A 72089-nucleotide genomic window follows, 5' to 3' on the forward strand; every position below is an offset into this window, starting at 1 on the left:
ATAAGATCCTTATCCCACTATGAAATGAACTGCCTCATGTTATTCTTCTTTTGCAGAGAGCTTGCCTTGATCTGTTCCTTCATGCTATAAACACCTTTTCTTGCCCCTCCATAGCCGAAAACCTTGCCTTGTTCTTTTGCATCAGATGATCTTGTTCTGGTCCCTCATATCAGATTTCTCAGTTTAAAGGCAGCCATATACATTACAGGATGGTCAATTATGCAGACATTATCTGATTGCCCTCAGGTATTTAGTCTCCTAAACACAGACAATTGAGTAGTTAAACCATTTGTGTTCAGCCTCCGGACAGGTGCAGGGGGAGGCAGCCTTTGGCACTGGAGTGGTTAGATCAATTTTCTCACTTCCCCTCTCACAAACCTTGGTCAGTAATGTCTGCTGGTGTCCATAGATTGTTACCAGGGCCGTCTTTAACGCAGGGGCAAAAGGGAAAGCTGCCCTGGGCCCAGTCATTGTTGTGGGGCCCACGCTGCCTGCAAATAGTGGATTTGGCCATCACTCAGTAGATGAGGGAGGAATTGAATGTTGTGGGCCCTGCTGATTGGCTGGGTGTTTTGTCTGCAGGAAAGAGGGAGGAGATGAAAGCACAGAGAAGTGCCTATCAAAGGGGTTCCAAAAAGGAACAAACTGCGGTATCTCTAAGGCCTCGTACACACGATAGGTTAACCAGAGGACAACAGTCTGATGGACCGTTTTCATCGGTCAAAACCGATCGTGTGTGGGCACCATAGGTTATTTAACCATTGGTTAAAAAAAAGCCAACTTGCTTTAAATTTAACCGATGTATTCCTAACCGATGGGAAAAAAACGATCGTTAGTAGGCACAACCATCGGTTAAAAATCCACGCATGCTCAGAATCAAGTTGACGCATGCTTGGAAGCATTGAACTTCGTTTTTTTCAGCATGTCGTTGTGTTTTACGTCACCGCGTTCTGACAACACGATCGTTTTTTTAACTGATGGTGTGTAGGCGCGACAGACCATCAGTCAGCTTCATCGGTTAACCGACGACAACGGTCCATCAGACCGTTCTCATCGGTTGGACTGATCGTGTGTATGAGGCTTTAGACCCCTTTTACACTGGAGCGTTTTACAGGCGCTATTGCGCTAAAAATAGCGCCTGCAAACCGACCCTAAACAGGACGGGAAAAAAAAGTCCTGCTAGCCGCATCTTTGGAGTGGTGAGGGACCGGTGTGTTTAACGCTCCTTCACCACTCCCGTCCATTGAAATCAATGGGACAGAGCGGCTATACTGTCGGAAATGCGCCTCTGCGGGTGGTTTTAACACTTTCTCGGCCGCTAGCGGGGGGTAAAAGCGTAGCAAAATTAGTGGTAACCACCACCGCACCTCCCGCCCCAGTGTGAAAGGGGCCTTAGAAAAAATGTAAGTTTATTATTCACAAAATATGAGAAAAGTCACCATACCTTCACCACACTAAGATAAAAATACCAGTATGACAACGTTGTCATACTGATATTGTTATCTTATGCCGTGACACACGATTGGAAATTCCGACAAGAAAAGTCCGATAAAGTAATAATACCGCTCTAAAAGCTGCTGATCCCTTGGATTGCTCCCGCCATACTGAAACCGACAGGTGCTGGCTCTGCACAGGTGCATGAGATAAGAAAATATCCTGGACTGCCGCACTCCATTGAATAAAATCTAAATAATCCAAAACTGTACAGTCAAAAATAAAAAGTGAGCTATAAAAAGCATAGCTATGAATAAGCATCTCACGATGTGAAACGCGTTAGCCACCTTTATCCTGTTGTTCACTTTTTATTTTTGACTGTACAGTTTTGGAGTATTTTGATTTTATTCAATAAAGACGTCATTCAACAGAGTGCGGCAGTCCAGGATATTTTCCTATCTCAATAAAAGTCCGATGTGAGCTTTTGGTCGTAAATTCCGACCGTGTGTATGCTCCATCGGACTTTTGCTGTCGGAATTTCCGCCAAACAAAAGATTGAGAGCTGGTTCTCTATTTTTCCGATGAAAAAAGTTCCTATCGGAAAATCCGCATGCAATTCCGACACACAAGAAAACGTGCATGCTCAGAATCAAGCAGAAGAGCTGAACTGCCTATTGAACTTCATTGATCTCGGCTTGTCGTATGTCACCACGTTCTTGACGATCGGAAATTTCCGACAAGATTTGTGTGACCGTGTGTATGCAACACAAGTTCGAGCCAAAATTCCGTCAGAAAAAATCCATGTTTTTCTTGTCGAAATTTCCAATCATGTGTACCCGGCATGAGTGTGGTGAAGTTATGGTGACTTTTCTCATAATTTGTGATTGATAAACGTAAAATTTCCTAAAAGACATCGCAGTTTGTTCCTTTTTGGAGCCCCTTTGATGGGCAGTTGTCTGTGCTTTCATCCCTTCTCTCTTTCCATTAACCATAGGCTCCAGGAACACCACCTACTGACTTTGGTGAGTCGGTTGCTATAATTACTGTTTTTTATTGTTTGGTGTTTTGTCTGCAGCCTGTGCAGTGATTGGTCAGCTCAGTAAGGTAAACTTTGTCATGGGAGAGTGCCTATCAGTCCTGGGCACAATCACACTGACCCCTCTCCCTCACTATTTAAAGCGGAGTTCCAACCACAATTAGCATTTTTTAAATGTATGTCCTTTCATGCGTTTTTATAATATAAATCCGGTCACTTACTATTTTACAATCCGCCGCCGATCCGCATAGATATTCAAAAAAGATAGTTTATAAAACTATGTCCACACCGTTGTCATTTTGCTTGTGGGCATTGTGAAGCCTACAGGCACTTAGGGCTAGATTCATAGTGGAGATACGCCGTCGTATCTCTGTTTCTATCTATGCGACTGATTCATAGAACCAGTTACGCATAGATAGCCAGAAGATCCGACAGGTGTAATTGTTTTACACTGTCGGATCTTAGGGTGCAATACCGCGGCCGCCGCTGGGGGGAGTTTGCGTCGTAAACCAGCGTCGGGTATGCAAATTAGGAGTTACGGCGATTCCCGATGGATTTTCGCGTTCGCTACGTCGCCGCTAGTCTAGTTTCCTGTCGCAAATTTAGTCGTTTTTTTTGGTGCCTTAACTTTACGCAGCAATCGTATTGCTGTATAAAGTATGGCCGTCGTTCCCGCGTCGAAATTTAAAAAATAACGTTGTTTGCGTAAGCCGTCCGGGAATACGGAATTACGCTACACGCGTCGCCGTTCGAAAAAATGACGTCACGGCGCGCAAAGCACGACGGGAATTACGAAACGGAGCATGCGCAGTAGGTCCGGCACGGGAGCGCGCCTAATTTAAATGGCACACGACCATTTAAATTGGCCCGCCTTGCGCCGGAGGCCACCAACGTAGGTTTTCATCGCAAGTGCTTGGTGAATCAGGCACTTGCGATGAAAAGTTGCGGCGGTGTAACGTATCTACGATACGTTACGCCGCCGCACTTCTACGTGAATCTGGCCCTTACTTCCTGGAAGTCTTGGATGGGGAGTGATAATTGGACAGCGCACTGCATCCTGGGAAATGATGACACACCCAGGATTTCCCAGGAGCATTAGAGGGAGATGATGTCAGAATCCTAGGTGGTTTCAAAGGCAGATTTCGTGGAACCGCATAGCAACAGGCATGAGTAAAAAAAAAAAATCTTTTTTTTTTCTTTTTTAGTCGTAAGCTACAGTTTAAAGCAAAATAGGTTTTTTTTTAATGGAACCTCCACTTTAAGCCACAGACCACTGGCCCACTGAGGAAATTCTTGGCCGGAGGGTTGGGTGTGGTGCGCCTGACATCCTCGGGACACTATCAAGGTGAGACCGTTGGGGGGGGGGGGGCAAAACATTGGTCTGTGGAGGTAGGGAAGGGGGTCCTGTGTAATGATGGTGGACGGGGTCCTATGTGGGGATGATGGGGGTAGTATAGGGAGGGGGTCCTGTGTAATAATGGGGGTAGTATGGGGACGGGGTCCTGTGTAACAATGGGGGTAGCAATTGCATAGAGGGGGCCCAAGAAAATGTTTGCACAGGGCACAATCAATATTAAAGACTTCCCTGACTGGTACAGTACCCCAAAGATCTGTTCCCATCGTGTGCATCTGCAGTGTGCATGTTAAAATACTCACAAGATCGCTGCTGGATCTTCCATGATTTTCAGGGTTTCTAGGATTTCCAATACTCACAGGGTCCATGTGGAGTCTTCAAGGACTTTCAGTGATTTCTGAAACAATGCTGGGCCTGTCTTCTGGCCAGAAGGGTATTAAGCTTTAGCCTTTGAAGTGGCGGGCGCTTAGGGTGTCCACGTGTCCGGGATTGCCGGGACTGTGCCGCAATTGACATGTCTGTCCTGGGTCCCGGGCACCTTCATTCCGGGACAATACATAATGTTCCCTGGTCCATACCTTTGCATGAGTTGCGCCTCATATATGGGGAATAACTTTACGCCGGACGTACGACTTACGCAAACCGCGTATATTATGCGCCGGGCACAAGTACGTTCATGAATCGGCCTACCTCCCTCATTTGCATATGTGCATAGAAAATCAATGGGAGTGGCAAATGCGCCCAGCGTAAATATGCGCCCACGATACGACAGCGTAGGCAAGTTACGTCGGTCGTAGGAAGCCTATTTTTAGGCTTATCTTAGTATGTGGGTCGGCGCATAGATACGACGGCGCACATTTGTACTTACGTCGGCGTATCTTGAGATACGTCGGCGTAAGTGCTTTGTGAATCCGGGCCTATATTCTCTTCTGATCCTGGTGGATTTAGATCAGGGGTCTCAAACTGGCGGCCCTCCAGCTGTCGCAAAACTACAAGTCCCATCATGCCTCTGCCTGTGGGAGTCACCCTAACTGTCAGCCTTGCAATGCCTCACGGGACTTGTAGTTTCGCAACAGCTGGAGGGCCACCAGTTTGAGATTCCTGACTGCTGCATTTTTTAACGACGTTTTAAACAATGTCGTTTTTCGGGTTGTAAAAAATTATCGCGTGTGGGCTAAAACAACGTTTTAAACCCGCGCATGCTCAGAAGCAAGTTATGAGACGGGAGCGCACGTTCTGGTAAAACTACCGTTCATAATGGAGTAAGCACATTCATCACACTGTAACAGACAGAAAAGCACGAATTGTCTTTTACTAACACGGAATCAGCTAAAGCAGCCCCAAGGGTGGCGCCATCCGCATGGAACTTCCCCTCAATACTGCCGTCGTACATGTTGTACGTCACCGCGCTTTGCTAGAGGATTTTTAAAAAACAATGATGTGTGGGCAACGTCGTTTTAATGATGAAGTTGGAAAAACTTAGTTTTTTCTACATGCCGAAAAATTTCGGCCCAGATTCTCAAAGGGCTTTCGACGGCGCAACGCCATGTACGCCGTCTTAAGTTCTAATCTGGCCCGTCGTATCTATGCGACTGATTCTTAGAATCAGTTACGCATAGATATCCATTAGATCCGACAGGCGTCGGATCTTAAATGCATTTTTTTTTTTTTGCCGCTAGGTGTCGCCTCCGTCGTTTTCACCGTCGAGTATGTAAATTAGCTAGATATGCGAATTCCCGAACGTACACGCGGTCGACGCAGTGAAGTTACGACGTTTAGGTTAGGTTTGCGCGGCGTAAAGTTGCCCCTGCTATATGAGGGGCAACCAATGTTAAGTATGGCCGTCATTCCCGCGTCGAAATTTAAAAATTTACGTTGTTTGCGTAAGTCGTCTGTAAATGGGGCTGGACGCCATTTACGTTCACGTCGAAACCAATGACGTCCTTGCGACGTCATTTGGAGCAATGGACCCTGGGATATTTTCCGGACGGCGCAGTACGTTCGGCGTGGGAACGCGCTTAATTTAAATGCTCCACGCCCCCTACCCGGCTAATTTGAATTAGGCGGGCTTGCGCCGGGTGATTTACGCTACGCCACCGCAACTTTACAGGCAAGTTCTTTGTGAATAAAGCACTTGCCTGTAAAACTTGCGGCGGCGTAACGTAAATCAGATACGTTACGCCCGCAGAGTTTTACGCCAATCTACGAGAATCTGGGCCTTTCTTTTTTTTATGCCGATAAATGCATAGGCCCAGATTCTTGTAGATTGGCGTAAAACTCGGCGGGCCTAACGTATCTGATTTACGTTACGCCGCCGCAAGTTTTACAGGCAACCAGGGTGCATTTCTCCAAATGACGTCGCAAGGACGTCATTGGTTTCGACGTGAACGTAAATGGCGTCCAGCCCCATTCACGGACGACCTACGCAAACGACGTAAATTTTTTAATTTCGACGCGGGAACGACAGCCATACTTAACATTGGTTGCCCCTCATATAGCAGGGGCAACTTTACGCCGCGCAAACCTAACGTAAACGTCGTAACCTCACCGCATCGACCGCGCGTACGTTCGGGAATTCACGTATCTAGCTAATTTGCATACTCGACGGGGAAAACGACGGAGTCGACACCTAGCGGCAAAAAAACAAATGCATTTAAGATCCGACAGCGTAAGAGCCTTACGCCTGTCGGATCTAATGGATATCTATGCGTAACTGATTCTAAGAATCAGGCGCATAGATACGACAGGACTTACGACGGCGTACATGGCGTTGCGCCGTCGTAAGCCCTTTAAGAATCTGGGCCACAACATCTGTAGCAACTGATTAGTGTGTGTCTCTTTTTGGTATAAAAGGAAAAAGTTTTGGTTGCTCAGGGGTAATGCAGAATGCCTGACGCAGTTATTTTCTTAGATACAATTACAAATGACAACCTAAGAAATTATTACTTACCATGGTAACTTCATACTAAGCACTGGTGTGATGTGTTTTGTCCCCATATATCAGAAAAACGATCACACATTCAATCACTAGCATTTATTGTAGAAAATATACTTTTCTGTGACATAAAAATCCTTGACATGGTCACCCAATATTACCAAATTGAAAGTCCAAGGGATCGTTACACCAGGAGGCTGCGGTTAAAGTCATAGGCCACTTTCAGCCTTGTTTTCCCGCTGGGTTGGGACCAATGCTGGAACAGGGACTGGAGATGGTGGGAAGGGTTAAATCCAGTAACATGAACAGATACGGAGGCCACCTGAGGAGAAAGAAGCAATCATGAAAGATATATACGGTTTCTTCTAAACCTGATAATACAAAGGGCAGTTCTATCCTTTTCACAGTAAATCCTTTTAAAACATTAGAAACACACTGATAAAAAAAGGACCATCCATTTTGCTACCGGAGACTATTGTGTATTGAGTAAGCTGAGGCCAGTACCAGAGCAAACTTCTCACCAGCCTGGGATGGTGAAGAAGTGGGAAAGCATCAGCAAGTGCCAAGTCAGGGACCCAGCGGGACAGCAGAGGTGACGCTTGAGGAGTGCCAAGCCAGGGACCTAACGTGTCTGCAGGGGAGGAATGAGGAGCAGTATCTGTAAATGCTAAGCCAGGGACCAGTGACGCTTGAGGGAGCTCAGGGGATGCAGTGGCTAGAGTATCTGAAGTCTAGTGATAGAGACTGGGAGCTTGTTGAGTGAAGACCCACAATGAGTGAGTGTGGGGTAAAGAGAACTGTTCGTATTGCAGAAAGTTGAACTATCTACCTATATAGAAATGGTGTCCGGCTGGAGGCCTTCACCTGTATAGCTGTCTACCTATAGAAGTCTCGGAGTTTGCCAATTAACCACTTAAGCCCCGGACCATTTGGCAGCTAAATGCCCAGGCCAGGTTTTGCGATTCGGCACTGCGTCGCTTTAACAGACAATTGCGCGGTCGTGCGACGTGACTCCCAAACAAAATTGACGTCCTTTTTTTCCCACAAATAGAGCTTTCTTTTGGTGGTATTTGATCACCTCTGCGGTTTTTATTTTTTGCGCTATAAACAAAAATAGAGCGACAATTTTGAAAAAAATGCAATATATCCCCCAAAAACATATAAAATGTTTTTTTTTCCCCCTCAGTTTAGGCCGATACGTATTCTTCTACCTATTTTTGGTAAAAAAAAATCACAATAAGCGTTTATCGATGGGTTTGCGCAAAATTTATAGCGTTTACAAAATAGGGGATAGTTTTATTGCATTGTTATAATTTTTTTTTTTTTTTTACTACTAATGGCGGGGATCAGCGTTTTTTTTCGTGTCTGCGAAATTATGGCGGACACTTCGGACAATTTTGACACATTTTTGGGACCATTGTTATTTTCACAGCAAAAAATGCATTTAAATTGCATTGTTTATTGTGAAAATGACAGTTGCAGTTTGGGAGTTAACTACAGGGGGCGCTGAAGGAGTTAGGCTTCACCTAGTGTGTGTTTACAACTGTAGGGGGGTGTGGCTGTAGGTCTGACGTCATCTATCGTGTCTCCCTATAAAAGGGATGACTCGATCGATGCAGCCGCCAAGGTGAAGCACGGGGAAGCCGTGTTTACACGCGGCTCTCCCCGTTTTTCAGCTCCGGGGAGCGATCGCGAGGGGGCGGCTAGAAACGAATAGCCGCGCCCTCGTCCCGGATCGCTCCCTGAGGCTTAGCGACCGCCGCATGTACGGGGGGGGGGTCCCGATCGGACCCCTGACCCGCGGAAAGGCAGCGACGTTCTGCCTGTCCGTGCCATTTTGCCGACGTATTTGTACATGCGGCAGTCGTTAAGTGGTTAACATTGCATCTACCTAAGGGTGTCCTGGCCCTAACCCTCTCTCCCACAGTTCTGTTTAAGAGACAATAAATCTCTTTGCATTCAAAAAGTGTCTGGCGCCCACCTGTTCATCCTGCATTACACCCACCATGCCTTGTAACCCACTCTACACTGAAGGATGTCCTTAACTCCGGAGGTCACCATTGGGCTTCAGAGACTTTGCTACAGTTAATATACAGGTAACATGGAGACAGCATAGAACTAGCATGTGTAGGAGAGGAGGAGGGCATGAAAGGGTTAATAAAAACCATTCTCTGTGACACTGAAATGGAAAGAGTGAGATCTCAGCTGCCATTTATTCTTACCCTCATTGACAAGTGCTCATCTCTCCCTTGCTGTAAGAGGAAGGGAAGAGATCAACACTGTAAATAGTACCATGCGATGACCAATCACAGCAATCTTATGGTAACCAGCCCTTTGGATCAGCTGGGTACAGTGTCTTAACCACTTCCGGACCGCCACATGTACATTTACGTCAGCAGAATGGCACGGACAGGCACATTGGCGTACCTGTACGTGCCTGCCTAGACGTGGGTCGGGGGTCCGATCGGGACCCCCCCCCCGGTACATGCGGCAGTTCCCGTGGCTTCAGGAGCGATCCGGGACGACGGCGCGGCTATTCGTTTCTAGCCGCCCCCTCGCGATCGCTCCCTGGAGCTGAAGAACGGGGAGAGCCGTATGTAAACACGGCTTCCCCGTGCTTCACTGTGGCGGCTGCATCGATCGAGTGATTCCTTTTATAGGGGAGACTCGATCGATGACGTCAGTCCTACAGCCACACCCCCCTACAGTTGTAAACACACTAGGTTAAACCCTAACTCCTACAGCGCCCCCTGTGGTTAACTCCCAAACTGCAACTGTCATTTTCACAATAAACTTTGCAATTTAAATGCATTTTTTGCTGTGAAAATGACAATGGTCCCAAAAATGTGTTTAAAAATTGTCCGAAGTGTCCGCCATAATGTCGCAGTCACGAAAAAAATCGCTGATCGCCGCCATTAGTAGTAAAAAAAATAAAAAAAATAAAACTATCCCCTATTTTGTAAACGCTATAAATTTTGCGCAAACCAATCGATAAACGCTTATTGCGATTTTTTTTTTACCAAAAATAGGTAGAAGAATACGTATGGGCCTAAACTGAGGAAAAAAAAATGTTATATATGTTTTTGGGGGATATTTATTATAGCAAAAAGTAACAAATATTGCATTTTTTTCAAAATTGTCGCTCTATTTTTGTTTATAGCGCAAAAAATAAAAACCGCAGAGGTGATCAAATACCACCAAAAGAAAGCTCTATTTGTGGGAAAAAAAGGACGCCAATTTTGTTTGGGAGCCACGTCGCACGACCGCGCAATTGTCTGTTAAAGCAACACAGTGCCGAATTGTAAAAACCCCTTGGGTCATTTAGCAGCATATTGGTCCGGTCCTTAAGTGGTTAATGTACCAAGCTGTCTAATGATGGCTGGGTACAGAGCAAATGCCAGACAGATCTGCCACCCAACAGCTATTTATTCAGCACCATTAATAAAAGGTCACTGGGTAAATAAAGGGCTTGCCTACCTGCCGTTAAAAGACATAAATCGTCAGAAAAGTGGTTAAAAAATGAATTGAAAAAATCCAGATTAGAAGTATTAGAGAGCACTTACCTTCATTAGTTTGAGCTCTCGTCCTGTGCTCATTTTGTGTGGCTGGATCCTCTGTTTAGGAGCTGGAGAGGACCGAGTTTTGTTCGGCGGGATCTGCGCAAAATAAAACCTGACAAAAGTTAAAATCTGAAGAAGTCAAACTACAGAATATATCACACACTGCATCTAAGAAAAAAAATACTGTTATGTTCATGAACAAGAATGCCTATTTTTAAAGGGGTTGTAAACCCTCAAGGTTTTTCACCTTAATGCAGGGGTCTCCAAACTTTTCAACACGAGGGCCACATTGTAGATGTTACAAGTATTCGGGGGCCGAAAAAAACCAGTTATGTATTAATTGTATATATTTTGCATGGATCATTTTTTGTAATCAGCATGATATGACTGAAAACAGTGTCCCCCTCATTGGTGTCCCCATCAATGGTGTCCCCATCAGCAGTGACCCCATCAGCAGCGACCCCATCAGCAGGGTCTCCATCATCGCTGATGGGGATGCCGCTGATGGGGACCCTGCTGAAGGGGATGCCGCTGATGGGGACGCCGCTGATGGGGACACCATTGATGGGGACACCAATGATGGGGACACCCATGTCCCCATTGGTGGTGTCCCTATCAGAAGTGTCCCCATTAGAAGTGTCCCCATCAGCACAGCAATGTCCCCATCAGGACATCAATGTCCCCATCAGCACAGCAATGTCCCCATCAGCACATCAATGTCCCCATCGGCGTTGTGCAACGCATTTACCTGCTGCCTCCGCACTAGCCGACTTCAGCTCTTCTGTAACTCCCGACACTCGCCCGCTGCTACACACACAGAAGGATTGTTATTTCAAACAGCGGGCGGGAAGAGGGGAGTGACGTCACTGGTTGCTGGGACATCGGCAGTCCCAGCAGCCAATCCAAAAGCACAGAGTGACAGCATGGGTGGGTGTGCGGCTTGGTTTCTTTGTATGCAGGACCTGTCAGGATCTGCCAGCTGCGGGTGGGCGGGCCGGATAAACCACAAAAGCGTGCCGCATATGGCCCGTGGGCCGGGGTTTGGAGACCCCTGCCTTAATGCATTCTATGCATTAAAGGATAGGTAAAGCTTTGGTTTAAAAAAAAACAAACCTGTCATACTTACCTACTCTGTGCAGTTGGTTTTGCACAGAGTGGCCCCGATCCTCCTTTTCAGGGGTCCCTGAGCAGCGCTCCTGGCACCTCCTCTTCTCGAGTGCCCCGTTGGAAAACCGCTCTCCCTCGGAGCACTCGTGCGGGCCAGGGCCAAGTCCTGCTGTCTGTGTCAATGGACGCAGCAGTAGGACATGAAAGCGCAATTTCACGATCACGAGTCCCCTCTCCCGGCTCTCCAATGGGGCACTCAAAAAGAGGAGGAGCCAGGAGCGCCGCTGAGGGACCTGAGAAGAGGTGGATCGGGGGCCACTCTGTGCAAAACCAAATGCACAGAGGAGGCAAGTATGACATGTTTTTTTTTTTTTTAAAACAAAGCTTTACATATCCTAAAGCAAAACCGAAAGTTAACTTTAAGTAAGAACATCACACAAAAAGCTCCAATCACTGACCTATAGCACTTCTATGGAGTGCAGATCTTTAAAGATGAACTCCAGGAATTATCTATGTTGCATATTGGTCAAATTCAGCTTTAATGGCATAGTTGTAGGGATCTGCATATAAAAGTCTGGGTGGAACCAGAAACATTTGCCTTTCCAGATTCACCCAGAACTAGCCACTCACCAGAAAAAAATCCTGTAATTTATGAACTAGCAAATGTGAAGGTTATCATTGTTAAATATGGTAAATATCTGCAAAAGTTAACCAACAGATATGTGGCAAATGTGCAATGTTTTCTGTGGTCTAGGTATGTAGGCAAGCGCAGTCTACTTTATCCACTGAAGGTGGCACTCTTCCGCAGTGGCACTGCAGTTGGAGAGGAAGTCAAGATTAACACGGTTCCTCTATGGTTTCCTGCATCACTGGTGAAAGCGATCCAATAGGATGCTGCCACCCCATGTGACTCTAGCAGCCATCTTGGGTAACCAGAGCCTATTTAAGGCCCTGGCCCCAAGGCTTGGCACGCATTTTGCAAGGGGGTCAAGTAAGGGAAGGTACCCACGCCTAGTATAGACAGAACTAATGTCAGGAAAAGGTTCCTGATGAGGAGGGGAAGCATAGGACTTACAACTTCTCTGTATATCTTCCAGTTTGATTTGCCTTGATCAGAAGCACACAAAATATAACTACTTGTAGTAGATTCTTCACATATTTCAATGAACAATCCTCCAGAACAGTCTACTCAACAGTTTTACCCCAGCGGAAACCTTGAAATATTTTTTTAGGTCTTGGGGAACCCTTGCTAAAACCAATAAATTTGGGGTCAGCTGAAAAAATGCCCCCCACATTGGTGGTTAGCATGAAGAATGTCCCTCTTAGGCCGCGTACACACTGTCGTTCCAAACCAATGAGAATGGTCATTTCCATCGGTTCACCGCTGAAGTGGCCTGATGGTCTGATGTGCGTACACACCATCGTTCCAAAAACCGATCGGGTCAGAACGCGGTGACGTCAAACACACGACGTGCTGAATAAAACGAAGTTCAAGGCTCCCAAGCATGCGTCGACTTGATTCTGAGCATGCGCGGGTTTTGAACCGATGCTTTCTGTACTAACCATCGGTTTGGACCGATCGGGCAGCGGTCCATCGGGTCAATTTTAAAGCATGGTTTAAAATTTTGGACTGAAGGACAATAGACCGATGGGCTATACACACGGTCGGTTTGGACCGATAAAATTGAACCTCGGTCCATTCTCATCGGTTTTGTCCGATCGTGTGTACGCGGCCCTACAGTGATGGTCAAAATGACACCTTTATGCCCCGTACACACGATCAGGCTATTGCCCGGCCAAACTCAAAACGGAATTCCATCGGAGTAAATGAGAACATGTAATCTATCTAAACTCTGATGGAATTCCTTGGAAAAAAGTCCGATGGGGCATACACACGGTCGGAATTTCCGATGAAAAAAGTCAGTTGTACTTACTCCATCGGAAATTCCGATCGTATGTACGGGGCTTTACAGACAGCTAAAAAAGTCATTGGTGACATACCAGGTGGCTTTGACCTTGGAACTATGTCGATACCATCAAGTGAGAGTTCTGTTAGCTACAGTTCAAGAAACCCCTAGCAACCTCTGGAGAAACCCTTGGGTTCCACAAAAACCTGGTTGAGAATGGCTGCTCTAGGAGAGTTTCGCGGGTGTTAATAGGGAGAATCCAGATAAAAAGCAGCCCGCCATTACAAAACCAGGGAATCATGGAAACCATAGAAACATTCAATGGTCCAGTAGAGAACCATGCCCACCCAAAGAAGATAAGTAGCTTGTTTCTGAATTTGCCCCATCAAGTTTAGGTTAGGTCAAGATCATAGACCTTACATAGACAAGAGGGAAAAATAACCTTGTCATTGGGTTTGATGTTTAGGGATGAGAGGTAGGCGCTTCTTAGTTGGGATCCTTCCCATTTATACAGCATATCAGGATCTTGCGTGTGGTCAGGTGTAGCACCCCATAGACAGTCTGCCGATCTGTGATCACATGTGTCTCTGGAAGATAACACAAAATATTAATTTCAACAAACAGGAACAAAAAAATCATATCCAAGTAAGATAGATGATACACTTCTAAGATCTTGTTCCTTCTTATTTTTATTCTGACCAAAGAGCTAAAACACTGACTGAAGTGCAAGGTTCTTGTATATAACTGTGTCTTTAAAATTATTATCATCACTTAGACTTAGGCCCCGTACACACAAGAGGATTATCCGCTGGAAACGGTCCTCCGGACCGTTCCCACGGATAAATCCTCTGGCGGATTTTGATCTGATGGTTGTACTAACCATCAGATCGAAATCCGTGCGGAATCCATCCGCGGTGACGTGGCTGCGCTTTTTTGTATCCACAAAACAAGATACGCCTGAAGCTGGGCTAGATCCGATTGGCGTATGTCTTAGTATGCTGTCGGATCTAAGCTGCATATTTACGCTGGCCGCTAGGTGGCGCTTCCGTCGATTTCCGCGTTGAGTATGCAAATCAGCTAGATACGCAAATCCACAAACGTACGTCCGGCCGGCGAATTTTTTTACGTCGTTTCCGTAAGGCTTTTTTCGGCGTAAGGTTACCCCTGCTATATGAGGCGTAGCCAATGTTAAGTATGGACGTCGGGCCAGCATCGAATTTTCCGTTGTGTACGTCGTTTGCGTAAAACGTTCGCGAATAGGGCTTTGAGTAGAATGACGTTCACGTCGAAAGCATTGGCTTGTTGCGGGTTAATTTGGAGCATGCTCACTGGGATACCCCCACGGATGGCGCATGTGCCGTTTAGAAAAAATGTCATTTACGTCGGGTCAAGTAAAATTAACATAAAACACGCCCACATCTTTATCATTTGAATCCGCGCCCTTACGCCGGCAGATTTACGCTACGCCGCCGTAACTTTAGAGGCAAGTGCTTTGTGAATACAGCACTTGCCTCTCAAAGTTGCGGCGGCGTAGCGTTACTACGATACGCTATGCCGGACTAAAATTACGATGCGCTACGTGGATCTGGCCCACTGTGTGTAAGTTTCAAAATCAGTTTCTGTATAATGGCCTGGTGAGTTTGACAGCATAGAAAAGCCTTTCTCAACCTTTTCAGCACAGAGGAACTTTTGAAACAACTTTCTGGTCTCAGGGATCCCCTGCTAAAAATTACTATAGCTACAACTCATGATACATTAATGTGAAGGTCAGTGGCAAGAAATCTTACATCTGTGGTCATTGGGAAGAATTATAGATAGCTAAGAGGCAGACATTGCTACTTGCCCAAGGAGCCCCTAGCAACCTCTGGAGGAACCCTAGTATTCCAAAGAACCCTGGTTGAGAAACCCTGGTATAGAGCAGTGGTCTCCAAACTGCGGCCCAGGGGCCAGATGTGGCCCTTTGCTTGCCCTTATCTGGCCCTTGAGGCACTTTTCCTCCCACTGACACCAACTATGGGGCACCATTCTTCCTACTGACCCCAATGATAAGATACTATTCTTCCTATTGACCCCAATGATAAGCTACCGTTCTTCCTATTGACCCCAATGATAGGATACCGTTCTTCTTATTGACCCCAATGATAGGATACCATTCTTCTTATTGACCCCAATGATAGGATACCATTCTTCCTATTGACCCCAATGAAGGGGGGACTATTCCTCCTACTAACACCAACATCCGGCCCCTTAAAGTGGAGGTTCACCCAAAAAAGCAATTTTTATTGGCCTAATTACGGGAAGCAGAGTCGGGTGTTTTGATTAAAATCAATGCAGCACTTACCTTTTTTGAGATAGATGTTCTCCCGCCGCTTCCGGGTATGGTCTGCGGGACTGGGCGTTCCTATTTGATTGACAGCCTTCCGACTGTCGCATACAGCGTGTCACCATTTTCCGAAAGTAGCCGAAAGTCAGTGCGCAGGCGCCCTATAGCGCCGCACCGACGTTCGGCAACTTGTGACAGCTGTATGCGACCGTCGGAAGGCTGTCAATCAAATAGGAACACCCAGTTCCGCAGCCCATACCTGGAAGCGGTGGGAGAACATCTATCTCAAAAAAGGTACGTACTGCATTGATTTTAATCAAAACACCAGATTCTGCTTCCCGTAATTAGGCCCAATCGGATGTTAAAAAAAAAGATTCGGGTGAACTCCCGCTTTAAAGTCTGAAGGACCGTAAACTGGCCCTTTGTTTAAAATGTTTGGAGACCCCTGGGTATAGAGTATGAGATGGATAGGCTATGTCAGATAGGGGAGCTCACGCCACATAAGGTCCCAAGCTCAAAGGGGGTAAATATCAATGTTTGCCCAACATCTGATAAGAAAATGGTGAATTTGTAGCTCAGTGTACAAGGGCAGTGGAGGGTCAGCTAAGGTCCGAATTTCTAGAAGCTACCTATACCTTTGAGGTGAGTAGAAATGTTCCCGGCAATCAATGAGCATCTGAAAAGTACATCAAGAATTCCCTATCACCATAAGGGACATGAATATGACTTCTATTAGAACAGAACAATTTATTTGGGTTCTGCCAATCAGTGGGTGGCATACAAGAGAGAGGGGCATCTGTTTACCAAGTCAAGGATATGGGTGAATGATTGTAATAGCAAAAGCCACCACTTGCCAGCCCCATGTTTACACTAGTCCAAAATCCTGACTGGCCAAATGTATGGCTCTGTGGTAATGGGAAAGAGTCCCCTCTCCATTTGGGTTGAGCCCTAAGAACATGGCGCAATTTTAGCAATTTTTGAGCCAAAAAAAAAGGCAAACTCAACCTAAACCTGCCTGAGAGTCATCAGGTTTGGGGCCATATTTTCCTCCTCTGAGGTCTGCAACCTCCACCAATGTTCCATATACATGAACAGAACTTTGCTCCTCTATAATAGAACGGTTTTACCTGCCAAAGGATTTATTTTTTGGACATCTAGTCCTGAGAATTACAACATTCTGCAACGCAGTGCGGCTCTACTGGTAAGGCAGAAGACCTGTTCAGTAAAAGGAGAAGCAACAGACTGATGAGCTTATGTCTCTGTCAGTCTGCTCTCTTTTCCTATCAGCATGTTCCTTGTTCTTTGCTTCTCCCCCTCCAAGCATGAGCTCTGCAGTACAAACACTGCACCAAGCTGATATCAAGTTATATTCAGGAATGTACACTACTTGCACATATACATTTATGATGTGTTAAAGTGATTGTAAAGGTTCGAATTTTTTTTTTTTTTAAATAACAAACATGTCATCATACTTACCACTACTATGCAGCTCGTTTTGCACAGAGTGGCCCCCTAACCTTGTCTTCTGGGGTCCCTCGGCGGCTGCTTCGGCTCCTCCCCGCATCAGATGACCCCCTCTGGGAAGCGCTTTCCAATGGGGGTTACCTTACGGGCGCGCTCCCGAGTCCAGCATTTGCATCCATAGACACGAATGCCGGACTCGGCCCCGCCCCCCAGCGCCAGCGTCATTGGATTTGATTGACAGCAGCGGGAGCCAATGGCCGGAAGCCCAGGTCGAGAAGAGCCGAGAAGCCAGCACGTTCTGGACGTGGGACTTTCGAGGGCTCAGGTAAGTCAACCGGGGGGCTGGGGGGCCTGTAATTATCGGATGTTTTTTCACCTTAATGCATAGGATGCATTGAGGTGAAAAAAAAAGGTAGGTTTACAACCCCTTTAACTGCTTGCCGACCAGCCGCCGTATAACTGTTATACGGCAGGAGGTCGGCTCCCCTGCGCGAGAGCCCGTAGCTATACCTCAGCTCTCGCGCAGGCCGCTCACCCCCGACTCCCGTGCGCGTGCCCGGCGGGTGCGATCGCCGCCGGGCACACGCGATCGCTCGTTACAGAGCGGGGACCGGGAGCTGTGTGTGTAAACACAGCTCCTGGTCGTGTCAGGGAGAGAAATGCTGATCTTCTGTTCATACAATGTATGAAGAGAAGATCAGTCATTTCCCCATATCAGGCCACCCCCCCTACAGTTAGAACACACCCAGGGAACATACTTAACCCCTTCTCCACCCCCTAGTGTTAACCCCTTTACTGCCAGTGGCATTTTTATAGTAATCCAATGCATTTTTATAGCACTGATCGCTATAAAAATGCCAATGGTCCCAAAAATGTGTCCGCCATAATGTCGCAGTACCGAAAAAAAATCGCTGATCACCGCCATTACTAGTAAAAAAATAAATATTAATAAAAATGCCATAAAAATACCCCCTATTTTGTAAACGCTATAACTTTTGCGCAAACCAATCAATAAGAGCTTATTGCGATTTTTTTTTTTTTTTTTAATATGTAGAAGAATACATATCGGCCTAAACTGAGGAAAAAAAATGTTTTTTTATATATTTTTGGGGGATATTTATTATAGCAAAAAGTAAAAAATATTCATTTTTTTCAAAATTTCGCTCTATTTTTGTTTATAGCGCAAAAACTAAAAACCGCAGAGGTGATCAAATACCACCAAGAGAAAGCTCTATTTGTGGGGAAAAAAGGACGCCAATTTTTTTTGGGAGCCACTTCGCACGACCACGCAATTGTCCGTTAAAGCGACGCAGTGCTGAATCGCAAAAAGTGCTCTGGTCTTTGACCAGCAATATGGTCCGGGGGTTAAGTGGTTAAATAATACAGAGCTGCATTAAAGGCAAAGTCCACCTCTCTGACCATGTGCATATTACACCCATATCTAGTAGGTATCATAGTAACATGGTCACAGTCTTCAACGTCAACAGAATACTTTGTTTTAAAAAAAAAAGCTTTTTTTTTTCTTATACCAGAGTTTAGTGTCAGTTAAATTTTTAGCCTTTAATGTGTTTTTTTTTTAAATTTGTATCTGCCTGGAATTCAACTTGAAAATGATGGATATGAGGAAATCGATTAAGATTTCAATAGTCCCTGGTCACACCAATGGGCTGCATTGAGGTTTGTTAATAAAGGTTCTACATCGTGCATTTTTAAGCGTTGGATAGTACGGTATTTTCCTACTAAAGCCAACTGAATAGGGTCCTTCAAAACACATATGAGACATGTCTGAATGGCCAGGCACGAACACAAAAAAACAGGGTGTATATTTCCCCTAAATCCCAATACAGGTGCGTCTTACCTGGTATTAGTCTGTCTGTGCCCATGCAATCCAATGTCATGTAATAATGACTCCAGTGGTGTTATGTCTTCTTCTGTATGTGGATGGGATATTGGAGGAAAACAGTGTTCGAATATGTGTCCGACACTGCTCTACAACATGAAGAGAAGAGGAGAGCATACCATTACATTGTAACCAATAGTACATGTGTATATCAGATGGTGGTACATACAGAGGGTCTTCCGTGTAGCTGAAATGTTTTTTCTATAGACCAGTGATCTCCATACTGTGGCCCTGCTTGCCTTTATCCGGCCCTTGGGGCTCTGTTCTTCCTACTGACACCAACAAGAAGACACCATTCCATCCACCAACAGTGGGAAACCATTCCCCTCACTGATAACAACAATGGGGCTTTTTTTCTCCCATTAATACCAGTGATGGGACACTATTCCTCCCTTTAATATTAATACCAATGATGGGGCACTATTCCTCCCTTTAATATTAATACCAGTGATGGGACACTATTCCTCCCTTTAATATTAATACCAATGATGGGGCACTATTTCTCCCATTAATACCAGTGATGGGACACTATTCCTCCCATTAATATCAATCATGGGGCACTATTTCTCCCATTAATACCAATAATGGGGCACTATTCCTCCCATTAATACCAATGATGGGGCACAATTCCGCCCATTAATACCAATGATGGAGAACAATACCTCCCTTTAATACCAATGATGGGGCACTATCCCCCCTATTAATATCAATGCTGGGGCACAATTTATCCCATTAATACCAATAATGGGGCACAATTCCTCCCATTAATACCAATGATGGGGCACAATTCATCCCATTAATACCAATGATGGGAAACAATACCTCCTTTTAATACCAATGATGGGGCACTATTCCTCCCATTAATACCAATGATAGGGAACAATACCTCCCTTTAATACCAATGATGGTATTAGCAAAAAGGGGGGATTTTCAGGACTTTGAATGAGGTGGGTGGGAGTGGCTAAATGATAAGTCGGTTTTGAAAAGGATACCTTTATTGTCAAAAAGCATCACAACATAACATAAATGCAATGAGTAAATACGCAATCACATGTTAAAAACTATGGGCCAGATTCACAGACAATTACGTTACTCCACGGCGGCGTAACGTATCCCATTTAAGTTACACCGCCGCAGGTTTACAGCGTAAGTGCCTGATTCACAAAGCTCTTACCTGTAAACTTGCGACAGTGTAACGTAAATGCGCTTGGCGCAAGCCCGCCTAATTCAAATGGGGCGGGCACCATTTAAATTAGGCGCGTTCCCGCGCCGAACTTTCTGCGCATGCTCCGTTAGGAAATTTCCCGACGTGCATTGCATTCCCGACATTACGGCGCTCTAACGTTTTTTTTTAAATGCGACGTGCGTTACGGCGTTTCGTATTCCCGGACGTCTTACGCAAAAAAAAAAAAAATCGAAATTCGACGCGTGAACGACGGCCATACTTTAACATGGCTGATCTAAAGATAAGCCATGTTAAAGCAGGTGTAACTTTGCGATGGGTAAAAATGACTAGCGACGACGTACGGGATTGCGACGAACGCGCGGATCTTCGTGGATCGCCGTAACTAGTCATTTGCATATTCTACGCCGACCGCTATGGAATCGCCACCTAGCGGCCGGCCTAGAATTGCATCCTAAGATCCGACAATTACACCTGTCGGATCTTATGGCTATCTATGCGTAACTGATTCTATGAATCAGTCGCATAGTTAGGACGGCCGGATCACAGAGATACGACAGCTTTTTTTAGGAGATACGCCGTCGTATCTCTTCTGTGAATCTGGCCCCATGTATAGTGAAAACAGTAATGCCATGCTGGCAGGCCCATAGTATGGTAAATGGTAAGATCTTCCATATGGAAACAAAATAAGATCACAGAAATCTAGTACAGTGTATTAAAAACAATAGATCTCAAAGGGGGCCTTTCGGTGCCTAACTTATTATCTTATTACACAGCAGCAGGTATTGCCCCATTGTCCCATCTTCATGAGAAACAACAAATGCCATTATGGGCCACCCTTGATTTAGTGGATTCCCATCCGATGCCACTAGCTTCCCTCCCTTGGCTCCCCCGGGCACAGCGCCCGCATAGTATGGGTCCTTGTTTGGCCTACTCCCTTCGGTTGTGGGATACGGTCAAATACTCAGCGGCCTGATTTCCCCTCATCTTCCGCAACTCCGTCTCCTTCATTGCCCACTATTCCCCCCCGGGTTGTGACAACCCGTTACAATTCTCATGGTGGACTGACCATGTTTTTGTTGACGTTCATTCCATGCTCGCCTCAACCAAGATTATCCCTTTTGCGGTCTTGCGTTCCTCCAATGACATTCCCTTTAGGGAGCATTATAGGTATCTGCAACTCCGACATTTTCTCCAACAACTTATAAGATCTCAACCCATGCTCTTTACTATGACCCCCTTCGAAAGTTTATGTAGATCGCGTCCTCAGTCCTCGGGGCTCATATCCTTGATTTATACTGCTATCATTAGTTCTAAGAAACCACCACTGAGTCCTTATCACCTCCAATGGGAGGCTGAGTCTGGGAAACAACTTGATCCGGAGGACTGGCGGACCATGGCCATAGCACTGTCCAAATGCTCCAAGAATGTCCTCTTTTTGGAAAACGCTTACAAGGTGTTCTATAGGTGGTATTATACTTTTATTCTATCCTACTCCCCTTTGTGCTTTCGTGGGTGCTCTCAGGAGGGTACGATGGCGCACATCTGGTGGACCTGCCCCAGGGTATGCAGATTGTGGGTTAGAGTTTATGCGTTGCTCCGCAATCTCTTCAACATCACCCTAAGAAGGGACCCTTTTGAGGCCCTTTTGTGGAAACCAATTACTGAGCTTCTTCGCTCTTAACGCCAGTTAGCAGCGCATATTTTACTGCAACTAAATTGACCATAGCAAGGTCCTGGAGGACCCCGGCCCTCAGCTTTGTAGCAGTTAAAAACTGCGCGAACGACATTACGGTAAATGAGAAATTGACTGCCGTTCTATCGGACACTCATGATAAGATCCTCCGGGTTTGGCAACCCTGGACAGCCCACAACCACCCTACTCGATTTGACCCGGCGTTGCTTTCCCTTTAATGAGCTTCTGTTCCCCACACCCCACGGACCACCCCCTTCTCCTACTCCCTTCTCCCCTATTTCTCTCCTATTTCTTTCTCTACACTCTGGTTCCTTCTCTTCACCTTTTCTCCCATTCTTCTCTCTGCTGCTCTGGCCCACAGGCTTGGCCCTGTGGGGCTTGGACACATGTTGTGCTACTGTTTATGCTGCAAATTGGTGAATTTAACCCTCTTTTATATACCGTATTTATCGGGGTATAGCGCGCTCCCGAGTATAGCGCGCACCCCTAAACTTCCCCCGAATTCCTGTGGAAAAAAGATTTTTTGTACTTACAGTTTTGGTGTCTTGCGCGGCGTCCATCGGCGGCCTCGTCGGGTCCGGCGTCCGTCTGCGGCTTCGGGTGTCCTCTCCGTCGGGTCCGGCGTCCTTCTGCGGCGTCCTCGCGTCCTCCCCGCTCGTTTCCCGCGCCGAGTTTGAATACTGCGCCGACATATACCGAGCGCAGTACACTCGTGTATCGTCGGGTACGTCCAGGACGTCAGCGCGAGAGGCGCCGAAACTGCCCGAAGATACACGAGTGTACTGCGCTCGGTATATGCCGGCGCAGTATTCAAACTCAACGCGGGAAAGCAGGTATCGGCGTATACCGCGCTCCCACGATTTTGCCCTGATTTTCAGGGCAAAATGGTGCGCGGTATACGCCGATAAATACGGTAATCCTTTTTATATATATATATATATATATTTTTGTTCTGTACAAATTGTATGATATTTCGACATCTCGTCTTAAAGCGGATGTGCCACTAAAACAATATATTAAAAGCTAGCAGCTACAAATACTGCAGCTGCTGACTTTTAATATAAGGACACTTACCTGTCCTGGAGTCCAGCGGTGATCGCAGCAGAGGATGAGCCGATCGCTCGTCACCCTGCTGCTCCCCCCTCCATCCACGGTGAGGGAACCAGGAAGTGAAGCGCTGCGGCTTCACTGCCCGGTTCCCTACGGCGCATGCGCGAGTCGCGCTGCGCCCGCCGATTGGCTCACACGCTGTGTGCTGGGAGCCGAGTGTTCCCAGCACACAACGGGCGACAGACGGGATGTGACGGAATGCCCGTCTTTCGCCCGTAGCGTGTGGCCGGAAGTGGGTGCAAATACCTGTCTTTAGACAGGTGTCTGCACCCCCCTCCCCCCTGAAAGGTGTCAAATGTGACACCGGAGGGGGGGAGGGTTCCGATCAGCGGGACTCCACTTTAGGGTGGAGGACCGCTTTAAGTTTTTTTTGTTTTACTTATAATCCGGTGAGACAGTTAGTGGGTCCCCTATATCAGCATTCTGAAACCTTACCAGGTATGGACTTTCTTTTTTTGATCAGCTACACCCCGCCCTTGGACTTCTGATGATATGTTCTCAGTTCAAGTCTCAGGATTAATCATTCTGCTGTCTGCAGCTTTGTACTTGTTATTTTTACTTTTTGATGTGTCCACCACTGTTTTGTACTTTTCTGCTGATGTGTGTTTTCAATAAATCCTTTTGTACAAGAAAAACAATAGATCACCTACAAAGTAGGTGCATTCAGTATGTCCGACGCGTTTCGTGTGTATAAAATGACACTCTTCAGGGGCAGGTGCACTTGGGTCTACAACAAAACATGAATATATAAATATGTACCATGGCTGAAACCATATATGGGAGAAGTATATACATATAGGGAGAGGAATGTAAACTCATCCCTATGGATACTTAAAAGCCTGTAGAGTCTAAATCGGAGCATCCAGACAGGGGAGGGCTGCCAAAAGTATCATTACCGGGAGCTGAGGTCAGAACCCGGCATTGAAAAGACTTGGCACATACCATGATCCCAACAGAGATGAAAAACACACTTTACTATATATGAGTTCCAGCCTTGTATTTACTATTTGGCTGGAGTTTCTCTTTAACTCAAAAGACATAGGGCCAGATTCACAGCGGACTTACGACGGCGTATCTCCACGTACGCCGTCGTAAGTCCGAATGTGAGCCGTCGTATCTATGCGCCTGAGTCTTAGAATCAGTTCCGCATAAATTTGGCCAAGATACAAGCGGCGTAAGTCTCCTACGCCGTCGTATCTTGGGTGCAATATTTACGCTGGCCGCAAGGGGCGCTTCCGTAGATTTACGAATCGAATATGTAAATTAGGTAGATACGCCGTTTACGTAAGGCTTACGTCTGGCGTAAAGATACCCCTGCTATATGAGGCATAGGTAATGCAAAGTATGGACGTCGGCAAGAGTATCTTTTTACGTCGTTTACGTAAGTCGTACGTGAATGGGGCTGTGCGTAGGTTACGTTCACGTCACAGGCAATGGGCCTGGCGTATCTTATGGAGTAAATTCGACGTGATCCTGAGCATGCGCGCGCATGCGCCGTTTGTTAGGCGCGTCATTTACGTGGGGGTCACGATTGATTTACATACAACACGCCCACCTCTTCCACATTTGAATTACGCAGGCTTACGCCGGCCCATTTATGCTACGCCGCCGCAAATTACGGAGCAAGTGCTTTGTGAATACTGCACTTGCCCGTCCAAGTTGCGGAGGCGTAGCGTAAATAGGATACGCTACACCCGCACAAAGTTACGCGCTCGTACGTGAATCTGGCCCATAAAAGACAAGCATGATGCGTATGTACAGCGTTATGTAGCCTTGTGTTAGGTCCCTACATATTGATTTCTCATATTATTGCCCCCATGGTTCAAGAAACTGATGGAAAAAAATGGCAGATTACAAATTTGTATTATTCTTACTTTGTTTGGAGAATGTTCTCTTGTACAAAGCGTTGTGCTACTTTCACACCACCATCGGCCACCGCATTGTGTTAAGAGTCCCTCCTGGTTATCGCTATGCGATTCCTCGCTGTCTCTGAAAGCCACCCAGCTATCTGTAAACAGAGGAAAGAGAAGATTCTTGAGCGTATTCACATCTTTTCACATACAGTTGTGGCTGATCCTTTGTGTTTTACCCTTTTTGGGTATGTTGAAAAAATTTGGCTCATTACTTACTTACTGGTCACAGCTTATTTAGAACAGACCCTCTCAACCTTCTTACACCAAAGGAACCCTTGAGGTCTAATGTCGCGTACACACGGTCACAATTTCCCACAAGAAAAGTTTGATGTGCGCTTTTGGACGAAAATTCCAACCGTGTTTAGGCCCCATCCGACTTTTTCTGTCAGGAATTTCCGACAGCAAAAATTTGAGAGCTGGTTCTCACATTTTCCAAAGGGAAAAGTTCTTGTCGGAAATTCCGATCGTCTGTAGTAAACTAGTATTGAACACTGTCTATCCTTGCAAAGGGTTAAAGATCTCAAGGCTTAGAACCTGCATTGTATATTAAACACTTGCCATCTACCCCAGTACTTCTGCCTGCAGGGGGTGTGCTTCTGCTGTGATTATTCATACTGTGTTTCTCCAAAAATAAGCCCTACCCTGAAAATAAGACCTAGCGTGATTTTCCAGGATGGCTCCAATATAAGCTCTACCCCGAAAATAAGCCCTAGTCAAAGGGGTTGTAAACCCTCGTGTTTTTTCACCTTAATGCATCCTATGCATTAAGGTGAAAAAACACCTTGCAGAGTCTGGCCCCCCAGCCGCCCCCCCCCCCCCCCCCCCGTTTAACTTACCTGAGCCCCAAAATTTCCATGGTCTCTCTCCATGGCTTCTCGGCTTTTCATTGGATTGATTGATAGCAGTGCAGCCATTGGCACCCGCTGCTGTCAATCAAATCCAATGACGCGGGTGCTGGGGGGCGGAGCAGAGTCATACACTTAGCGGCTATGGACGCTGAGTGAATGACATAGGAGCGCGCCTGCAAGGTAACGCCCTCGAGAGAGCTTCCCGGCGGGGGTTATCTATTGCGGGGAGGAGCCGAGAGAGCCACCGTGGGACCCCAGAAGACGAGGATCGGGGCCACTCTGTGCAAAACGAACTGCACAGTAAAGGTAAGTATTACATGTTTCTTATTTTTCTTTTTTTTAAACGGGAATCTTTACAAACACTTTAAAGTCAGTGTAAAAACACGTAATCCGTTTTGTAAAAAGATTATATAATGTGCAGTGTGTCTCCTTGTGTAACTTTATTGTGGAAAATAAAAGGGGGGGGGGTGTTGGTTGGGACTTTGTATGAAGCACAGCTAAGAGAATAAATATTTCCATACATGTTTGTTGATTCCAGGCAAATATACATAGAATAAGAAAGATGACACGATAAACAATGGTAGCACCTTAAAGCGGGGGTTCACCCTATAAAAAAAAAAAAAAAAAAAAAAAATTTCTTCTAGCATAAAATTCGGCATAGTAGCGTGAGCTACAGTATGCCTGTCTTGATTTTTTTATCCCCGTACTCACAGTGCAATCGTACATTGAAGATTCCGTCTCCCCACGGGGAATGGGCGTTCCTATCCAGACGGAGGATGATTGACGGCCGGCTCTGGCACATCACGCTTCTCCGGAAATAGCCGAAATAGGCTTGGCTCTTCACGGCGCCTGCGCATAGTCTGTGCGCAGGCGCCGTATAGCGCTGTGAAGAGCCGAGACCTACTCCGGCTGTCTTCGGGGAGCGTGACGTGCCAGAGCCGGCCGTCAATCATCCTCCGTCTGGATAGGAACGCCCATTCCCCGCGGGGAGTCGGAATCTTCAATGTACGATTGCACTGTGAGTACGGGGATAAAAAAATCAAGACAGGCATACTGTAGCTCGCGCTACTATGCCGAATTTTATGCTAAAAAGCTGCTATGAAGGGTGAACCACCGCTTTAACAATTTATTGTACAAAATGACAACATCAGTGCTTCTCCTCTCCGCCGGCCCTTTGACATCCCTAAATGCCTCTTAGGCCGTAGTCCTTTAATCTGCCCATGTGCAGCTCTATATATTATTTACACAATGTTCTTTTTCACAAAAACCCATTGGAACTGTCACACAGTCTGTACCAATGTTTATTGTCAACTGCGGACTACACTACTATTGATGCCTTTCTATAACGCTCCTTTGTGCCTCAGTGCAGCCATAGATTTGCGGCCTCGGCTCCCGTGGATGATTGTTTTCCCATGTTGCCTTCAGCCATTAATGCTACTTCCTGTATACCCAATTTATATGTAGGCAAGAGTTCTCGGGAAATATCTTATCCCCCCTCTGCCCTATTTTTTCCCCCTTGTGTCAACCATCTGTTCACTCTGCATTAAAAAAGGAGAAAAGTGTAAAGTGGGAGTTAAAACAGTCAACTGCAGACATAGATGTGAGGACACAAATATATATAAAAGTATGACATTTTATTATAAACCACAACAGGTATACAAAGAAAGATATATATCATACATATATACATTACAATCCATACAAAAAGGGAGAAAAATAAGGGTGGGGGAGAGGGAAAGGGAAAAGGGGCAAAGAGAGAGGGGAGAAACAAGAAAACAAACAAAAGACCATAAATATCTACATAATGGCCATCAGAGGCATCTGGATTAAGGGAAGAGACCAAAACGCACAATACACGCCATGCTCAGAGTCCGCACATTGTGGACAATGCCTCCAAGTAATAAGACTATTGGGGTCCAGAGAGCCATAAGATAACAATACTAGTACACAGGGGCGGACTGACCATTGAGTCACTCGGGCACTGCCCGAGGGCCCATTGTCACTAGGGGCCCCCATCAGGGTTGCCAGGCTCAGTAAAACCAGGGACAGTATGTAAAAATATATGGGCCAGATTCTCGTACAGCGGTGTATCTTTGCGCGGGCGTAACGTATCCGATTTACGTTACGCCTCCGCAACTTAGACGGGCAAGTGCTGTATTCTCAAAGCACTTGCTCCGTAAGTTGCGGCGGCGTAGCGTAAATCGGCCGGTGTAAGCCCGCCTAATTCAAATTTGGTACAGGGGGGCGTGTGTTATGTAAAATAGCCATGACCCGACGTGATTGATGTTTTTCACGAACGGCACATGCGCCTTCTGTGGAATTTCCCAGTGTGCATTGCTCCAAATACGCCGCAAGGACGTCAGTGGTTTCGACGTGAACGTAAATGACATCCAGCCCCATTCACGGACTACTTACACAAACAACGTATATTTTTTAAATTTCATCGCGGGAATGACGGCCATACTTAACATTGGTGCACCGCATATACGCCTCGTATAGCAGAGGTAACTTTACGCCGGGAAAAGCCTAACGTAAACGGCGTAAATGTACTGCGTCCGCCGGGCGTACGTTCGTGAATTTGCGTATCTAGCTGATTTACATATTTCAAAGCGTAAATCAGCGTACACGCCCCTAGCGGCCAGCGTAAATATGCAGTTACGATCCGACGGCGTAAGAGACTTACGCCGGTCAGATCTAATAGAAATCTATGCCTAACTGATTCTATGAATCAGGTGCATAGATACGACGGCACAACTCAGAGATACGACGGCGTATCTGGAGATACGCCATCGTATCTCCTCTGAGAATCTGGCCCTATGTTTTTCTTACATCTGTCCCTGATATGTCTGAAACCAACATGCTTCTGATGTGAAAATCCCGAGATTTTAGTTGCCCCGCCTTTGCACTGCCTCCTGGCGTAGTGGCCATCTGTAAGCCCAGAGGCCCCATAATCTTCTGTTGCCCGGGGGCCCCATGAGTTGTCAGTCCGCCCCTGCTAATACAAATATGCCAACCTTGACAGACAGTAATTGTCCGATTCTGCGTTACCATAAAATGATGAGATATAATTTGGTAACGCAGTATCAGACAAATACTGTCTGTCAAGGTTGGCATATTTTACTATTACTGGATACCTGCAGTTTACATAGATGTAGTAGTATTGTTATCTTATGGCTCTCTGGATTTATCCTTTCAGGGATGACCCCAATAGCCTTACTACTTGCAGGCATTGTCCATGAAGTACGGACTCTGAGCATGGCGTGTATTGTGCGTTTTGGTCTCCCCCCACACCTATGTCTGTAGTTGACTGTTTAACGCCCAATTGATACTTTTCTCCTTTTTTACTATATAATTAGGGTTGGCACTCCAGGACATATCTTTTTGGTTTGATATGGGTGGGTCTTGACTACATGTCTATGAACCCAAATTACCTCACTATATACATTCACTCTGCATTATTTGTCCTACTATAGATCTATCCATTTTGTAATTGCTCCTGATAAATGGAAACGAAACGTGTAGAGCCCCAGCCTTATGCTACATCATCGCTATCATGTGATTTTGAGATTGGATAATATGGATTTTTTATTATCAATCATTATTACCATAACATTATTATGTTCACTATGAATTGCAACATTTTGCTATATATTTATGTATCTATTACCATTATGATGTGAATCATGTTGTCATTAGTGTGACCACATGTCCCGGATTGCCCGGGCCAGTCCCGCATTTTGCAGGTCTGTCCCGGGCACATTCTTTCCAGGACAATACAGTGTCCTGGAATGAAACTGACACAGCCACCCCCGGGCCAATCTGATGCCCCCAAAAAAGGCCTCCACATCACTGCTTTACTCACTGACAGTACTTGTCCTGGCCGGGAAAGCCTGGAGGAGCACAATCCTGCCCCCTGCTTGTGATTGGAGAAATCATAAATCCTGCCTCTTGCGTCCAATCACTGTTCTGTGATTCGTTACAGCACAAGCTGATTTTAGGGAAGGGAGGTGTCCCTGAATGGTAGTTTGGAAATGTGGTCATCCTAGTTCTCACTATGTACAATAAATTGTTAAAGTGGTTGTAAACCCACTTTTTTCACTTTTGCCTACAGGTAAGCCTATAATAAGGGTTACCTGTGGGTATATAGAATATCTCCTAAACCTGTGCGGTTTAGGAGATATTCCCCTCGCAATGCGCCGCTGATTGCAGCGGCGCATGAGCAGGGGGGATCCTCTGCTGAAGGGCCGGCCCCGCCGACCCATGCCGGAAAGGAAATCTCCTGCGCGCATGCGCGGGAGTGACGTCATCGCCGCTCCAGCCAATCACAGCGCTGGAGCGGCGATACCCAGGAGACACGCTTGGCTCGGCTCGGTGTGGACCAGGTAAGTTCCCTACCTCGTTCCGAGGTAAGTATTTCATAATGAGCTAATATGCGGTGCATACTAGTTCATTATGGCTTTTTCCTTGCAGGTGTACAAAAAAAAAAAATGATATGCGGGTTTACAACCGCTTTAAGGTGCTACCATTGTTTATCATGTTATCTTCTTATTCTATGTATATTTGTCTGGAATCAACAAACATGTGATTGCATACTTATCCTCTTAGCTGTGCTTCATACAAAGTCCCAACCAACATATACATTGTATTGTATTGTATACATGTACATATACATATACATATACATATACATCTTTAATACATATAATAGGGATGGAGGCAGATGAACCACTTATTGCCTCATACAAAGTCCCAACCCTTTTTCCCCCTTCCTTATTGTGTAAATTACCTTATTTACAACGCCGCTGGGCACTCACGTGACCCGCCAGAGATCTTCTCCTCTCCATCCGGTTGACGTCAGCGGGGATCTCGACCCCTGCAGTATTCGGAACAGGAAGGAAGAGCTCCGGCGAGTCACATGAGCGCCCGGCGGCGCTGTAAAAAAGGTAGAGACACACTGCACATTATACACCGTATTTATCGGCGTATACCGCGCACTTTTTTGCCCTGAAAATCAGGGCAAAATCGTGGGTGCGCGATATACGCCGATACCCGCTTTCCCGCGCCGAGTTCGAATACTGCGCCGGCATATACCGAGCGCAGTACACTCGGGTATAGTCGGGCAGTCTCGGCTCCTCCCGCGCTCACGTCCTGGACGTACAGGACGTGAGCGCGACAGTAGCCGAGCCTGCTCGAGTGTACTGCGCTCGGTATATGCCGGCGCAGTATTCAAACTCGGCGCGGGAAAGCGGGAAATGAGCGGGGAGGACGCCGCAGAAGGACGCCGGACCCGACGAAGAGGACACTCGAAGCCGCAGACGGACGCCGGACCCGACGAGGCCGCCGATGGACGCCGCGCAAGACACCAAAACTGTAAGTACAAAAATCTTTTTTCCACAGGAATTTCGGGGCAACTTTAGGGGTGCGCGCTATACGCGGGAGCGCGCTATACCCCAATAAATACGGTAATCTTTTTACAGAAAAGATTACATAATTTTACAATGACTTTAACCAAGGTTTTGGGATTACAGAAATTCAGAATGCTATGTAAACAAGGTATAGTTCCGTTCTGACAGGGGGGTAAGAGATCGATTCCGTGTTCCTGCAAAGCAGGGAGTCAAATCCATCTCTTTCCCTAGTAAAAGCAGCACACATAGTAAACACAAACACTGGCTAGGCACACATTTAACTCTTTGATTGCCCTAGATATTTAACCTTTTCCCAGACATTAGTACAGTGACAGTGTAAATTTTTAGCAATGATCGCTATATTAGTGTCTTTTTTTTTTCAACATTTTTGGTCTTTTTGTATTTGTTTAGCAAAAAATAAAAACCCCAGAGGTGATTAAAGCGGTAGTTCACCCTCCTTTCCATCATTAGACCATTAAATTCGGCATCGTAGCGCGAGCTACGGTATGCCGGTCTTAAATTTTTAATCCCCGTACTCACTGTGCTATCGATGATTGAAGAATCCGACTCCCGCGGGGAATGGGCGTGCCTATGGAGAGGGAGGATGATTGACGGCCGGCTCTGGCACGTCACGCTCCCCGAAGACAGCCGGAGTAGGTCTCGGCTCTTCACGGCGCCTGCGCACAGGCTATGCGCAGGCGCCGTGAATAGCCAAGCCTATTTCGGCTATTTCCGGAGAAGCGTGACGTGCCAGGGCCGGCCGTCAATCACCTTCTCTCACCATAGGAACGCCCATTCCCCGGATTCTTCAATCATCGATAGCACAGTGAGTACGGGCATAAAAAATGTAAGACCGGCATACCGTAGCTCGCGCTACGATGCCGAATTTAATGGTCTAATAAAAAAAAACTTTTTTTTTTTTTTTAACAGGGTGAACCCCCGCTTTAAATACCACCAAAAGAAAGCTCTATTTGTGGGAACAAAATGATAAAAATTCTGTTTGTCGTATAGTGGTACAGCATGTTACTGTATGTAAACAGTAACATTACCAGCCCACAGCGCAACCACCAGTTTAGGAATTTATATCCAGATTATAGGGAATTAAGAGGGCAAAGCACAGGATTTGTATATTCAGTAGATCCGAGGAACTGTGTTTAATGCTGCTGCCTGAAATTACAATAAACTGTTATCATTAATTTTTTTTTATCCCCAAAAGTTTTGGGTGTTTAATGTGTCTATGACTATGAACCTTTTACCTTGGACCAGTGCATAGATCCCAACTATCCCGGATTACGAGGGACTGTCCCTGATTTGGAACACAGTCCCCCTGTCCCTCATTCCTCCTCATTTTGGTCTGATTTATATAGTTGTACAGTATATAAAATGCACTACTTCTGTTTCCCAGTGCTAAACCTTCCATACAATTGAAAGCCAATATAACGGAATAGTATTAGCAAAAAAAAAAACACTTGTGGGTTTAACTAATTTTTATCTATATACCACCCACCCCCCATCATTTTTTTTTTTGGTAGGGGAGTGGATCTTGGGTGGGAGTTCCCACACTTTTTTCCCCAGGACTTGACCCCTGATCAGAACTGTGGGCCAAATCCTCAGCCAGGCGGCGTAACTTAACTTTTTCCATTTAAGTTACACCGCCGCAAATTTCCCAAGTTAGTGCCCGATCCACAAATTTGCAGGAATTTGCAGCGTTGTAACTTAAATTCCGCCGGCACAAGGCGTTCCTCTTCAAATGGGGGTGATTCCCATTTAAATGAGGCGCGCTCCCGCGCCGGCCGTACTGCGCATGCTCGTGACGTAATTTCCCCGACGTGCATAGCGCGAAATTACGTTACGCCGAGCTTTGTGGATTGCGACGGGTCAATAAAGTTGCGTCGGGAAAAAAAAAAGATACAGCGCGGAAAAAAAATTCAAAACAAAAAAAAAAACGCGTCGCTGGACAGAAGGGTCTGCTTTTACATGGTGTACTAACTTTACACTTTGTAAAAGCAGCCCTAAAGTTACGATTGCAAACTAAAACTTACGGAGAAAAAACGAGGCTGAAAAGCTTTGTGGATCTCCGTTAGTGCTAATTTGCATACCCGAGGCGGCATTTCGACGCGAAATGCCCCCAGCGGCGGATCCGGTACTGCATCCTAAGATCCGGCAGTGTAAGTCTCTTACACATGCCGGATCTTCTCCCTATCTTTTGGAAACTGATTCTGTGGATCAGTTCCAAAGATAGAAACAGGGATACGACGGCGTATCAGTAGATACGCCGTTGTATCTCTTTTAAGGATTTGGCCCTGTATCCCTAGATCAAATAGGATGTTGTCAAAGGCTGGAACTGTCAGGACAAATTACCAGAAATGAGGTCCATCACCGCAATGGAACCCTGTTGATGGAGGTCAGAATTTTTTTTGGTAATAATATTTTTTCAGTCCTAGAACTCTGCTGGTTAAACTCATTTTAATAGAGCCAGAACATTATTAATTGAACCCGAGTCATATAACATGAACCAGAACCAGTTACCATAATCCAGAACCAAAGTCATGCTATGAAAGCTTGCAACTTGTAACCGGAGGACAGAACAATACCAACAAAGCCAATTTAAATTAGGATAGAACATTGCTACCAAAGATTAGACCGACATCAGAAAACCCAATGCTGTATCATGCAATCTGGTACCATGTTACCAAAGTCCAGAAAGACATCACAGAACCCAAAGCTATATCATGCAATCTAGAACCGTGTTACCCAAGACCAGAAATACATCACAGAACCCAAAAGCCATATTATGCAATCTATGACCGTATTACCAATGACTAGAAAGACATTACAAAGCTCAAAGTCATATTTAAAGGAACCCCAAATGGGACAGGGGTTAACGCCGTTAAAGATACTCCATTCCGAACCTGAGACAGCTTATCGACACTCCACAATCCGGCGAACACAATTTATACGGATTTCCCCCCAGAAACGAGACACATGGCTCTGTTCTCTGGTTCAAAACGAATAGACAATCTTTATTGTGGAGGGAAGCTTCTTGTATACACCAAAAAGAATACTGCAGTAATCAAATGGACAATGACACACTCCACCCACAACATCATACAATGGTTCCTAACGAGCCCCCCTCAATACACATCTTTTAGTCAGACATTCTGACTCCAACTCTGACATAATCTACATGAGCTAATTACCTAATCATTTACCCAGACAAGGTGACTCCGAGATATGACCTTTCAAGATAGACACCTGCTATACAATACACATTCCTTTGGTAGACATAATTTACATGAGCTAATTAACTACAGCTGACAAGTCAGACATTTAGACTGTGCTAACTCACAACACACATCTATCATCAATATAACTTTCACACAATACAGTGTCAATTAGGATAAGGCCTAGTACACACGAGAGGATTTATCCGCGGAAACGGTCCTCCGGACCGTTTCCGCGGATAAATCCTCTGGCGGATTTTGATCTCATGGTTGTACTAACCATGAGATCAAAATCCCCGCGGAATTCCGTCCGCGGTGACGCGTCGCCGCAATGATGACGCGGCGACGTGCGCGACGCTGTCATATAAGGACTTCCACGCATGCGTCGAATCATTACGACGCATGCGGGGGATGGATTCGGACGGATTGATCCGGTGAGTCTGTACAGACCAGCGGATCAATCCGTTGGACTGGATTCCAGCGGATCGATTTCTTAGCATGTTAAGAGATTTTGATCCGCTGGAAATCCATCCCCGGGGGAAAAAATCAGCGGAAAAATATCCGCTGGATTGTACACACCAGGGGATCTATCCACTGAAACCGGTCCGCGGATCAATTTCAGCGGATCGATCCTCTCGTGTGTACGGGGCCTTACACAATGAAAGGTTCTTAGGAGCCATACTATGGTTCATTTACATCACAGTAGCAGACGATATTAACCCCTAACAGCCTATGTTCCCACATTGAATGAGCCACTCTTTCAATTGACCTGTTGGGTTCAGAATCAACAAACAGTAATATTTCAAGATATTCTAAATGTCCATTATGTTCTGGCTCATACTTTGTACGAGCTTCTGGGTCCCACGGGCCCTCCCGTTACACCATATCATACAATCTAGGAGTGTGTTACCATATGCCTGAATGACATCACAAAACCCAAAGCCATAGCATGCAATCTAGAACCTTGATACCAAAGATTACATTGACAACATTGGCATCATAAAACCCAAAGCCAGATTACATTGACATCACAAAACACACAGCCATATGGAATCAAGAACATAGGGCCAGATTCACAGAATAAGTACGCCGGAGTATCTGCTGATACTCCGGCGTACTTTCAAATTTGCCGCGTCGTATCTTAATTTGTAATTAACAAACAAAGATACGACGGCATTTGGCTAAAATCCGACAGGCGTACGGCTTCGTACGCCTTCGGATCTTAGGATGCCATACTTCGGCCGCCGCTGGGTGGAGATCGCGTCGGTTTACGCGTCGGGTATGCTAATTAGCTGTTTACGGCGATCCACGAAGGTACGCGCGTTCGTTACGTCATCGCTAGTCGTCTTTTCGCGTCACAAAGTTACGGCTGCTATTGAGGTGGTGTAACAATAGACAGCCTATGTTAAAGTATGGCCGTCGTTCCCCCGCTGAATTTCAATTTTTTTTTTTTTGTGTAAGTCGTCCGAGAATACGAAAGTACGTTACGCGCGTCGCCATTCAAAACATTACATCGGGGCGACGTCATTTCGCGCAAAGCACGGCGGGAAATTGCAAAACGGAGCATGCGCAGTACGTTCGGCGCGGGAACGCGCCTAATTTAAATGGTACACGCCTCATTTGAATTGGGCGGGCTTGCGCCGGACGGCTTTACGTTACACCGCCGTAAGTTTACACGCAAGTACTTGGTGAATCAGGCACTTGCGCTGAAAACTAGCGGCGGTGTAACGTAAAGACGATACGTTACGCCGCCGCAGATATCTGTGAATCTGGCCCAATGTTACCAAAGACCAGAATGATATCACAAAATGCAAAGAACCACGTTACTAAGATTACTTTGACATCACAAAAATCATATCATGCAATCTAGAACCTTGTTACCAAAGACGAGAATAACATCACAAAATCTAAATCATATCATGCAATCTAGAACCTTGTCACCAAAGACCAGAGGAACATCACAAAACCAAAGTCATATCATGCAATCTAGAACCTTGCTACCAAAGACCAGAGGAACATCACAAAACCAAAGTCATATCATGTAATCTAGAAACTTGTTAACAAAGACCAGAATAACATCACAAAACTAAAGTCTCATCATGCAATCTAGAACCTTCTTACCAAAAGACCAGAATGACATCAGAAAAGCCCAAAGCCATGAAACGCAATCTAGAACCATGTTACTAAACATCAGAATGACATCACAGAACCCAAAGCCACATTATGCAATCTAGAATCACGTTACCAAAGAGCAGAATGACATCACTTAAACCACAGTCATATCATGCAATCTAGAACATTGATACCAAAGATTACATTGCCAACATTGGCATCATAAAACGCAACACCATATTATGCAATCCAGAACCACATTACCAAAGACCAGAATGGCATCACAAAACCCAAACCCATATCATGCTATCTAGAACCTTGTTACTGAAGAATACATTGACATCACAAAACACAAAGCCATATTATGCACTCAAGAACAATGTTACCAAAGACCAGAATGATATCACAAAATGCAAAGACCTTTTGTTCAATGTAGAACCACGTTACCAAGATTACTTTGACATCACAAAAACAAAACTCATATCATGTAATAATCTAGAACCTTGTTACCAAAGACCAGAATAACATCACAAAACCAAAGTCATATCATGCAATCTAGAACCTTCTAACCAAAGACCAGAATGACATCAGAAAATCCCAAAGCCATGAAACGCAATCTAGAACCATGTTACTAAACATTAGAATGACATCACAGAACCCAAAGCCACATTATGCAATCTAGAATCACGTTACCAAAAGAGGAGAATGACATCACGTAACTCAAAGTCATATCGTGCAATCTAGAACCTTGTGATCAAAGACCATATTGTCATCATAAAACTCAAAACCATATCATTCAATATAGGAAGCATGTTATCAGAGACCAACGTTAACCTCACAAAACCCAAAGCCATATCATGCAATTTGGAACCTTGGGCCAGATTCACCAAAGAGATACGACGGCGTTTCTCCTGATACGCCGTCGTATCTCTGTTTCTATCTATGCGACTGATTCATAGAATCAGTTACGCATAGATATCCCTTAGATCCGACAGGTGTAATTGTTTTACACTGTCAGATCTTAGGATGCAGTACCGCGGCCGCCGCTGGGGGGAGTTTGCGTCGTAAACCAGCGTCGGGTATGCAAATTAGGAGTTACGGCGATCCCCAACGTTTTTTCGCGTTCGCTACGTCGCCGCTAGTCTAGTTTCCCGTCGCAAAGTTTGTCGTTTTTTTTTGGTGCCTTAACTTTACACAGCAATCGTATTGCTGTGTAAAGTATGGCCGTCGTTCCCGCGTCGAAATTTAAAATTTAACGTCGTTTGCGTAAGCCGTCCGGGAATACGGAAGTACGCTACGCGCGTCGCCGTTCAAAAAAATGACGCCACGGCGTGCAAAGCACGGCGGGAGTTAAGAAACGGAGCATGCGCAGCAGGTCCGGCGCGGGAGCGCGCCTAATTTAAATGGCACACGCCCATTTAAATTGGCCCGCCTTGCGCCGGCGTAGGTTTTCATTGCAAGTGCTCTGTGAATCAGGCACTTGCGATGAAAACTTGCGGCGGTGTAACGTATCTACGATACGTTACGCCGCCGCTCACCTACGTGAATCTGGCCCCTTGTTACCAAAACCACATTGATATGACCAGCCCCAAAGCCATATCATGCCGTCTAGAACCATGTTACCAAAGGCCGGTGCCACATTATCAGGGGCAGAACATAATTCTAAGGCTGAAATCATATAAAAAAGCTCCAAACCATAAAACCATGCCACCATATTAAAAAACAAAAAAAAAAAAAAACGCTTGTTTTACTAAAGACCTAAATCATATCACAAGAGCCATACCATGCTAGAACCTTAGTACCAAAGGCCAGAACCACCACACTATCAGAACCAGAAGCTTTGGTACTAGGCCAAAATCATATCACCAAAGGCCAGAGTCATGCAGCCACAAATGGAGGCATATTTCTTGAGGCACAATCGTGTAAACACAAGTCTGTTGCCAGCATTCAGACCTTAGTTACAAGAAGCCAGAACCCCATTATCCGGACTAGCAGTTTATTATTACATCTAGAACTATTGTTACCTCAGGCCATAACAATATTATCCTTAGCAGTATTCTGGTAATGGATCTGAAATTGTATTACCTAAGGCCTGAGCCATGTTTTCTTTTTTGCTAGCTAGCCGGCCAAGCTGGGAGTTGTGGTTCCTCCATGGATGGAAGACCTGCGCTTATTTCTTGGTATGTGTCTATTATATATCAATAGATCTGCATATAGAAGAGACATTTCATCAGAGGTTCTTACCATCAGAATGGCTTGCATGCAGACCCCTTGTGAAGCAGTCACCTTCTTCCTCTCCATCATTCTGCTGTGTGCCTTGAAATTCACCCCAAAGCACCGTCCTCGTCTCCTCTTCCTCCAGCCGCCCATCTCCAGCGACGTCTCCGATTCCCAGTAAAGAGTCGTCCGCCACAGACGACACAGCAACCGGGTCTTCGGCGTCTGATGCCATAGTGTGTCCAACAATCGTCTTTGTGTTTTTTTTTTGTTTTGTTATTTTACATGGGGTCTTTTGTGACCCCCAACAACGTCCTCATTCGTTCCGGCTCAGCTGATATCCCTCAAAGCGAGCAGCTGAGCTTACGCCGCATTCAGCTTCCTCCCCCCTCCTTCCATTTTTTTTTTATTCTGCGCTCCCCCTGCCGCTCTTTGCCTCTCCGAGGAGAAAAGCTGTTTTCTCACATTCTCACAAAAGCAGCAGCACTGCCACCTAGCAACTCGGCCAATTAAATTCATTATCCGTGTGCAGGAGTGGCGTGCACAGCTACACGCCGCCCGTCTCTACACACTCACACACAGGCGCTGTCATTAAACATTGATGCATAGACATTTTACGCAGCAACTTTATTACCAATCGTCCCTTTGACAATTAAATCGTCCTTCAACGCAAATGGGGTTTAGAGTATCACCGCGCCGTGGTCAGATCCTTCCACAAACATGCAAAACATTGGGTCACATGCACACCCAGCGTCTTTAATTTTACACGCATCATTTATAACCACTTCAGCCCCAGAAGGATTTACCCACCTCCTGACCAGGCCATTTTTGAGATACAGCACTGCGTCACTTTAACCACTTATGCCGCGTACATACGATCATTTTTCGGCATGAAAGAAAACGTCTTTTTTAAAAACGTCATTTGAAATGATCGTGTGTGGGCTGCACATCGTTTTTCAGTTTCTGAAAAACGACCCAATTTTTTTTGGAATATGCTGCATTTTTTAACGTCGTTTTAAAAAATGAAGTTTTTCGGGTTGTAAAAAATGATCGTGTAGGGGCTAAAACGACGTTTTAAACCCGTGCATGCTCAGAAGCAAGTTATGAGATGGGAGCGCTCGTTCTGGTAAAACTACCGTTCATAATGGAGTAAGTACATTCCTCACGCTGGACATGCTGAAAAACAACGTTTTCTTTCATGCCGAAAAATGATCGTGTGTACGCGGCATTAACCACTTAAAGCGGGAGTTCACCCAATTCCTTTTTTTTTTATATTTTCCCCTTAGATTCCTGCTCGTTGTGTCTAGGGGAATCGGCTATTTGTTTTAAAATATGATCCGTACTTACCCGTTTTCGAGCTGCATCTTCTCCGTCGCTTCCGGGTATGGGTCTTCGGGAGCGGGCATTCCTTCTTGATTGACAGTCTTCCGAGAGGCTTCCGACGGTCGCATCCATCGCGTCACTCGTAGCCGAAAGAAGCCGAACGTCGGTGCGGCTCTATACTGCGCCTGCGCACCGACGTTCGGCTTCTTTCGGAAAATCGTGACGCGATGGATGCGACCGTCGGAAGCCTCTCGGAAGACTGTCAATCAAGAAGGAACGCCCAGTCCTGCAGCCCATACCCGGAAGCGGCGGAAAAGATGCATCTCGTAAACGGGTAAGTACGGATCATATTTTAAAACAAATAGCCGATTCCCCTAGACAAAACGAGCATGAAGCTAAGGGGAAAATGTATAAGCTATGGGTGAACCTCCGCTTTAAGCCCCGGACCAATATGCTGCTAAATGCCAAAAGGCGTTTTTACAATTCGACACTGCGTCGCTTTAACAGACGATTGCGCGGTCGTGCGACGTGGCTCCCAAACAAAATTCGCGTCCTTTTTTTCCCACAAATAGAGCTTTATTTTGGTGGTATTTGATCACCTCTGCGATTTTTATTTTTTGCGCTATAAACAAAAATAGAGCAACAATTTTGAAATAAATGCAATATTTTTTACTTTTTGCTGTAATAAATATCCCCCAAAAACATATATAAAAAAAAATGTTTTCCTCAGTTTAGACCGATACGTTTTCTTCTACATATTTTTGGTAAAAAAAAATTGCAATAAGCGTTTATCGATTGGTTTGCGCAAAATTTATAGCGTTTACAAAATAGGGGATAGTTTTATTTGTATTTATTTTTTTACTACTAATGGCGGCGATCAGCAATTTTTTTTCATGCCTGCGACATTACGGCGGACACTTCGGACAATTTTGACACATTTTTGGGACCATTGTCATTTTCACAGCAAAAAATGCATTTAAATTGCATTGTTTATTGTGAAAATGACAGTTGCAGTTTGGGAGTTAACCACAGGGGGCGCTGTAGGAGTTAGGGTTCACCTAGTGTGTGTTTACAACTGTAGGGGGGTGTGGCTGTAGTTCTGACGTCATCGATCGAGTCTCCCTATAAAAAGGATCACTCGATCGATACGCCGCTACAGTGAAGCACGGGGAAGCCGTGTTTACATACCGCTCTCCCCGTTCTTCAGCTCCGGGGAGCGATCGAGATGGGGCGGCTATAAACGAATAGCCGCGCCGTCGTCCCGGATCGCTCCCTGCGGGAATCTGACCGCCGCATGTAGCGGGGGTCCCGATCCGACCCCCGACCCGCGGAAAGGCGGGGACGTATGCCTGTACGTGCCATTCTGTGGACGTACATATACATGCGGCGGTCGGCAAGCGGTTAAAATGATTGTGTGTGGGCTGCACATCGTTTTTCAGTTTCTGAAAAACGCCGCTAAAATTTTTTTTAAACATGCTGCATTTTTTAACTTCGTTTTAAAAAATTTTGTTTTTCGGGTTGTAAAAAATGATCGTGTGTGGGCTAAAACGATGTTTTAAACCTGCGCATGCTCAGAAGCAAGTAATGAGACAGGAGCGCTTGTTCTGGTAAAACTACCGTTCATAATGGAGTAAGCACATTCATCACGCTGGACATGCTGAAAAACAACGTTTTCTTTCATGCCGAAAAATAATCGCATGTACGCGGCATTAAAGGGGTTGTAAAGGTTTGTTTTTTATTTTCTAAATAGGTTCCTTTAACCGCTTGAGGACCACCACTACATGACGATATACGTTGGCAAAATGGCACGGCTGGGCACAAGGGCATACATGTACGTCCCCTTTGAGATCCCACCCGGTCCTCTTCTCAGTGACCGTCCCCGCGGGAACAGCGGACCCGATCGCCGCCAGTGTCTCGCGATCGGTTCACAGAGAGGAAGAACAGGGAGATATAAGTGTAAACAAACCTCTTCCCGTGCTTCCTAGTGAGCCTGTCACTGATTGTCTGTTCATAGGGAACGACGATCAGCGGCATCACATGTCCAGCCACGCCACCGCACAGTAAGAATCACTCACTAGGGCACACTTAACCCCTACAGCGCCCCCTCCTGGTTAACCCCTTCACTGCCGGTGGCATTTGACAGTAATCAGTGCATTTTTATAGCACTGTTCGCTGTAAAAATGACAATGGTCCCAAAATAGTGTCAAAAGTGTCCGATGTGTCCACCATAATGTCGCAGTCACAATAAAAATGGCTGATCGCCGACCATTACTAGAAAAAAAAATGATTAATAAAAATGCAATAAAACTATCCCCTATTTGGTAGGCGCTATAAATTTTGCGCAAACCAATCAATAAACGCTTATTGCGTTTTTTTTAACCAAAAATATGTAGAAAAATACGTATTGGCCTAAACTGAGGAAAAAAATTGTTAAAAAAAAAATGGGATATTTATTATAGCAAAAAGATAAAAATATTGAATTTTTTTCAAAATTGTCGTTCTATTTTTGTTTATAGCGCAAAAAATTTAAACCGCAGAGGTGATCAAGTACCACCAAAAGAAAGCTCTATTTGTGGGAAAAAAAGGACGTCAATTTTGTTTGGGAGCCACGTCGCACGACCGCGTAATTGTCAGTTAAAGCGACGCAGTGCCGAATCGCAAAAAGGGGCAAGGTCCTTAACCTGCATATTAGTCCGGGTCTTAAATGGGTAAATAGGTTCCTTTAAGCTAGTGCATTGTTGGTTCACTTACCTTTTCATTCGATTTCCCTTCTAAAAAAAAAATTTCTTTGTCTGAATTTCTCACTTCCTGTTCCTCCTCAGTAAGCTTGCCCCCATCATCCGAGATGTTCTGGCTGGGGGTTAGTCAGCGTGCTCGCCCCCTCCCCTGCGAGGAGACGTTGTGAACACAGCATCTCAGCTGACTAACCCCCAGCCAGAACACTTCCCAGAGGGGGTTATCTGATGTGGGGAGGAGCCAAGACAGCCGCCGTGGGACCCCAGAAGACAAGGTTCGGGGCCACTCTGTGCAAAACGAGCTGCACAGCGGAGGTAAGTATGACATGTTTGTTGTTTAAAAAAAAACAATGTTTTGAACCTTTACAATCACTTTAACTGCTTGTCCACCGCCCGCCGTCAAATGACAGCAGGAGGCAGACACTCTTGTTCTGGGCGGACGTCATATGACGTCACGCCTTCTTAAGGCACTAGGGGGCGCTCGCACGCCGCGTCACTGGGGACTCAATGCGCATGCCCGGCGGCCGCTGGGGACGCGCGCATTGGGTCTCCAGTGACAATATTAATTGCTCCTGGTCGTGGAATGGTGACAAACTTTTACCCTTAAAAAAGATGTTTAATTTTTTTTACAGGTTACCAGTTTTGAGTGACAGAGGCCGCAGAGACCACTTTTATCTGAAAGCGGACCACCCTCTGAAGAAGGGGATACCTGGGGTTATGGCAGCTATCTGCTGCCATAACAACGTTATTCCTCTTCAAACAGCCGCTGTATAATGACGGCAAGCGGTTCATAAGTGGTTAACTGACAATTGCGCGATCGTGCGACGTTGTGCCCAAACAAAATTGCCGTCCTTTTTTCCCCACAAATAGAGCTTTCTTTTGGTGGTATTTGATCACCTCTGCGGTTTTTATTTTTTGTGTAAAAAAAAAATGAGCGACAATTTTGAATATTTTTTTTTTTTTTTTTACGATCTGCTATAAAACATTTCCAAATAATAAAAAATAAATAAAAAATGTATTCATCAGTTTAGGCCAATATGTAATCCAGGGTTTGACAAATTTGCTTTGAATCTAGGAGCCAGCTAAAAAAGTTAGGAGCCAAAAAACGCACCCGTCCCGCCAAGCTCGCGCGCAGAAGCGAACACATACGTGAGCAGCGCCCGCATATGTAAACGGTATTTAAACCACACATGTGAGGTATCGCTGCGATTGGTAGAGCGAGAGCAATAATTCTATCTCTAGACCTCCTCTGTAACTCAAAACATGCAACCTGTAGATTTTTTTAAACGTCGCCTATGGAGATTTTAAAGGGTAAAAGTTTGTCCCCATTCCACGAGCGGACGCAATTTTGAAGCGTGACATGTTGGGTATCAATTTACTCGACGTAACATTATCTTTCACAATATAAAAAAAAAATTGGGCTAACTTTGCAGATGTCTTATTTTTTTATTAAAAAAAGTGTATTTTTCCCCCAAAAAAGTGCGCTTGTAAGACCGCTGCGCAAATACGGTGTGACAGAAAGTATTGCAACAACCGCCATTTTATTCTCTAGGGTGTTAGAATAAAAAATATATATAATGTTTAGGGGTTCTAATTAGAGGGAAGGAGATGGCAGTGAAAACAGTGAAAAACACATTAGAATTGCTGTTTTGCTACTTGTAATGTAAATGTAATGTAACCTGTAATGCCAACGGCCACCACAAGATGTTTTTTTACTACTAATGGCGGCGATCAGCGTTTTTTTTCACGACTGCGACATTATGGCGGACACATCGGACAATTTTGACACATTTTTGGGACCATTGTAATTTTCACAGCAAAAAATGCATTAAAAATGCATTGTTTACTGTGAAAATGACAGTTGCAGTTTGGGAGTTAACCACAAGGGGGCGCTGAAGGGGTTATGTGTGACCTCATCTGTGTTTCTAACTGTAGGGGGTGTGGCTGTAGGTGTGACGTCATTGATTGTGTTTCCCTATAAAAGGCAACACACAATCCATGACGGCGCCACAGTGAAGAACGGGAAAGCTGTGTTTACACACATCTCTCCCCGTTCTTCAGCTCCGGGGACCGATCGCGGGACTCCAGCGGCAATCGGGTCCCGCAGTGACGGAGCTTCGGACCCGGTCGCGTGCATGCGCCCGCGGCGTGCACGACTCCACGGCTGGGCTTAAAGGGCAACGCACAGGTACGTTGATGTGCCCAGCCGTGCCATTCTGCCGACGTATAGCGGCGTGAATGGGGTCCTTAAGTGGTTAAAACGAATTCAGGAACGAAACAAATTGCACATGTCTATTCCAAACTGCGCCCCTCACTTGCTCATGATGTGCAAGCTTAGGGGATCCTTCAGACAGCAGTCACTTGCTAGTCAAAATCACTGTTGCTGTCACCAATCCTATCAGCCTTGCAGCAGAAGGAAGACGCCCCCTAGTAAACCATTGTGCCCAGGGCAGCCCCTCCTCCCGCCCACCCCTTGCCCTGGCCCTGTATGTCAGCCATTGTTGGGACAAGCAACGAAAGATTCATGTGCCTGGTTGTGAGTTGGAGGACACTCACCCACACAGATGTCAAATTGGAAGCAGTGGCCGTATCCCAATTGACAGCAATGGAGCTGCCTGCAGGAGGATGTGCGGAGCACCTGTGCATTCCTATGCAGGTAAACAGGACCCAGCAGAGTGCCTGAGGCCTAGTCCTTATGAATTCCACAGAAACTAGTCTCTCTTCATGTCCCTGACCTCTAAACAACCCTCTAATCCCAAAAGCTGGAGTCTGGGCTAAACAAATATTGTCCAAAAACAAACAGCCTGTGTATTGTTAGGTGAATCTTGGTGTCCTTTGTGTATTTTTTCCATACACGTGCAGTAATCCAGAATGAACAATCTCCTGTACTCCCTCTATGATGGAGCTTCTTCTAAAAAAGACCGCTCACTGCTGCTCTCTCTTCTTCTGCAAGGTGAGTGGTCTGGTCTCCGCCCCCCCCTGTAGTTTTCTGCAGACAGCCTGTAGTGGGTGGGACCTGCTGGGTTCCTCCCACAGCTCGCTGCACTGGCTAAGCACAGACATTGCTACTTTTTCAAGGCAATATCTGGATTTGCAAAGGCATTTTATGTACACAAAGTGGACTTATATCCTTTATAGTGGTTGATAACTATACTTAAAGTGGATGTAAACCCAAAAAATTCCAGGCAGCTAAAGACACTACTGCAACATCGCTAAATTAAGATGGGGTTCAGGTAAGTATTAGAGGAGCTGAGGAGGGCTGCTGCACACTAAGGCCCGGATTCACGTAGAAGCGCGCATCTTTGTGCGGGCGTAACGTATCCTATTTACGTTACGCCTCCGCAACTTTGACAGGCAAGTGCAGTATTCTCAAACCAAAGTTGCGGCGGCGTAGCGTAAATAGGGCGGCGTAAGCCCGCCTAATTCAAATGTGGTAGATGTGGGCGTGTGTTATGTAAATTTAATGTGACCCCGCGTAAATGACGCTTTTTACGAACGGCGCATGCGCCGTCCGTGAAAGTATCCCAGTGCGCATGCTCCAAATTAACCCGCAAGAAGCCGATGCTTTCGACGTGAACGTAAATGACACACAGCCCTATTCGCGAACGACTTACGCAAACGACGTAAAACGTCAAAAAATTTGACGCTGTTCCGACGTCCATACTTAACATTGGTACGCCTCATCTACGCCTCATATAGCAGGGGTAACTTTACGCCGGGAAAAGCCTAACGTAAACGGCATATCTGTACTGCGTCGGCCGGGCGTAGGTTCGTGAATTGGCGTATCTAGCTGATTTACATATTTCTAGGCGTAAATCAGCGTACACGCCCCTAGCGGCCAGTGTAAATATGCAGTTAAGATACGACAGCGTAGGATTCTTATGCTGGTCGTATCTTATACAAATTCTGGCGTATCTGATACTTTTTCTTTGAATCAGGCGCCAAGATACGACGGCTCAGACTCAGAGATACGACGGCGTATCTGGAGATACGCCGTCATATCTCCTACGTGAATCTGGGCCTAAAGGTTTTTTATCTTAATACATAGAATGCATTAAGATAAAAAAAAACTTCTGCTTTTACGATCACTTTAACAATCTGGCTGTATTTTCTCCCTGCTTTGCAGGGAGAAAAAACAGCCAGATCACTGTTCACAATACACATAGTTCTGCATTTTTGTAAACACAGAACTCTATGTATAATTGGCCATAGCCGACCAGCTGACTTCAGCCCATATCATTGGCTGAAATCAGCTGCGAAACTTGTGCTGTTCAGCAGGGGGTGTGCGCATGTGTGGCCCGAACCAGGAAGAAAGGGTGCGATGTACCACTAATCACAGCACAGCCCTCCCGCTCCCTGGAAATGCCAGAACACATACTAGATACATGGCCGGGCACAGGAGAGCCACTCTGCCGCCATATTCCTACATGGGGCGATCGGCAAGCGGTTAAAGTGGATGTCACAATGTAGAGAATAAGATTTCCTATCATCTGTGCCCAGTCTTGCCACACAGAGTTAATCCAGCGCTGAGCAATCCTCTTTTTATTGTTCAGTGAAATAAAACAGACTTCCAGATAAAGACCAAAGTCCTTGCTTGAGTGACAGGTTATATACATATCTCGTGCACTAGCTTGCAGACAAGCACAGCTTCTGTAAAGTGCACAATTCACATCCCCCTTCCCTCTCCTCCTCTCCTCTCCCATCCAGCTCTCCCAGGATTGGTTGTCTTTCCTGTCTTTTGATTAAATGTTTTCAAAATATGGGGTGATCCACAGTTCAGTGTAAACAGCCATCAGAATATACATAGACAAGAAGCTGTGCATGTCTGCAAGCTAGTGCACAAGATATGTAAATAACCTGTCACTCAAGCAAGGACTTTGGTCTTTATCTGGAAGTCTGTTTTATTTCACTGAACAATAAAAGAGGATTGCTCAGCGCTGGATTAACTCTGTGTGGCAAGACTGGGCACAGATGATAGGAAATCGTATTCTCTACATTGTGACATAAAAAAAATATATTTTTTGGGTTTACATCCACTTTAACCGCTTGCCATTATGTAGGAATATGGCGGCAGAGTGGCTCTCCTGTGCCCGGTCATGTATCTAGTATGTGTTCTGGCATTTCCAGGGAGCGGGAGGGCTGTGCTGTGATTAGTGGTACATCGCACCCTTTCTTCCTGGTTCGGGCCACACATGCGCACACCCCCTGCTGAACAGCACAAGTTTCGCAGCTGATTTCAGCCAATGATATGGGCTGAAGTCAGCTGGTTGGCTATGGCCAATTATACATAGAGTTCTGTGTTTACAAAAATGCAGAACTCTGTGTATTGTGAACAGTGATCTGGCTGTTTTTTCTCCCTGCAATGCAGGGAGAAAAAACAGCCAGATTGTTAAAGTGATCGTAAAAGCAGAAGTTTTTTTTATCTTAATGCATGTGGCCAAAAATGGGGCATGTAAGTATAACATGTTTGTTATTTTTAAACAAAAAAAATACTTTAAGTAAAAGCAGCACACATTACACATTGGGGTTGATTTACTAAAGGGAAATCCACTCTGCACTACAAGTGCACTTGAAAGTGCAGTCGCTGTAGATCGCTGTAGATCTGAGGGGAAGCTCTGAAATTAGGGGAAGCTCTGCTGATTTTATCATCCAATCACGAGCAAGCAAAAATGCATTTTTTTTATTTTCCTTGCATGTCCCCCTCAGATCTAGAGCGACTGCACTTTCAGGTGCACTTGCAGTGCACTTGTAGTGCAAAGTGGATTTGCCTTTTGTAAATAACCCCCATTGTATCACTGTATCATTAGATTCGATAACAGGGATGTTGGCATATGCCAGAGACTTTTGTACGTCTTTAGCTGACACTCTAGGATTCTTCTTCACCTCATTGAGCAGTCTCCGCTGTGCTCTTGCAGTCATCTTTACAGGACGGCCACTCCTGGGGAGAGTAGCAGCAGTGCTGAACTTTCTCCATTTATAGACAATTTGTCTTACAGTGGACTGATGAACAGCAAGGCTTTTGGAGATACTTCTATAACCCTTTCCAGCTTTATGCAAGTCAACAATTCTTAATTGTAGGTCTTCTGAGAGCTCTTTTGTGCGAGGCATCATTCATATCAGGCAATGATTCTTGTGAAAAGCAAACCCAGAACTAGTGTGTGTTTTTTATAGGAAGGTCAGCTGTAACCAACACCTCCAATCTCATCTCATTGATTGGACTCCAGTTGGCTGACAACTCACTCCAATTAGCTCTTTGAGATGTCATTAGTCTAGGGGTTCACATACTTTTTCCACATGCACTGTGAATGTTTACACGGTGTGTTCAATAAAAACATTGTAATATTTAATCCTTTGTGTGTTATTAGTTTAAGCAGACTGTGATTGTCTATTGTTGTGACTTAGATGAAGATCACATCACATTTTATGACCAATTAGTGCAGAAATCCATATAATTTCAAAAGGGTTCACATACTTTATATTGCAACTGTACCTATGTACCTATACGTATGTCTGTGCATGTGGTACTGCAGGCACGCACAAATCGCAATGTGGGGAATAGTGAAGCGAGGTAGAATGGGGATCTGCCAATGTAAACAAGGTGCATCTCAATTCTATCAGGGAAGTAGAGAGAGATCTGCTGTTCCTAGGGATCCGGAACAGCAATCTCCCTGTACTCCCAGTCAGTACACTCCCCCCCCCCCACAGTTAAAAACACCTCCTTAGGGAACACTTAAAGGGGTTGTAAAGGTCCTTTTTTTTTTCCTAAATAGCTTCCTTTACCTTAGTGCAGTCCTCCTTCACTTACCTCATCCTTCCATTTTGCTTTTAAATGTCCTTATTTCTTCTGAGAAATCCTCACTTCCTGTTCTTCTGTCTGTAACTCCACACAGTAATTCAAGGCTTTCTCCCTGGTGTGGAGTGTCGTGCTCGCCCCCTCCCTTGGACTACAAGAGAGTCAGGACGCTCTCTAAATTTCAGATGGAGAAAGGAGATGTGTGTTAGTGGGCGTCCTGACTCTCCCGTAGTCCAAGGGAGGGGGCGAGCACGACACTCCACACCAGGGAGAAAGCCTCGCATTACTGTGTGGAGTTACAGACAGAAGGACAGGAAGTGAGGATTTCTCAGAAGAAATAAGGACATTTAAAAGCAAAATCGAAGGATGAGGTAAGTGAAGGAGGACTGCACTAAGGTAAAGGAAGCTATTTAGGGAAAAAAAATTTTTTCCTTTACAACCCCTTTAAGGCTGGGCCCACACTACACTATTGCATCCAATTCGCATAGCAGGAGATTTTGACTGGCTCTCTATTGAGCCGGTTCACACATCTTCGCAGCGGCTCCGGCGCAAATTGCACAGAAGCTCTGTGCGTCTTCTAGTCCATTTCAGGTCTGGATTCAGCTCAAAATTCTGGCTGAAATCGCACCTGAAATGGTGAATGGAGACGCACCGGACTCCTGCTGTAAGTCGCTGCAATCTCCAGTATGAACCCAGCCTTGAGCTTACAAATCATTAGATGTAGTGGCTGCATTTTTTTTTTTTTTGGGGGGGCTTTTTTCACATCTGTTTTCACCTGGTGATCTGGCCAGTAACACGCCTTCTGTATTAGGCTGCATTAAAGTGGAAGTAAACTTCTATCCAATACTTGTACCTATAGGTAAGCCTATAATAAGGCTTAACTATAGGCAGGGCTTTTTTTCTCAGACAATGGGTGCAGGAACTCCCCCTTTCCGAGTCACCCCTTTTCTTTGCCCCCTACCCACCTCCCAATACCGCCCCTTTTAGACAATATAGAACCAAGTTTCATTTTGTGGTGCTAAGTAATTTATATGGAATTTGGTAATGATATCAAGAAAAGCAGTAAAATAGGTCCCCTGCAGCCAGCAACAATAGATCCCCCTAACAACAATGGACCACCCACAACAAAATTTCCCCGCCAGCAACAATAGACTCACGGCAGCATCAACAGATCTCTGTACAGCCAGCATTAATAGACTCTCTGGCTTCCATCAACAATAGACCCCTCTCCCAACAGTAGATCTCTTTCAGCAACAACTGACCTCCCAGCAACATAAGACCCCCCTAGAAACAATAGGTCCCCCACCAGCATCAATAGACCCCCTGCAAAAATAGATCACAGCAGTGAGCATCAATACCATGCAGCACACCCCAGCAACATACAGTCAGTTCAAAAGGTGCCGGAACTGCGTTCCCCCGCGTTCCCGCTGAAAAAAAGCCCTGACTATAGGTACTGTAAATATCTCCATTCGTGACGTTTCTTCATAGCCTTGTGCCGTGAATGGCGGCTCACGCGCTCATGTGCAGGAGTGATGTCATGCGGCTCTGGCCAGGCACACAGCCGGAGTCCGCGGACCCAGAAGGAAGACGGGTGACGATGGATGCGGCCTCCAGCGGTGACAACAAGGGCTTCCTTTGCAATGCATACTAGCACATTATGCCTTTACTTTCCAGGTCAGAAAAAATAAATAAAAACATTGGCTTACTTCCTCTTTAACACCTGGGCATTTTGATTTGCAGGCAAACGATCTGATTAAATGACAAATCGCACAACTTGAATTTCAGATGTCATTAAATTTAACGGCACCTAAAAATAGAGTGCGATTCTGCCACGATTGTCACGCGATAAATCACGCTTCAATCGCGGCAAACTGCTTGGGGGGACGGTATTTGTGCGATGCGGTTTGCCTCGATTGCAGCGTGATTTATCTTGCGGGCAGAATCGCAGTGATTTAGCGCACGATTCAAAACACCCAGGTGTGAATGCAGCCTTATGCCGCGTACACACGATCGCATTTTCTGTCGGAAAAACCTTGGATGTTTTTTTCTGACGGAATTCCGCTCAAGCTTGGCTTGCATACACACGGTCACACAAAACTTCTCGGAACTTTCGTCGGTCAAGAACGCGGTGACGTACAACACTACGACACATTGGGCCAGATTCAGAGAGAACTTACGCCGACGTATCTGTTGATACGCCGCGTAAGTTCTAGGATGCGTCGTTGTATCTATGCGCCAAATTCACAGTACAAGATACGCCTGAATTTTGACTTCATACGACCGACGTAAGTCTCCTACGCTGTCGTATCTTGGGTGCATATTTACGCTGGCCGCTAGGGGCGCTTTAGTTGATTTACGCGTCGAATAAGTAAATGACCTAGATATGCTGATTCACGAACGTACTTGCGCCCGTCGCAGTAAGCTACGCCGTTTACGTAAGGCGTACGTCCGGCGTAAGTTTACCCCTCATAAAGCAGGGGTAAGTCATGTTAAGGTATGGACATCGAAAATGTCGGAACAGCCGTCGTATTTTACGTAGTTTACGTAAGTCGTACGTGAATGGGGCTGGGCGTAAGTTACGTTCACGTCGTACGCATTGAGCCGTCGTATCTTAGGGAGTATTTGCGACCTGATTCTGCGCATGCGCGCGCATGCGCCGTTCGTACGGCCATGCATTTACATGGGGTCACGATTCATTTTAATACAACACGCCCACTACCTGCCGACTTTGAATTAGGTGGGCTTACGCCAGCCTATTTACGTTACACTGGCGTAAATATGGGAGCAAGTGCTTTGTGAATACTCAGCTTGCCTCTCAATGTTACGTCAGCGTAGCGCATATGAGATGCGCTACGCCAGCACAAAGATACGCCGAGCTACCTGAATCTGGCCCATTAAGTTTAATGCTTCCGAGAATGCGTCCAATTGTTTCCGAGCATGCATCGGAATTTTGCGTGTCGGAATTGCGACAGACGATCGGATTTTCCAATAGGAATTTTTCCGTCTGAAAATTTGAGAACCAGGTCTCTGACTTTTGCTTGGGAAAAATTCCGACAGCAAAAGTCCGATGGAGCATACACACAGTCGGAATTTCACATCGGACTTTTGATGTCGCAATTTCCGATCGTGTGTACGGGGCATAAGGTGCCTACATTGTAGATGAAGGAACAACAGAGACACTTTTGGACAGCAGTCTGGGAGAGAAGGAAGTGTTGGATTTAAATACACTAACAAATTGAAGCCAAGCTCCAGCTCACACTTTTTAGGCAGTTACAGCAAACATTTTTTTCTTTTGTGTATTGTTGTTTTACTTTCTCCACAGCTCATGAAAGGTCTAGGCAGATGGTGACATCTAGTGGAGGAAAGGATTAAATGCTACTAAATCATTTGCGTAACATCTATAAAAAAAAAAGAAAAAAAAAGAATCAGATGCCGCCCTACAAGGATTATACGTCATCATTCAGATTCTTTGTATCTTTGTATTTTTTGTACCTAAAACAATTGGTGAGAAGACTCGCAGTTTCATTGTGATAATAAAGTGTCCTGGGCTGATGGTTGTCACGGCACTCTACAGTAAGGTGACCAGATTTTTAAAATGAAATCCGGGGGCATATTTTTTTTTTACTAGTAATGGCAGCAATCAGTAACTCTTTGCCCGTTGCCACCGCTGCCCGCCTCACAGCCTGTCAAGTCTCACTCTCCGGGCCCCGGTTACTACTGGGTGGGGAGCGGAGGAAGATCACTCTGCTAGGGAAGGTAAGGAGATAAGCAGGCAGGCGGCTGGCTGGGACTTGAGCCAAGGCAGAAGAAAATGCGAGCGGAGCTGAATGGGCATGCATCCGAAACTGAAGAAATATTCCCTCCGCTCCGACCAGCACATGATCATCAGAAAGGGGCACAGATAATGGAAAAAAACACTCCCCTAAGCAGTGCCGATCCTGACCTCCCTGGGGCTCTAAGCAAAATTATGCTATGGGGCCCTCTACCTGATGCCATGATCTATGTAAACCATTAGCCTTGTGCCCAGTGCTCACCATGCAGCCTTGTGCCCCCCAATGCAGCCTTGTGCCCAGTGCCCACCAAATGCAGCCTTGTGCCCACCAAATGCAGCCTTGTGCTGTGCCCACGAATGCAGCCTTGTGCCCAGTGCCCACCAAATGCAGCCTTGTGCCCACCAAATGCAGCCTTGTGCCCACCATGATGCAGCCTTGTGCCCACCAAATGCAGCCTTGTGCCCACCATGATGCAGCCTTGTGCCCACCAATGCAGCCTTGTGCCCACCAAATGCAGCCTTGTGCCCACCAAATGCAGCCTTGTGCCCACCATTCAGCCTACCTGTGCAGGGGAGAAAGGAGAGGAACAGGAGAGCCGCCCAGATGATCAGCGTGCAGCGCAGGGAACACAGCGGTAACAGCTTTCATTTAAATTGCCGTGTTCCCGCCGCTCAACGTCATATACAGCCCCGCCCCCTGGCCGGGACCAGGAGGAGGGGCCGTATCTGACAGCGGGCAGCGGGGAACACGACAATTGAAATGAAAACTGTTATCGCTGTGTTCCCTGTGTACGCTGCTCTAAACATCCAGGCGGCTCTCTCTCTTCCCCTCGACATTCGCTGGGACTCCCATTCCCATGAGGGGGAGGCGGGGGCCTCGAGTAATTTGCGGGGCCCTATGCAGCTTGCGTAGTGAGCGTATAGGGTGGATCGGCTCTGCCCCTAAGCTAGTAGGAGCGGCGGAGCGGGGGTGTGCAATTCAGATTTTTTTTTTAATACTGCACTGATTGTCTTTAAAATTGCCCCAGCCCCTGTTCAAATCCAATCCGGGGACAAAACCGGGGGCAGACTTGGTCCGGGGCAAGTGTCCTCAATCTGGGGACTGTCCCCGGAAACCGGGGATGTCTGATCACCCTACTCTACAGTAAGGGGAAAAAAGTATTTGATCCCCTGCTGATTTTGTATGTTTACCCACTGACACAGAAATGATCAGTCTATCATTTTATTGGTAGGTTTATTTTAACAGTGAGAGACAGAATAACAACACAAAATATCCAGAAAAACTTTATAAATCAATTTACATTTTAATGAGTGAAATAAGTATTTGATCCCCTATCAATCAGCAAGATTTCTGGCTCCCAGGTATCTTCTATACAGGTAACAAGCTGAGATTAGGAGCACTCTTGGAGCACTACCACCGTAGGAGCTGCTGGTCTAGATTTGGGTTTTGCACATTACCTCTAAGTTTGTTTTGAAGGGAAGAAAGTCTATAGAAATTTCAATGTCCACACAAGATGTAAAACCTTCAACTGTTAGGTTTTATTTTTGCTGCATAAATCTTGTGAAGAAAGTAGAAGGTAGAAGGAGAGAAGGGGAAGGTTCAGGTACGCGCTACAGAGCACACAAAATGTCTGAAGTTCCAGTATTCACCACTCTCTCTTGAGTGGGTATTGCTCACCCGGATAGACCCCTCTCACATGGCCTAGTAGCCGGGATGATGCACGGACACTATGAGAACAGTCTCTGCCACAGACTGTCTGAGAACAAAAGATGGATAGTCAGGGATCCTCTGCCACAGGATTTAAAGCGGAGTTCCGGCCACAATTTCACTTTTTATATATAAATACCCCTGTAATACACAAGCTTAATGTATTCTAGTAAAGTTAGTCTGTAAACTAAGGTCTGTTTTGTTAGGTTGTTACAGCATTTAGACACTTTATAAAATAGAAATTGACTGGGGCCATCTTAAGTGTGGGCATCATGAAGCCAGACTGTATGACTTCCTGGATTTCAGCCTTGCAGATCTCGCACATGCTCAGTGCTGCACAAGCAGTGTCAGATCAGGTTTCAGCACCTGTGCTGTCCAAGTCACATGATTCTTTGAGACTGGGGAGTGCACAGACTCCTGGAAAGTTACACCCACTACATTCCCAGGAGTCTGTGCGGTGTAGGTTAGGAAGCATTAAGCACCTAGGTGCAGGAAGAGGGAAGATTAACTATTCCGCCTAGCAACAACACTTTGAAGGCATCTAAAAAAAAAAAAATTCGTAAAGGACTAATGATTTTTTTTTAAAACTACTGATGTCATGTTATATTTATGGGTGGAACTCCACTTTAAGTCCCGAACTTCCAGCCTAAGGCCCCGTACACACGATAGAATCCATCCGCAGATAAATCCCAGCAAATGGGTTTCTGCGGATAGATCCTATGGTGTGTACACGCCAGCGGATCTGTTTCCGCGGAGAAATCTCCTCTGGGATGGATTCCAGCAGATCGGATATTTGCTGTGATGCACAACAAATCCATCTGCTGGAATCCATTCCAACGGATGGATCCGCTCGTCTGTACAGACTTACCGGATCCATTCGTCCAAAGGGATCCCCCGCACGCGTCGTAATGATTTGACGCATGCGTGGAATTCCTTATATGACAGCGTCGCGCCCGTCGCCGTGTCATAATAGCGGCGACGGCGCGACACGTCATCGGCAGAGGATTTCCACGCCGATTTCAATGCGATGGTGTGTACACTCCATCGCATCGAAATCTGCGGAAATCTTTGAGAGGATTTATCCGTGGAAACGGTCCGCTGGACCGTATCTGCGGATAAATCCTCTCGTGTGTATGGGGCCTTACAGTACGTATAGAGCCTTTAAGCCGATCCGGCGAACTGCAAGACAAATAGAATAGTGGGTCCCTTTATAACAAAGTCACCAGGCCTATCCCGAGACATTAGCTTGCGTTGCTTGGTCTCCTCCAGGGCAGGTCCTCCCCCGGGTTCCCTCGTTAAGAAGCTTCCCCCGCTTGGATGAACATCTTGGGATCCCCTTTTGAATCGTAGGCCCCAGCCAGCATAACTGGGCCTACTCCAAAGTGGTCCCGAGGTCGAGATCACACACACGTGCAAAAGTGTAAAAATAAAAAAATGAAGTAAAATAAAAATAAAATGAAAAATTATTTTTTTTAACGCCGTTCAAACCCCACATATGAGGTATCGTCGCGTGCGTTAGAGCGTGTGCAACAATTTATAAAATATTGATGGGATTGAAAGACCCCGGCCTCCCTCCTTATATTAATAAATGGGAAGAGGAATTGGGAACGGGTAAAACCGAGATAGAGGTCAGGAAAATATTAGAAAGGACCCATACGACTTCATTTAATTGTGCATTGATCGAAATGAATTTTAAGTGTTTAGCACGATGGTATATAACCCCGGCCATAGCACACCGTTATCAAGACGACACCTCCAAAAATTGCTGGAGGGGCTGTCTTGAAGTGGGAACTATGTCACATATATGGTGGACCTGCCCAAAAATTAAAACATACTGGAATAATGTATTATTGGTAATTGAGGAGATAACTGGAATTAAAATACTTCCTGATCCATGGGTCTGCTTGTTCCATGGGACAGAAATGTCAACTAAACAGTACATGAGAACTTTACTTCCTCACGTACTAGATGCAGCAAAGAGTCTGATTCCCAAACAATGGAAGGACCCTATGAGCCCGACAGAGAAGAGCTGGTTTTGCAGAATCAATGATATATATTATGCTGAACAGCTCAGGTATATGGGAGAGGAAGGAGAAGGCGGATTTAAACGAAAATGGCAGGACTGGGCTAATTTTAAACTTGCACCAAGGTATATAGACAGGATGATATGATGATATGATATAGTGTAGGAAGATTAATGGGCAAAGAGCGATTCAATAGGAGACAGATTTCCGGAGATAGGGGAGGGTGGGAAGGAGGGGATAAGGGTTGGGGGTGGCTTGAGGGTGGGACGAGGGTTTGTTCGGCTAGGGGAAACTAATGTATCTATTTATGTATTTAAGTATTTTTTTCCTTTCTCTTCTTTTGTATATTTACTGACATATATTTAAGAAAAAAAAAAAAAAATTAAAAAAAAAAAAAAAAAAAAAAAAAAAAAAAGGGGAAGAAAATGAAATGGATAGATAAATACATTTTCCAACCATGATGCGAACTAAGGAGACTGCGAAATGAACGCAAATTGATTGAATATCCTGATAGTTCTCTGAGGCGGAAAAAGAAAAAAAAAAAAAAAAAAAAAAAAAAGAGCGTGTGCAACAATTCTAGCACTAGACCTCCTCTGTAACTCGAAAATAGTAACCTAAATTTAAAGCGTCGCCTATGGAGATTTTGAAGTACCGAAGTTTGGCGCCATTCCATGAGTGTGTGCAATTTTAAAGCGTGACATGTTAGGTATCTATTTACTCGGCGTAACATCATCTTTCACATTATACAAAAAAAATGGGCTAACTTTACTGTTTTGTTATTTTTTAATTCATGAATCCGTTTTTTTTCCCAAAAAAAGGTGTTTGAAAAATTATTGCGCAAATACCATGTGAGAAAAAAAGTTACAATGACCGCCATTTTATTCCTTATGATGTCTGCTAAAAAAAATATATATAATGTTTGGGGGTTCTGATTAATTTTCTAGCAAAAAAATTGTGATTTTTACATGAAGGAGAGAAGTGCCAAAATAGGCCTGGTGGTCAGGTGGTTAAAATACAAATCAATTTATAACTTTTTTTAAATGCGTTTTGCTGGATATTTTTGTTGTTTTTCTGTCTCTCGCTGTTAAAATAAAACTACCAATAAAATTATAGACTGATCAATTTTTTGTCAGTGGGCTCGAATACTTTTCCCCCTCACTGTATGTACAGTGCACTTAAACTGTTGCATGCAGCAGAATACAGTTTAGCACCAACTCTGAAGTATGAATTGCTCCACTTGGGTGAACATTTAAATGCAAGCTCAGAAAAACACAATAATGTAAGTCCTAAAGTGATAGGAAACCCCCAAAAAAACTAAAATATAGAATATTGCAGCTGACCAATCCTGAAATGTAGTGGCTGCATTCGTTTTCTTTTTTAAGGCTTTTTTTTCCTTTTATCCCCCCTGGTGATCTGGTCAGTGGCACACTTACTATCTAATGTCGCGTACACACGGTCGGAATTTCTGACAAGAAAAGTTCGATGTGAGCTTTTGGCTGGAAATTCCGACTGTGTGTAGGCTCCATCTGACTTTTTCTGTCGGAATTTCCGACAGCAAAGATTTGAGAGCTGTTTCTCAAATTTTCAGACGGGAAAAGTTCTTGTCGGAAAAAAACACGCATTTTCGGAATCATTGAACTTTCTCAGCTCGCTGTAGTGTTGTACGCCACCGCGTTCTTGACGGTCGAAAAAAAATCCACGGTTTCCTTGTCAGAATTTCCGATCGTGTGTACGCGGCATTAGGCTCCTTTCACACGGGGCAGACTCTGCTTGCTTAGCAGGGGATCTGGCCGCTGATCTCCCGCTAAAGCGGATCGGGTGGATGACAGGTCCATGTCCCCTCCATTTTTCTGCAAAGCGGACACAGCTCACTCTGCTCTATGGGCGGTCGGATGTAAATGGACTTGAAATCGATCGGGTCCACCTATCAGTTTTTCAGACGGACCCGATCGGACCCTCCATTCATCTCTATAGGGCGGCAGATGTAATTGGACTTGTGTCCTTTGACACCCAACTGCTCTCTGATCCAATCTTTCCAGACGAAGGGGAACGGGATCAATAGAGGGTACGATCAGGTCCGTCTGAAAAATGGACAGGCAGATCAGATAGGACCGATCATGTGAAAGGGGTCTTAAAGCGGAGGTTCACCATAAAACTTTTATTTTTTTTATGTACCATCCCATCCAGCATACTTGCGTCAGCTATAGTATGTTTTTTTTTTTTTTTTGCCGCTGAATTTATCGTTTAATCCCTCAGTTTCGTTTCAGACTCTGGCGGGAAAATAGGCTTTCCTATGAAGAGGGGAACATGATTGACGTCCGGCTATGGCGCATCACGCGTTCCGAAAATAGCCGAAATAGGACTCGCATATATACGGCGCCTGCGCAGTCAGCTCCTAGTCTGTGCGCAGGCGCCGTATAGCGCCGTGAAGAGCCGAGTCCTACTCCGGCTATTTTCGGAATGCGTGACGCGCCATAGCCGGACGTCAATCATGTTCCCCTCTTCATAGGAACGCCTACTCCCCGCGGGAGTCTGAAACGAAACTGAGCGATTAAACAGTAAATACAGCGCAAAAAAAAAACATACTATAGCTGACGCAAGTATGATGTATGGGATGGTACATAGATGTTTTTTAGGGTGAACCTCCGCGTTAAGGTGTCTCCACTCTAGACGGAGGAGCAACAGAGTCACCTTTGGACAGCATTGTCAAGCTGGAGAGTGGGTAGAGTCAGATGGACCAGCAAATATAGATGGACACGACTAACAAGTCAAAGCCAAACTCCAACAGTTTTTTTCCTTTTGGGAAAAAGGTTTTATATACATAAATAAAAGCTAATCATTCTAATCACCCCTCTAATAGTTATATGGTTTGTCTCATTCCCTACTACTACCACGACTACTATTACTACTACCACGACTACTACTACTATTACTACTATTACTACTACTACTACTACTATTACTTCTACTACTACTACTACTATTATTACTACTACTACGACTATTACTTCTACTACTACTTCTACTACTACTACTACTACTATTATTACTACTACTACTACTACTTTTTATGGGCAGCTTGGTCTCCGAAAGGACATTTGAAAAATAATAGACTTACTGGCCCGAGAACCAGATGAAAATAAAAGGAACACAATGAATGCAGCCATTAGATCTAAGGCTTGGTAAGCTGCAATATAATACATTTTTGTTTTTCTGCTGACTTAAAAAAATAAATAAATCGCGGGTGGAACCCTGCTTTAATAGCCCCCTATGTGATGGTATAATTGAATAGGTAGGTCCCCTTTAAGCAGACATCAGGGGTCTTTTAGACCCCCTAATGTCACCTCTGGGTCCAACTAAAGCTGATAAAGCACAAGATATACGTGATCAGCTTCTTACCCATCAAGCACTGCCGGGGAGTGACAGCGCTGAACCCGAAAGTGACATAATGCTAATCGCTTCTGGGTTCATTCACTGGAGGGAAGATCAGAGAAAGGATGGGAGCTTATCTTCCCGCAATCTTCCACCAACACCCGCCATGCCTGTTCAGGTCCCACAGGAGAGATAGTGGAGGCCGGAATACATGGCAGCCAAGAGTGTGTTTTAAAGCTGATGCTGCCAGTAACGTAAGCCTTACATTGGTGGCATTGAATGCGTTGGACCTTTGAGGAACATGTCCATAAATGAATTCCTCTCCTTTTGAGGAAAGCCCACCTGGTGATGTACTTAGCTTTCTCATCATATCCGTGATCAGGGGCGTACCAATAGGGGGGGCGGGGGGGACGGTCCGCCCCAGGTACCAAACATTGGGGGGTGTCAGTGGCCAAGTGACTTCGCTATATGGGGTGCGCTCCGCACCCAAGTCGGGTGATACCGTCCAATCATCCCAAGGTCCTGATGTTCAGTGTGCGACTCTGCCTACCACAAATAAAAACTCCAACTGGCTTCTCTTCACGTCGCGCATGCACGACCTTTCCTTATTCATTCCTAGGGGACAGCTATACTCTGCAGAACAGCTGTAGGCCACCATAAGTAGAACAGTCCCATTGGAATTAATTAGGCCGCAGCACACTGCATATCAGCAAGAGAAGGCAGCTGGAGGTTTTCATGGCAAAGGCTGTATGGTGCCAGGCAGGGCTGTATAGTGAACATTGCTGGATTGGGGAGGTAGGTAAGTATGTTACCAGGTGGGCTGCACACAGGGACGTGGCAATAGTTAAAGGAGTTGTAAAGGAAAACATTTTTTTGCCTAAAATCAATGGCCCGGATTCAGGTACGACTTGCGCATTATTTGCGGAGGCACAGGGCAACGATTTTGCCCTACGCCCCCGCAAATAATTTGCGCTGCCCTCGATTCACGGAGCAGTAGCTCCGTAAATTGCGAGGGCGCGCCGGCAAAATTGCCTTATGCCACGCAGATTTTAGGCTGCAGTCGGCGTAACGAGTTCTCTGAATCAGGAGAACTCGTTACGCCGGCGCAAGTCAGCAATTGCGCTGCGTAACTATGGTTACGCAGGCGCAATTGCTACCTGAATCTGGGCCAATGTCTGCAAGGTAGACAGACATAATAGTGTAATGATTCTGTTAAAAAACGAGTAAATACCTATTAAATTCATTTATCTATATCACCTCCGGCGTTCTAGTTTCTGTTCTCTCATTCACTTCCTGGTTTGTGGCGCTCGTTCATGTAAGAACTACATTTCCCAGTATGAATTGCGGCACCCCCAGTAATTCACACCTCCTTGAAGTCTCTAAGGCCCCGCGGATCAGTTCCAGCAGATAGATCCGGTCGTGTGTACGGCCTAGCGGACATTTCCCAGCGGATAAAAATCCAGCCGACGGATTCCCAGCGGATAAAAATTTCTTAGCATGCTAAGAAATCTATCCGCTGGAATCCAGTCCAGAGGACTGATCCAGTCGTCTGTACAGACTCACCGGATCAGTCCGTCCGCTCCCCTCCCTCGCATGCGTCGTAATGATTCGACGCATGCGTGGAAGTATTTACCTTCCAGGGTCGCGCACGTCGCCGCGTCATCGTCAGCGCGGCCACGTCACCGCGGATGTATTCCGCGGGGATTTCGATCTGATGGTGTGTACAGCCATCAGATCCAAATCCGCCTCGTCTGTACGAGGCCCTACACGTAGAGAGCGTCCTGCCGCACAGATGTAGTTCCCAGGAGAGGGCGAGCACCTCACTGACCACCGCAGTAAAACCTCCCTTCACGGTGGTAAGTACCGTATTTATCGGCGTATATCGCGCACTTTTTTGCCCTGAAAATCAGGGCAAAATCGTGGGTGCGCTATATACGCCGATACCCGCTTTCCCACGCCGAGTTTTGAATGCTGCGCCGACATATACCGAGCGCAGTACACTCGGGTATAGTCGGCCAGTCTCGGCTTCTTCCGCGGTCACGTCCTGGACGTACAGGACGTGAGCGTGACAGTTGCCGAGCCTGCCCGAGTGTACTGCGCTCGGTATATGCTGGCGCAGTATTCAAAACTCGACGCGGGAAACGAGCGGGGAGGACGCGAGGATGCCGCAGAAGGACGCCGGACCCGCCGAAGAAGACACCGGACCCGCCGAAGAGGACACCGGACCCGCCGAAGAGGACACCGAAGCCGCAGAAGGACACCCGAAGCCGCAGAAGGACGCTGGACCCGACGAGGCCGCCGATGGATGCCGCGCAAGACACCAAAACTGTAAGTACAAAAATGACTTTTTTTTCACAGGATTGGGGGTCACTCTAGGGGTGCGCGGTATACGCGGGAGCGCGTTATACCGCGATAAATACGGTAACAATCAGACAAGCAGGAAGTGAACAGAACAGAGAAGAAATAGAGCAACTTCTGAGCAAAAACGAACACTGAGGAAGTGAAAAGAGGAATGTCTGCAGGTAAAGGATGCTTATTATGAAAAAAATGTTTTTCCTTTGCAACCCCTTTAAGGCACAGCTTTCTGAAAAGTGACTTCCTTAAAGCTTGTGTCTGTGGTACAGTCGGGATTATGAACCTTGTGAATGTTCATGTATCATGCAGCTGTTATTCACACCTATAGCACGTGAATAAGGAATTTCAGATTTGCATTTACAATGTGATGACTAATAGAAAACAAGCTGTGTGTGACCCTTGTACCTACCCAGCCCATATACTCCATCACCCTCCCTTCTGACAGGTGTGTAGAGGCAGAGATCTGGAGAAACCAGCATTGTGGAAAAGAGTACAGGACACAGTGTAGAGAGGCGTAGATTGAAGACATAGGATGACCTTATCTCTGGTAGTATGGTCCTGGGCAGGGCTGCTGATAGGGGGGGGGGGGGGACACCAGTCCTCCTGTAGGGGGCATACAGGGTGGCCCACACATCAGAGGGAATTGGTGTGGTCAAACAGAGGGGCAATTACAGAAGGATGCCCTATGCGGCTTGCTGCAGCAGCTGAAAGCCAGTTTCTCTCCCTCCTGACAGCTTTCAGCTGCTGCAAGGAGAAACACAGGACATTGTTCCTGTAATTGCTTCCCTGCACTGATCCCCCTCCCTGTTCTGCCAGATTCTGATCCCCCACTGTGTGCCCCCCTGTCACTGTGCTGCACAACAACAGCATAGCAGCCGTATCGCTAAAAATGGCCTGATCATTAAGCAGTCAAATCTTCCGGGGCTGAAGTGGTTAAATTGGTTGTCAGCTTGAAAAATGGCCCTTACATTGGTGATCAGTGGGAATAATGTGCTTTACATTGGTGGTCAGAGGGGAGAATGTTCCTTACATTTGTGATCATGCATCCTGCAGTGGGAGGAATAGTTCCCCAACCATGGTGTCAATGGGATGAATAGTGTCCCATCATTGGTTTTAGTGGGATGAATAGTGTCCCATCATTGGTGTTAGTGGGATGAATAGTGTCCCATCATTGGTGTTAGTGGGATGAATAGTATCCCATCATTGGTGTTAGTGGGATGAATAGTGTCCCATCATTGGTGTTAGTGGGATGAATAGTGTCCCATCATTGGTGTTAGTGGGATGAATAGTGTCCCATCATTGGTGTTAGTGGGATGAATAGTGTCCCATCATTGGTGTGAGTGGGATGAATAGTGTCCCATCATTGGTGTTAGTGGGATGAATAGTGTCCCATCATTGGTGTTAGTGGGATGAATAGTGTCCCATCATTGGTGTTAGTGGGATGAATAGTGTCCCATCATTGGTGTTAGTGGGATGAATAGTGTTCCATCATTGGTGTTAGTGGGATGAATAGTGTCCCATCATTGGTGTGAGTGGGATGAATAGTGTCCCATCATTGGTGTGAGTGGGAGGAATATTAATCCATCATTGGTGTAAAAGGGAGAAATAGTGCCTCATGTTGGTATCAGTGGGGGGAATATTACTCCATCATTGCTGTCTGTGGGAGGAATAGGGCTCCATGTTGATATCATTGGGCATATTGCTCCATCCTTGGTGTCAATGGGATGAATAGTGATCCATATTTGGTATCAGTAGAGAAATGGTGTCACATCATTGGTGTCAGTAAGATGAATATTGCTCCATCATTGGCGTCAGTGGGAGTAATAGTGTCCCATCATTGGTGTCAGTGGGAGTAATAGTGTCCCATCATTGGTGTCAGTGGGAGTAATAGTGTTCCATGTTGGTATCATTGGAAGGCATAATGCTCCAATCTTGATGTCAGTGGGAGAAATAGTACCCCATCATTGATGTTAGTGGGAATAATAGTGGCCCGCTATTGGTGTCAGTGGGGACAATAGTGTCCCATCTTTTTGTTGTCAATTGGAAGAATAGTGCCTCATCATTGGCATCAGTAGGAGGAATGGGGTACCATAATTGGTATCAGTGGAAACAATATTGCCCCATCACCAGTGTTAATAGGAACAATAATGTCCACGTAAAACGGCAAGCAAATAGGCCACATCTGACCTGTTTGGTTTAGAGTCTCTCATTTTCCTGATTTCCTGTTCTGGCTTCATTAGCACAGTGGTGGGGTGTCACCAACAACAAAAGAACCTGACAAAAGCAAAATTTTTTCCCCATTCAATATATACCATAGAGAACAGTTTTTGCTGATGTTAGGCTTTAAATCAGAACTAAAGTCCAACTGTTAGGCCTGGTACACACGATAGGATTGATCCGCGGATACGGTCCGCCGGACCGTATCCGCGGATAAATCCTCGGGCGGATTTGGATCCGTTGGCATGTACTCACCATCAGATCCAAATCTGTGCGGAATTCAACCGCGGTGACGTGTCGCGCCGTCGCCGCGATGATGACGCGGCGACGTGCGCGACGCTGTCATATAAGGAAATCCACGCATGCGTCAAATCATTACGACGCATGCGAGGGACAGGTTCGGATGGATCGATCCGGTGAGTCTGTACAGACCACCGGATCGATCCTCTGGAGCCGATTCCAGCGGATAGATTTGTTAGCATGCTAACAAATTTTTATCTGCTGGAAATCGGAAATATCCGCGGATAAATATCCGCTGGAACGTACACACCAGGGGATCTATCCGCTGAAACCGATCCGCTGAGATGGATCCTCTCGTGTGTACGGGGCCTTATTCTCTGCAAGGAGGCATCTCTTTATTGCAGAAAAGAAACACAATGGGGGTTATTTACTAAAGGGAAATACACTTTGCGCTACAAGTGCAAACTACAAGTGCAAAATGCACTTGAAATTGCACTGAAAGTGCACTTGGAAGTGCAGTCGCTGTAGATCCGAGGGGGACATGCAAGGAAAGTAAAAAAACAGCATTTTAGCTTGCACATGATTGGATAATAAAATCAGCAGAGCTTCCCCTCGTTTCAGATCTACCCCTCAGATCTACAGTGACTGCACTTCCAAGTGCAATTTCAGTGCAATTTCAAGTGCTCTTTGCACTTGCAGTTTGCACTTGTAGTGCAAAGTGGATTTGCCTTTTGTAAATAACCCCCTATTCTCCAATAAATTCCACCTACCTGCCTGTTCTCCGCAGCTTCCAGCATGTAAACTGAGCTGCGAATACAACAATGCTGGGATTACTGGCCCTTGCACATATGCAGGAGTGACGTCATCACGTACCAGCCAATGAGAATGGCTGAAGACCAGCAAACAGGTGAGGAATGAGGGCACTGGTGAGGAACAGAGACTGTTGAAAGGAAGGTAAGTATAGATGCCTTTTGTTCCATTCCAATCTCCTTTAGATCTACCATAAACTATGTAGTGTTATGCCGCGAACACACAATAAAAAATAAAGTTTTTTTTTATGTCATTAAAAACAATCGTGTGTGGGCTCCAGAGCATTTTTCACGATTTAAAAAAATGGGCATTAAAAATTTCGAACATGCTCTAATTTTTCACGTCGTTTTTTACGACGTGAAAAAAACGCGCATGCTCAGAAGCAGGTTATGAGACGGGAGCGTTCTGGTAAAACTAGCGTTCGTAATGGAGATAGCACATTCATCACGCTGTAACAGACTGAAAAGCGCGAATCAGCAAAAGCAGCCCCAAGGGTGGCGTCATCTGCACGGAACTTCCCCTTTATAGTGCCGTCGTACGTGTTGTACGTCACTGCGCTTTGCTAGAGCATTTTTTTTTTCACGATCGTGTGTGGGCAAGGCCGTTTTAACGATCAGGTTGAAAAAAACTTCGTTTTTTCTAGACCATTAAAAATGTAATTTTTTACAACCCAAAAAATGTACGCGGCATAAGGGCCCGCATGTCTTCATACTACTGCAAAGGATTGTTTAGGTTGGTCCTCCTATTACACAGTTTTTGGTAAATCTGTAGTATTACACTGTATGGACAGCTTTAAGGAACTGGGCCTATTTTTCAGACTCAGTGGGGCCAGATTCAGGTAGGAGAGCGGATCTTTCTATTGGCGTAACGTATGTCATTTACGTTACGCCGCCGCAAGTTTTTCAGGCAAGTGCTTTATTCACAAACGACGTAAAAAATTCAAAACTCGGCGCGGGAACGACGGCCATACTTAACATTAGCTACGCCTCATATAGCAGGGGTAACTATACGCCAGAAAAAGCCGAACGCAAACGATGTAAAAAAAAAAGCGCCGGGCGGTCGTTCGTTTCTGAATCGGCGTAAATACTAATTTGCATATTCCTCGCTTTAAAATACGGAAGCGCCACCTAGTGGCCAGCCTGAAATTGCAGCCTAAGATACGACGGTGTAAGACACTTACACCTGTCGGATCTTAGGAATATCTATGCGTAACTGATTCTCTGAATCAGGCGGATAGATACGACCGACCACACTCTTCTGAATCCGGGCCAGTGTTTACAAGTTAAAAAAAAAAAATTTTGATAGAAAATTACCCAAACATTTTTTTTCAGACATCCTAGAGAATAAAATGGAAGTCATTGCAGTACTTTATGTCACACCGTATTTGCGCAGCGTATTTTAATAAAAAAATGTTGCGCCGAGTAAATTGATACCCAACATGTCATGTTTCAAAATTGCGCCCGCTCGTGGAATGGCGACAAACTTTTTCTCTTAAAAATCTCCATAAGCGACATTTAAAAATGTCTACAGGTTACCAGTTTTGAGTTACAGAGGAGGTCTAGGGCTAGAATGAATTATTGCTCTCGCTCTAACAATTGCGGCGATACCTCACATGTGTGGTTTCAACACCGTTTTCATATGTGGGCGCGACTTACATATGCGTTCGCTTCTGCATGTGAGTTTGGTGGGATGGGGCGCTTTAATTTAATTTCGTTTTTTATTATTTATTTTACTTTTTATTTTTTATTTTTACACTGTCCTTTAAAAAAAATAACATTCTTTGTAATAGAAAAAAAAGCATGACAGGACCCCTTAAATGTGAGATCTGAGGTCAAAAAGACCCCAGATCTCATATTTACATATTACAAAATGAAATAAAAAAAAATTTAATTAAAAAAAAAAATGTCCCCTTTAAGACCATTGGACAAAAGTGACGTTTGACGTTGCTTCCGCCATCCAATGGTGTGGAGCCGAGCAGCATCCAGCCTGTAAGAGAGGAGGATCCTATCGTCTCTGCCACTACCTACGACTTGGTGGAGACAACCGGAGCGCATAAGGAGGGGTGGCCTTCTGCCGCCACCGATAAAAGTGATTTTGTGGCGAATCTGCCGCTGAGACCACTTTTATCACAAGTCGGATCCCAAGCCTTAGAATGAAAGTCACCGGGGTAGGAAAAGAGGGGAAATCTTTCAATGGGGACACTAGTTCTGGTGACAACCAGAGGTTCCCTCACTTTGGAGGGATTTCATCCCACTTCCTGTTTGGCTATGGAACAGGAAGTGATTGAAAATGACCCTAATGGATAAATGTCCCAGGAGTTATAACCCCCCCCCCCCCCTACAGTATCGAAAACGAAAAAAAAAAAGCGTGAATTCCACCCAAAAATGGAACTTCGCTTTTCAGAACCCTCCGGTGTCACATTTGGCACCTTTCGGGGAGGAGGGGGTGCAGAGATATCTATTTGCCTATAGGTATTTGCACCCACTTCCGGGCATAGACTCCTGTAGGAGTCACTCCACTTCCCGTCCCCCCCGCTGTCTTCTGGGAAACTCACTGTTCCCAGGAGAGTGCGGAAGCAGTGATGGCGCACCGTGCTACTCGCGCATGCGCAGTAGGGAACCGGGCAGTGAAGCCGCAAGGCTTCACTTCCTGATTTCCTCACCGAGGATGGCAGCAGCAGCATCCGAGGACCGAGCGATCGTTCAGCCTCTTCTGCCGACATCGCGTGTGCGCTGGACAGGTAAGTGTCCATTTTTTAAAAGTCAGCAGCTGCAGTATTTGTATCTGCTGACTTTTAAATAAAAAATTTGGATGGACCTCCGCTTTAACCTCTTGCTGGTCGCCCCGCGAACATTTAATGCGGGACGGTGGCTCCTCTGCGCAGAATCACGTGCAGTGATTCTGCACTTCCGGGTCTGCGTTGCGCACTCGCGCTGCCGGAGACCCGCTCCCACTGTGATTGGTCAATCAGCGCATCCGGGACCTGCCAATCGTTCCTGACAGAGGCAGAATGGCGGTCTGCGTATGTAAACAAGGCTGATTGTTGTTCTGTTAGCGGGGAAGATAAAGATTTGTTTCTGCTAGGCAGGAGCACGGATCTCTGTCTTCCCACAGTGCAACCATCCCCCACGCAGTTAGCAAGCACTCCCAGGGAACACATTTAAACCCGTTGATCGCCCCTGATGTTAACCCCTTCCCTGCCAGTGTCATTAGTACAGTGACAGTGCATATTTTTTTAGCGCTGATCAGTGGCGGCCCGTCCATAGGGGGCGCATGGGCGCCGCCCCCCCTCTCCCCAAAGCCAGTAAAAAAAAAAAAAAAAAAAAAATGAAAAAAAAATTTTTTTTTTGGGCCCTTTAAGAAAAAAAAAAGGTCCTTTAAGACGGTGCATGTTCAGGGTGAGCGCCGGTCAAAGACTCAGAGCACTGCTATAGCATCATTGAAGCGTCATGCCAATGCAGCAGGCAAGACGCTTCATTTGCAGTTTTTTTTTAAGCTCTGTGGCTATGTGCTGTGCGCCATGAGCCAATCACTCTCCAGTGTCTCCACTCTCCTCTCTAATTGGGTCCTGCTGCTTCCTCACTGCAGAAGGAAATGGGCGGTGCTTTCCCCGGGGCAGTGTTACCTTAGTCCTCCTGGAGTCAAAAGCGAAAGTAAGTAACTTTATTAAAAACACTTTATTTGTCTCATTGTCTGTCCTGTCCAGTGTCCCTGTCCACCCCATCATGTCCACCACCTTATGCTGTATGCTCAGCCTGTACTGTGATCGGACTGAGTGTGGACAGGAGGGAGGGGGGAGGGTGCCGTGCTTCACATCTCCTGTATGTGTGTGAGGGCTTAGAGTACCTGCGTCCTGCAGCTGTGCTTTAAAAATCTTTTATCTCTGTCTGCCTATCTAATCTATCTGACTGTCCTCTCTCTCTCTCTCTCTCTCTCTCTCTCTCTCTCTCTCTCTCTCTCTCTCTCTCTGTCTGTCTGTCTATCTGTTTAATTATCTATCTATCTCTCTATCTATCTATAGCCATATCTATCTATCTATCTATCTATCTATCTATCTATCTATCTATCTATCGCCATATCTATCTATCTATAGATCTATCTATCTATCTATCTATCTCTCTATCTATAGATCTATCTATCTCTCTATCTATAGCTCTATATATCTATCTATCTCTCTATCTATAGATCTATCTATCTATCTATCTATCTATCTATCTCTCTATCTATAGATCTCTCTATCTATCTATCTATCTATCTATCTATCTATCTATCTATCTATCTATCTATCTATCTCTCTATCTATAGATCTATCTATCTATCTATCTATCTCTCTATCTATAGATCTATCTATCTATCTATCTCTCTATCTATAGATCTATCTATCTCTCTATCTATAGCTCTATCTATCTATCTATCTATCTATCTATCTATCTATCTATCTATCTCTCTATCTATAGATCTCTCTATCTATCTATCTATCTATCTATCTATCTATCTATCTATCTATCTATCTATCTATCTATCTATCTATCTCTCTATCTATAGATCTATCTATCTATCTATCTCTCTATCTATAGATCTATCTATCTATCTATCTATCTCTCTTTCTATAGATCTATCTATCTCTCTCTATAGCTGTATCTATCTATCTCTCAATCTATAGATCTATCTATCTCTCTATCTATAGCTCTATCTATCTATCTATCTATCTATCTATCTATCTATCTATCTATCTGCTACCTCTGTCTAATTATCTATCTATTTATCTATCTAATTATCTGTCTGTCTATCTATATCTATCTGTCTGTTTAATTATCTATCTATCTATCTATCTATCTATCTATCTATCTATCTATCTATAGCTATCTGCCTAATTATCTATTTATCTATCTAATTATCTATCTATATCTATCTGTCTGTCTGTTTAATTATCTATCTATCTATCTATCTATCTATCTATCTATCTATCTATCTATATATCTCTATGTCTCTATCTATCTATCTATCTATCTATCTATTTGTCTGTCTATCTAATTATCTATAGCTAGCTGTCTGTCTGATTATCTATCTATCTATCTATCTATATCCATCTAATTATCTATCTATATCTATATATCTGTCTGTTTAATTATCTATCTACAGCTCTATCTCTTTATCCATCTACAGCTCTATCTATCTATCTATCTATCTATCTATCTATCTATCTATCTATCTATCTATCTATCGCTCTCCCTCTCTCTTTCTCTGTCTCTCTCTATCTGTTTAATTGTCTATCTATCTATCTATCTATCTATCTATCTATCTATCTATCTATCTATCTATCTATCTATCTATCTATCTATCTATCGCTCTCTATCTAATTATCTATCTATATCTGTCTGTCTGATTATCTATCTATCTATCTATCTATCTATCTATCTATCTATCTATCTATCGATCTATCTAATTATCTATATCTATATGTCTGTCTAATTATATATCTATCTATCTATCTATCTATCTATCTAATTATCTATCTGTATGTCTAATTATCTATCTATCTAATTATCTATAGCTCTATCTCTCTCCCCCTCCCTCCATCTATCTATCTATCTGTTTAATTATCTATTTATCTATAGCTCTATCTAGCTATGTCTCTCTATCTATCTATCTGTCTGTCTGTCTATCTAATTATCTATCTAATTATATATAGCTCTATCTCTCGCTCCCTCCCCCTCCCTCTATCTATCTATCTATCTATCTATCTATCTATCTATCTATCTATCTATCTATCGCTATCTGCCTAATTATCTATTTATCTATCTAATTATCTATCTATCTATCTATCTATAGCTATCTGCCTAATTATCTATCTATCTATCTATCTATCTATCTATCTATCTATCTATCTATCTATCTATCTATCTATCTATTTGTTTTATTATCTGTCTGTCTATCTATCTATCTGTCTCTCTGTCTGTCTGCAGGTCCCATTGTCTGCGAGTGGCGGGGGGGGGGGGGGGGGGGGTTGAC

The 72089-nt window shown here is 45.3% G+C and overlaps 1 protein-coding gene across 1 annotated transcript; it reads right to left on the minus strand.

Annotated features, from left to right (window-relative positions):
• Window positions 1-6841: 6841 nt before the first annotated feature.
• Window positions 6842-39215, minus strand: LOC120913302. Its single transcript, XM_040323164.1, has 6 exons — window positions 38756-39215; window positions 24884-25017; window positions 18979-19109; window positions 13776-13920; window positions 10323-10415; window positions 6842-7081 (listed from the first exon to the last, which is right to left on the minus strand). The coding sequence occupies exons 1-6, from the start codon at window positions 38961-38963 to the stop codon at window positions 6944-6946; spliced, it is 849 nt and encodes a 282-aa protein (XP_040179098.1). The 5' UTR covers window positions 38964-39215; the 3' UTR covers window positions 6842-6943.
• Window positions 39216-72089: the final 32874 nt, after the last annotated feature.

The sequence above is a fragment of the Rana temporaria genome, chromosome 9, assembly GCF_905171775.1.
Source record: "Rana temporaria chromosome 9, aRanTem1.1, whole genome shotgun sequence".
In the NCBI taxonomy this organism is placed as follows: Eukaryota; Metazoa; Chordata; class Amphibia; order Anura; family Ranidae; genus Rana; species Rana temporaria.

Bases quoted from the DNA above. Each gene is read 5' to 3' on its own strand.
- LOC120913302 (XM_040323164.1), bottom strand. From the start codon at position 38,963: ATGGCATCAGACGCCGAAGACCCGGTTGCTGTGTCGTCTGTGGCGGAC. The intron at 25,018-38,755 runs GTAAGAACCTCT...CTCTGTTTACAG, and splicing joins GCATGCAAGCCATTCTGATG to ATAGCTGGGTGGCTTTCAGA. The intron at 19,110-24,883 runs GTAAGAATAATA...TTCATGTTGTAG, and splicing joins GAGAACATTCTCCAAACAAA to AGCAGTGTCGGACACATATT.